Consider the following 72,089-nt stretch of genomic DNA (forward strand, 5'->3'; position numbering starts at 1 on the left):
TCCTTTTAAAGGTGAGCAGAGAGTATGACCCGAGGCCTCTCACTAACCACTTGTCTCCACCCACTCTCCGTCCGGGGCTCAGCAATGCCAGCTGCTGTGACATCTTCCCTATGACCATGGGGCAACATCAGACTTGACAGTGGGGTCCTACAGACCAGAAAATGATAGCGACTTTGCCTCCCTGCATCCCAGACACAGCAGCAAATTATCCAATCAGCCTCCTGCTATGTGAGTGTTCTACTGTTTTTTTCAGTTTAAGTTTAAGTTTTTTTCACTTAAAAATAAAAAACATATTATACTTACCTGCTCAGTGCAGGGGTTTTGCACAGTGCAGCTCAAATCCCTCTCTTCTTGGGTCCCTCGCCGGCTCTTCTGGCCCATCCCTCCTGCCGAGTGCCCCCACAGCAGGCAGCTTGCCCATACACACGATCAGACTTTTTGACAACAATCATGCAATGAAGCGGTGAGGCGCATTTAATATTTAAGATTGTCAGGCAAAGGGTGGCTAATTACCTGCTCTTCCATTTAAAGGGAAATGTGTAGGTGTTAATTGACAGTGGGTTATACCGCTCAGTGATCCCGCAGCTCTCCTCTTTCTCCTGTCATGATCTGGCCACCAATGGGGGCACAGTGAGTGCGCAGTAAGGGCACAATTAGGCTGCAATGGGGGGCACAATGAGGCTGCAATGGGGGCACAATTATGCTGCAATGTGGGGCACGGTGAGGCTGCAATGTGGGGCACGGTGAGGCTGCAATGTGGGGCACGGTGAGGCTGCAATGTGGGGCACGGTGAGGTTGCAATGGTGGGCACGGTGAGGCTGCAATGGTGGGCACGGTGAGGCTGCAATGGTGGGCACGGTGAGGCTGCAATGGTGGGCACAGGTGAGGCTGCAATGATGGGCACAGGTGAGCCTGCATTGATGGGCACAGGTGAGGCTGCAATGATGGGCACAGGTGAGCCTGCATTGATGGGCACAGGTGATGCTGTACTGAGGGGAACTGATAAAGTTGTTAATATTTATTTTTGTAACTTAATTCTGCATAAAACATTTAAGTGTCATTTCAGGAGATAATTTATGAGGGCGTAATTAGCGTCAGAATTAGGGGAGGGGCCTGGTAGGGGTTGGGCGGGAAAATGGTGGCGAGTAACCCTTGAGGCCTGGCTAGTGGCTCAAGACTTGAAATTTTGAGCCCTGTATATACACAAAGCATTGATGTATGTATATACTAAATACACTGCAGATGACTGAATCGCCTGCCTGCTCAAACTAAATGAAATTACACACTCTCTCTCAATGCCAGCAACACACTACACAGGGCCGACGTGCAGGGGCCTTATATAGTTTGGGACGTGGTCTTAACCCCCTGAGCCATAATTGCCCAAAGGCACCCTGCCTTTGGGCAATTATGGCTCGCTTTGCTGACGGTACTGTGATTGGCCAAAACATGCGGGTCATAGTGCATGCTTATCCAATAATCAGACAGCAATACACTGCGATGATGCAGTGCCTTATGGGGCGTTTTTCACCACTCTAATTTGGCGCAAACGCCCAATAATGTTCGCTATTCGGCAAGCATGCAATGTTCGAGTCAAACAATGTTTGACTCAAACATAAAGCTCATCCCTAATCAATACATACAAATAAAAAAACTACTGACACCGTCCACTGCCACATACCCCCTTCCCCAAAAGCACTGTGAAAAAATATTGAAAAAGTGATTTTACCTTTTTTGGGCAACTGGTGGGATGCGGGCGCGGACCGCCACCTCCCTGAAATGAGTTTGCCACCTCCCTGAAACAAGTTTTTGCAGGTAGGGATTTGTTGAAAAGTACCTTATTAATCTGGCATACAGAGAGACAGGTACCTGGTGATTACAGAGTAGGTTACCATAATATCTCTAAATGTTTACGCTTTTCTATCGTTTATCTAAATGCAAATGCTCCCGATAAATCCCGCTCTTCCACTTATCCATCGCTTCCAGAACCCATTTTACACTTTCCTAACCTAACCATTGCGTGTCGCTCTTCTCACCGCTTGACATCATTGTTTCTACTGCTACACAATATACAGCTACCATAGAGTAAGTCACTAGACAAGAGAATCTCGGCTGTTACCATAGAGTTAAAGCCGGTGCAGTGTCATATTCTGCTCCCTATCACAGAATGCAGCCTAAGTCACGTGGCGGCGAACTGCGCATGCGCAATGCGTTCCAACGCCAAATGTGATGCGTTCCAGAGGCTTCACGACACTACCCTTCAGTGAGCCCATCACAATTTGGCGAGGACGAGGACCATACACAGAGCGGGGGGGGGGGGGGGACGGAACGGAACAGAACATGCAGATCTAATGAGAAACATACACAGAGCGGGGGGGGGGGGGGCGGGAGACGGAAGAGAAAGAGACATGCAGATACAGATCTAATGATACATTAGGCTGCATTCTGTGATAGGGAGCAAGCGGTGACACAGCCCCGCCTCCAGCCCCGCCCCCAAAGCAGAGGCTTATTGAGGTCCGTAAAAAACATAGACTCGGGTGGGCGGGCGGAGGCTTTTAAAACATCCCCCATGTATAATAAAATGTTACATTGTTTTGGTGTGCGCAATAAAGACTGTCAAGAAAATGTGTATGTAGGAGGAGAGCTTCTGAATACCAGACCAACAAACACATTTCCATTTTATTCCTCATTTCAATGGGAAAGTTTAAAGTGGAACTTTAGGTTTGATTAACTTTGAAGTGAAACGTTACCCAAAAAGTAAAGTTCCGCTCTTCTGTATTTTTTTAGGCTCCATGTACACGGGCCCATCCTCCCAGCTGCAGGGATCACCCCCCCCCCCCACCGCCATCCGCCAAGCTGTAGGGATCACCCCCCCCCACCACCATCCTCCCAGCTGTAGGGATCACCCCCCCCCCCACCGCCATCCTCCCAGCTGCAGGGATCAACCCCCCCCCCACCGCCATCCTCCCAGCTGTAGGGATCACCCCACCGCCATCCTCCCAGCTGTAGGGATCAACCCCCCCCCACCGCCATCCTTCCAGCTGTAGGGATCACCCCCCCCACCACCATCCTCCCAGCTGTAGGGATCACCCCCCCCCACCGCCATCCTCCCAGCTGTAGGGATAACCCCCCCCCCCACCGCCATCCTTCCAGCTGTACGAATCACCCCCCCCACCGCCATCCTCCCAGCTGTAGGGATCACCCCCCCCCACCGCCATCCTCCCAGCTGTAGGGATCACCCACCCCCCCAGCACCATCCTCCCAGCTGTAGGGATCACCCCCCCCCCCCACCGCCATCCTCCCAGCTGCAGGGATCACCCCCCCCACCACCATCCTCCCAGCTGTAGGGATCACCCCCCCCCCACCACCACCATCCTCCCAGCTGTAGGGATCAGACCTGTAGTAAAAAATTGTCTGACCTGTGAAAAAATCGTACCGCGTCACTTCCGGTGCTCGTATGCCAGGAGCAAAGCTGATTTTCTTTGGTCCGTGAATATCCTAGACTGAGGTAGGTCACTTGTGCCCGTCATACGCAGCCAGTGTGCCCACTATATGCAGCCACTTGTGCCCATCATACGCAGCCATTGTGCCCACTATATGCAGCCACTTGTGCCCGTCATACGCAGCCATTGTGCCCACTATATGCAGCCACTTGTGCCCGTCATACGCAGCCATTGTGCCCACTATATGCAGCCACTTGTGCCCATCATACGCAGCCATTGTGCCCACTATATGCAGCCTCTTGTGCCCGTCATACGCAGCCAGTGTGCCCACTATTTGCAGCCACTTGTGCCCATCATACGCAGCCAGTGTGCCCACTATTTGCAGCCACTTGTGCCCATCATACGCAGCCAGTGTGCCCACTATATGCAGCCACTTGTGCCCATCATACGCAGCCATTGTGCCCACTATATGCAGCCACTTGTGCCCATCATACGCAGCCATTGTGCCCACTATATGCAGCCACTTATGCCCATCATACGCAGCCATTGTGCCCACTATATGCAGCCACTTATGCCCATCATACGCAGCCATTGTGCCCACTTGTGCCCATCATACACAGCCAGTGTGCCCACCATTTGCAGTCACTTGTACCCGTCATACGCGTCACTTCCTTCTTCTTCTGTAGCGGCGGCTGTGGCTCCTGTGTCCGCTCGGCTCCTCAGGCTTCCTCCGTCATGTCTCCTTTTCCGCCAAAGCGTTAGGCATCCAATAGGATCGCCTAAAGCTTTGGCCAATCGGGAGACAGGTTTTACTGGTGTCCCCGTCCTCCAGGGGAGAGAATGGTGTCCCCGTCCTCCGGGGGAGAGAATGGTGTCCTCGTCCTCCGGGGGAGAGAATGGTGTCCTCGTCCTCCGGGGGAGAGAATGGTGTCCCCGTCCTCCGGGGGGGAGAGAATGGTGTCCTCGTCCTCCGGGGGAGAGAATGGTGTCCTCGTCCTCCGGGGGAGAGAATGGTGTCCCCGTCCTCCGGGGGAGAGAATGGTGTCCTCGTCCTCCGGGGGAGAGAATGGTGTCCTCGTCCTCCGGGGTAGAGATTGGTGTCTTCGACCTCCGGGGGAGAGAAGGGTGTCCCCGTCCTCCGGGGGAGAGAAGGGTGTCCCCGTCCTCCAGGGGAGAGAAGGGTGTCCCCGTCCTCCGGGGGAGAGAAGGGTGTCTGTCCCCGTCCTCCGGGGGAGAAGGGTGGCACCCTCTCCTCCTCCAAACACCCAGGGGCCCTCTCCTCCTCCAAACACCCAGGGGCCCTCTCCTTCTCCCACGGACACCCAGGGGCCCTCTCCTCCTCCAAACACCCAGGTGCCGTCTCCTTCTGCCACGTCCACCCAGGGGCCCTCTCCTTCTCCCTAAGCCACCAGTGACCCCAAAGCGGGACACACATGCGCTCTGCGCTCCCGTGACCTGATACCCACCGTCCTGGGATGCCATGATGATGGTGTGCAAGTCTCCAGTGTGAGGGCTATAGGTAAACTCGCACTCAGCTTCTTTGGCCCGATTGGAGGAAAAGCAGCGGAGGCGATCCAGACCCCAGCACTTGACAGAGATCAAAGACCAGTGGTGGCCCCTGCATGGTGGGCCCACAATGCATGGGCACCGCCCTCGTCATCTCTGCCGCCCTCCCAATTCATGTGCCTGGCCCCTTTCAGGATGCCGGACACATGAAATACTATGGCGGGAATAGGCGGGGTGTGTATCTTGAAGCACGTGATAAGAGCCAGAGGCTATTTTCACACTAAAGTTCCTCCTTGCCAATCAGCAGGCAGGTCAGTAAAACCTGTCTCCCGATTGGCCAAAGCTTTAGGCGATCCTATTGGATGCCTAACTCTTTGGCGGAAAAGGAGACATGACGGAGGAAGCCTGAGGAGCCGAGCGGACACAGGAGCCACAGCCGCCGCTACAGAAGAAGAAGGAAGTGCCGCGTATGACGGGTACAAGTGACTGCATATAGTGGGCACAATGGCTGCGTATGACGGGCACAAGTGGCTGCATATGGTGGGCACACTGGCTGCGTATGATGGGCACAAGTGGCTGCATATAGTGGGCACACTGGCTGCGTATGATGGGCACAAGTGGCTGCATATAGTGGGCACAATGGCTGCGTATGATGGGCACAAGTGGCTGCATATGGTGGGCACACTGGCTGCGTATGATGGGCACAAGTGGCTGCATATAGTGGGCACACTGGCTGCGTATTATGGGCACAAGTAGCTTCAAATAGTGGGCACACTGGCTGCGTATGATGGGCACAAGTGGCTGCATATAGTGGATACAATGGCTGCGTATGATGGGCACAAGTGGCTGCATATAGTGGGCACACTGGCTGCGTATGATGGGCATAAGTAGCTGCAAATAGTGGGCACACTGGCTGCGTATGATGGGCACAAGTAGCTGCATATGGTGGGCACACTGGCTGCGTATGATGGGCACAAGTGGCTGCAAATAGTGGGCACACTGGCTGCGTATGATGGGCACAAGTAGCTGCAAATAGTGGGCACACTGGCTGCGTATGATGGGCACAAGTAGCTGCATATGGTGGGCACACTGGCTGCGTATGATGGGCACAAGTGGCTGCAAATAGTGGGCACACTGGCTGCGTATGATGGGCACAAGTAGCTGCAAATAGTGGGCACACTGGCTGCGTATGATGGGCACAAGTAGCTGCATATGGTGGGCACACTGGCTTGCGTATGATGGGCACAAGTGGCTGCATATAGTGGATACAATGGCTGCGTATGATGGGCACAAGTGGTTGCATATGGTGGGCACACTGGCTGCGTATGATGGGCACAAGTGGCTGCAAATAGTGGGCACACTGGCTGCGTATGATGGGCACAAGTGGCTGCATATAGTGGATACCATGGCTGTGTATGATGGGCACAAGTGGCTGCATATGGTGGGCACACTGGCTGCGTATGATGGGCACAAGTGGCTGCAAATAGTGGGCACACTGGCTGCGTATGATGGGCACAAGTGGCTGCATATGGTGGGCACACTGGCTGCGTATGATGGGCACAAGTGGCTGCAAATAGTGGGCACACTGGCTGCGTATGACGGGCACAAGTGACCTACCCCAGTCTAGGATACTCACGGACCAAAGAAAAAGCAGCTGCGCACGCGCCGTGGACCCGCGATCAGCTTTGCTCCTGCCATACGAGCACCGGAAGTGACGCGGTACGATTTTTTCACAGGTCAGAAGATTTTTTACTACAGGTCTGATCCCTACAGCTGGGAGGATGGTGGTGGTGGGGGGGTGATCCCTACAGCTGGGAGGATGGTGGGGGGGGGGTGATGCCTACAGCTGGGAGGATGGTGGTGGGGGGGTGATCCCTACAGCTGGGAGGATGGTGGGGGTGATCCCTACAGCTGGGAGGATGGTGCTGGGGGGTGATCCCTACAGCTGGAAGGATGGTGGTGGTGGGGGGGGGGATAAGTACAGCTGGGAGGATGGTGGTGGGGGGGGTGATCCCTACAGCTGGGAGGATGGCGGTGGGGGGGGGTGATCCCTACAGCTGGGAGGATGGCGGTGGGGGGGGGGTGATTTGTACAGCTGGAAGGATGGCGGTGGGGGGGGGGGGTGATCCCTACAGCTGGGATGGCGGTGGGGGGGGGGGTGATTCGTACAGCTGGAAGGATGGCGGTGGGGGGGGGTGATCCCTACAGCTGGGAGGATGGCGGTGGGGGGGGGGTGATCCCTACAGCTGGGAGGATGGTGGTGGGGGGGTGATCCCTACAGCTGGAAGGATGGCGGTGGGGGGGGGGGTTGATCCCTACAGCTGGGAGGATGGCGGTGGGGGGGGGGGTGATCCCTACAGCTGGGAGGATGGCGGTGGGGGGGGGGTTGATCCCTGCAGCTGGGAGGATGGCGGTGGGGGGGGTGATCCCTACAGCTGGGAGGATGGTGGTGGGGGGGGGTGATCCCTACAGCTTGGAGGATGGCGGTGGGGGGGGGGGGGTGATCCCTGCAGCTGGGAGGATGGGCCTGTGTACATGGAGCCTAAAAAAATACAGAAGAGCGGAACTTTACTTTTTGGGTAACGTTTCACTTCAAAGTTAATCAAACCTAAAGTTCCACTTTAAACTTTCCCATTGAAATGAGGAATAAAATGGAAATGTGTTTGTTGGTCAGGTATTCAGAAGCTCCTCCTACATACACATTTTCTTGACAGTCTTTATTGCGCACACCAAAACAATGTAACATTTTATTATACATGGGGGATGTTTTAAAAGCCTCCGCCCGCCCACCCGAGTCTATGTTTTTTACGGACCTCAATAAGCCTCTGCTTTGGGGGCGGGGCTGGAGGCGGTGCTGTGTCACCGTTTGCTCCCTATCACAGAATGCAGCCTAATGTATCATTAGATCTGTATCTGCATGTCTCTTTCTCCTCCGTCTCACGCCCCCCCGCTCTGTGTATGTTTCTCATTAGATCTGCATGTTCTGTCCCCCCCGCTCTGTGTATGGTCCTCGTCACTTCCGTGACAAATTGTGATGGGCTCAGGCTCACTGAAGGGTAGTGTCGTGAAGCCCCTGGAACGCATCACATTTGGCGTTGGAACGCATTGCGCATGCGCAGTTCGCCGCCACGTGACTTAGGCTGCATTCTGTGATAGGGAGCAAACGGTGACACTACACCGGAAGCCGCTCCTCTTCGTTTCCGTATTTTCTACAAAAGAGAACATGGCGGCCGATGATGTGAAGCAGTTCAAGAGTTTCTGTGAGAGCGACAAACAATGGCGAGCAAGGGAGGAATTTCTACTAAGAAATTTGAGGAATTTCCAGGGTGACAATGAAATAGATAAGCTGCTGGCTCTATCTATGGTCTGGGCTAATCATGTCTTCATGGGTTGCAGGTATATATTACGTATTCTTTGTGTATCTCCCTGGCTGCTGTGCATATGGGTAAAGCTGGTCCTGTACAGTGCAATTCCCTTTAGATCTACCGTTAAAGGTATTTAAGACCCTCTCTGATTTTATAAATGGGAAGATTGTTAAAGCCCAGCTGGGGAAAAAAATTTAAATTGAATATATATTCCTTGCAGTGCTGCATTGTCCCCTCCCCCCTGCATGGGTCAAGTGCGTCTTTGTGTTTAGGGGGACAATGGAACTAGATTTAATTGCCTGATCATCTTCTTCTCCCTAGTGTTAGGCAACATTCACATTGGCAGTTGGGGTCAGTGGAAATTGTTGTGGCTCTGCACAGTTAACAGTTATCTGCGTTGATCACACAAAATCCATCTGACAGCGACCACCACAGGTAATTGCTGACTGTGCAGAGAGACGCAAAGAGCTGCCGCTGCTGGCGACCTGTCATTTTAGTGATCGGGTCTGGTGGCTGCGCTGAGCCATAGAAAACTGCCACTACAATTTTGCCCTTGTCTCAATTGCCGGGGGGGGGGGGGGGTCGGTCAATGAAGCCTAAGAGTGCTTTCTCACACGTTTTTTTTGGCCGCTAGCAGGGCGCTTTTATCTAGGGATGAGCTCCGGCGTGTTCGCACACCCCACGTGCAGAGCCCCCCAGCAAGTCGGTGCTGCGCTAATCACAGGCAGTGAGACATTTCCCGATCTCTGCAGCTGCGCATCGGGACAATGTCTCACGCCTGTGATTAGCGCAGAGCCAACTTCCTGGCGGGCTCTGCGCGTGGAGTGTGTGAACATGCCGGCGCTCATCCCTACTTTTGACCCCCATAAGTGGCCAAAAAAAGGGATGAAAGCTTTGCCGGCGGTTCGGCATCCCTGCCCATTGATTTGGAGCGGTGTTGCAAATAAGCTGCTTGCAGGACTTTTTTTGACACCTTGCCAGCCCAGTGTGAAAGCAATTTGGCTTTCACAATAGGATTGCAGCTGAGGCTTTTCACAGGCGCTATTTTTAGTGCTAAAGCGCCTGAAAAATGCCTCCAGTTTGAAAGGGGGTCTTAGACCGCTCACAGCAGCATTTAGCCCCCCCCCCTTTTCCACCAGAATGTGAGGATACTGAGTGAGTCCACTGCTGGATCAGGTAAGTAAAACGGTTTCTCCTCTCCCCTAGACAAAACAAGCTAAACAGCCTTAGACCCCTTTCACACTGAGGAGTCTTTCAGGCGGTACAGCGCTAAAAATAGCGCTGCTATACCGCCTGAAAAACTCCTTCACTGCCTACAGGTAGTGGTATAGCGCCGCTATTTTTAGCAGCTTTATACCACCACCGCGGCTCCCGCTCCAATGTAAAAAAGGGGCCTTACTGCTAGAGAAAATTTTCAATTCTCTTATCGTCCATGGACGGACACAGCTCCCTAAATCTTGACAAGTGGGTTTTATGTTCCTGTTAATACCAAACATAAAAGTAGCGCTGAAGTGCAACCAATGATGAATACACTGAACTAGATTAGATATATATACATAAGTGAATATATGTGACAAAATAAAAAAAAACAAGTATAATCTCGGTGAAATAAAAAAAGTGATAGTCCAATGGAACAATAAGTGATAAGTGCTCCCTTGATAACTATATGAATATAGTCTATGTAGAGAAGAGGGATACTAGTTCAAAACAATAAGTGATGAGTGCTCTCTTGATTCAATCGTGAAAAAACAAAGAAATAAAAGAAGCCGTCACCAACTGAAGAGAGGCTTACCGGATAGATTGAACCCTGAGGAACATACGTTCGTGAGGGTCAATCGGGCATATGCAAATCTGATAGGACCAATCAAATGCTGCTGATCAGATAAAAAGCTGCAGCAGTGAGGTACCCTACACGTTTCACAGCCTCATGCAGCCTTGATGCACGAGGCTGCGAAACGTGTCTGGTACCCCATTGCTGCTGCTTTTTATCTGATCAGCGCTTATTTCTACATGTAATGCAAGTGTTCCTACCTGTATTAAATACATTCGTAATACAGTATTACGCTATGTGTTTTTCTTCTTTTTTTTCCTCTTCTGGTTACTCTCCTTTTGGCCCTGTTTTTTGACCTCCGTTGAGTCATTACACATACGCATTTACCATCCATTTTGGTCACCACCACCACCTCGAGTCCTTGGAGGTCGTTTTGAGAACTGCAGCATTTGATTGGTCCTCTCAGATTTGCATATGCGTGATTGACCCTCAGGGTTCAATCTATCCGGTAAGCCTCTCTTCAGTTGGTGACGGCTTCTTTTCTTTCTTTGGTTTTTCACGATTGAATCAAGAGAGCACTCATCACTTATTGTTTTGAATCATTATCCCTCTTCTCTACAGAGACTATATTCATATAGTTATCAAGGGAGCACTTATTGTTCCATTGGACTATCACTTTTTTATTTCACCAAGATTATACTTGTATAGATATTTTGTCACATATATTCACGTGTGTGTGTGTGTGTGTGTGTATGTGTATATATTAGGGTTGTACCGATACCAGTATCGGTATCGGGACCGATACCGAGTATTTGCGGGAGTACTCGTACTCCCTCAAATACCCCCGATACTGAAATAGAATACTTGTTTCCCCCCCCCCCCCCCGCCGCCGCCACTGCAAAGCCGCCGCCGCCGTTAATCAGCGTGCGGGGAACATTACAGCTTTCGTTTGAATAGCTGTATCCCCGCCGCGTATAGACACTCCCCCTTGCACGGGATTGGACGGATGATCTGTCCAATCCCACGCAAGGGGGAGTGTCTATACGCGGCGGGGATACAGCTATTCAAACGAAAGCTGTAATGTTCCCCGCACGCTGATTAACGGCGGCACGTGCGGCATCATCAAGGTATGTAGGACATGGCTGCATTATGTGGGGGACATGGCTGGAATATGTGGGGGACATGGCTGGAATATGTGGGGGACATGGCTGGAATATGTAAAAGTGGTATCGGGACATATATATATATATATATATATATATATATATATATATATATATATATATATATATATATATATATATATATATATATATATATATATAATTTCTAATCTAGTTCAGTGTATTCATCATTGGTTGCACTTCAGCGATACTTTTATATATTTTGGTATATTCTTTCTCCATTTGTCTATTGGTTTTGTAGCTGTGCACCAGTAGACAGCTTTGTAGACAGCGCGGAATTGTTTTGCATCGGTTATGTTCCTGTTCACAGGAGAGGACTAGGCAGCTAGGTTAGATAATTAAATACCAGGGGGCGGTCCCTCCATACATAACCCTCTTCCCTGCAGCCTGTTTTTTTCTGCCTAGCAAAAGAGGGCGTATGGCTCCCTTTTGGGCCCAGCGCCCTGAGAAATATTTTCTTTTATTTATTTCATTTTATTGAGAATCTTCTATCAATTGTCGGCTGAGACAGGCTGGATATATAGATCCCTGTAGTCTCCTCAGTCCTGCCAGCGAGCGTGAGCGCACCATTGCTAAGAGGCTGGGTCTACCACAACATACCCCATGACTCCTGGGGTGGCCGGTGAGCTTTTGCTCCAGGGTCCACACGTGACTGGGCTGTGGTGTTGTCTCACTCGCAGTGGACAGGGCCGACAGCTACTCCATTGCAGTTGTATGCCTGTCAGGAATGCGTCAGCAAGTCCTCGCATGGACGGGTAAGTACAGTCCTTTCCGCCTTGGCGGGTCGGTATGGCTGGGCATTCCTGGGGTCCTCCTATCTGCCTGTGGGCTCTTTAACATGTGCGGCCCGTTCAGGTCCACCTGCTAGTTTTTTAGGCGGACCTGAACGGGCGCTCCGTGCTCCTCTATGGAGCCGCGGATGTCAGCGGTGACATGCCCGCTGACATCCGACCAGCTCTGATCCGCCAAAGTGTGACGGAGGAAAAACCTACTTTTCCATCCGTCTGGTGGATCGGATGAACACGGACAGACGGTCCATGTTCATCCGATCCCCCCCCATAGGGGAGAGCGGAGAACAGACAGGGCGGTCCCCGCACAGTGTGCGGGGACCGCCCTGTCATCCGCCGGCTCAGCGGGGATCAACGGAGCGATCCCCGCTGAGCAAGCGGAGGTTCACGGGGCGGATCATTACTGATCCGCCCCATGTGAAAGGGGCCTTTCCCTGCTCTGTCATGTTTCCCTCTATTGCTCTGCTGCCGCTGCCGGGGTGGACCTGTGGGGGGCTCCTTTAACCACCGTGGGAATGTGTGGTGTCTGGGCCTGTGTATTTTTTGTGGGGGGTGTGTTTGACTCAGGCCTCATTAGGCCTTCTCATCCACGTTGCAGCGTTTTGCCGAATTTTTTTTTGTAGTCTGCTGTTATCATTGTGAAATCCCATTGGCGGCCATTTTCTTGTGGTCACGCTATAGCGCAGCTTACTATTGCGGTCGGACATTTTACTGTGGCCATGCCCTGCTTTATCTGAGGCGTCCGGCGGCCATTTTGGAGGTGGTTTTGTCCTCTAGTGCTGGCTTCTACAGTGCGCAGCACAGATCTCCTTTATAATTGTACCTCATAGCTTTTTTCCTCACACACACACGCTGGGTAACCCCCAGTCAGCGCAGCAAAGAGGGTGGGATTTATTCAGGTCTGAATGGGTCCCTGAGAGCTGTCTGGTTATGAAGTCAGTGTCTGGTTCTTTCCCAAACATGCCAGAGGTGGCAAAGCGCCCCCTCCCCCCACCATCCCTGGGGAATGCTCTGGCTCAGACCAGGACCTGGCTGTGGTTCAGGTCCCTGGTTCTGTGTTGTTGAAGTGGACCAGGACCTTCCTTGTGAGGGAGACTCCTCACTTGGGTCAGTACTAGACAGGGCACTTGTCAGTGCGCTTGTTAATGTTGTAAGGATTATGCTGGATAGTGCAGCTGAGGCATCCTCTGAGGGCTCGGTCTTTTTTGGGTCACACAAATCAGACCACTCTGACGGTTTTTCCTTATGTGTCCTTTTTTGACAAGTTCATTGATAAGGAATGGGAAAAGCCACAGAAGTCCTTTGTAGTTCTTCAGCACCTGGCAGTTTGGTACCCCTTTTTAGGAGAGCCTCTTGAAAAGAAATGGGCTTCTACTCAGGTAGTGGACCCCCCAGGTTGCCCGGTTAGTTAAGGTGACCACTCTCCCTATAGAAGGGACCCCTGCCTTCAAGGACCATGCTGAAAGGAGGTCCGAGGCACTGACCCGCTTCATGTTTACCATGCTGGGTCTGTATTGTGACTGTAACCCTGGTGTCTGACACTCACTGAATGGGAAAAGGTTTTGCGCCAGACTGTGGAGGAGCACCGACTCCCTCCTGAAGTTATTAGGCTGGCGGACCAGCTGATCATGGAACTTGTGTATGTCTGTGACGCTACACTGAATGTGGCCCCCTTGATATCCAGAGCTTCTGTTTCGGCGGTGGTTTTGCGCCGCCTGTTTGGCTGAAATGCTGGTCTGCTGACCAAGCATCCACAAAAAGCCCTGCCAGATTTACTCTTCAAGGATGGGAGGCTTTTTGGTGCCTCAATGGATAAAATTATTAAGGATGTCACTGGGGGTGAGTGCACTCTCCTCACTCAGTCCACCAGGGGGAAAGAGCCCCGCCGTTAGCCGGGTCCTTCTTTTGCCGCTCAGAAGCGGTATTTTTCGTCAGTCAGGGCCCGCGGGTACACCCTCCCAAGCCGACAAAGGCTCTGCTGGGGAACAGAAATGTCCCTGGGTGCATAAGCTGAACAAACGGCACCAAAATCCGCCAATGCATGAAGTCTTCCCCCCCCCCCCCCCCGCACGACTCATGGGTGGGGGGACGGCTTTGCAGGTTCACGGCTCAGTGGACCTCCCTGCTCTCCGACCAGTGGGTCTGCGAGGTGATCTCTTCGGGGGACAAGATAGTTTCTTTCTTCTCCACCGAACAGATTCTTTCCCTCAAGTTTTCCTCTCCTTCCAGCTTGTCGGTCTGTCTGGGGCGGTGCAGGACTTGCTAAGTTGCAGGGTAATTTTACCCGTTCCGCAGGACAAGAGGTTTCAGGGTCTTTATTCGAATCTGTTTGTGGTCCCGAAGTAGGACGAGGTCCGTCCAATTTTGGACCTCAAAGCCCTACATGCCTTTGTGAGGAAGTTCCGCATGGCATCCATTCCTTCGATGGTAGCTGTGCTCCATCAGGGGGACTATCTGGCGTCCTTGGACATCAAGGCCGCATACTTGCATGTCCCAATATGCGCAAGTCACCAGAGGTTTCTGCGCTTCGTGATAGGGGAGGACCACTCTGTTTGTGGCCCTTCCTTTTGGTCTAGCGTCAGCACCATGAGTTTTCACCAGGGTGCTTGCACCGATCCTAGCTTTGCTGAGACAGCGAGTCATTGCCCTCGTGGGCTACTTAGACGACCTTCTTCCGAGAGCAGCTTCTGGCTCAGAATTAGGGGAAGTTGTCTATAGCCAGCCAGACCCTCCAAGAATTTGGATGGGTGTTAAACATCAGAAGTTGGTCCTGGTACCGACTCAGTGTTTGGAGTTCCTAGGGTTGATTCTGGACTCCTTGGAAGTGAAGGTCTTTCTTTCCCTGGAGGAGTTGCTGACTCTTCAGTCTGCAGTGACGATGTTGGCATCTCGCTAATGGTCGTTTTTACATGTGTGTCCTGGGCCTGATGGTTGCCTCCTTTTGAGGCGGTACTGTATACCCAGTTCCACACGTGTTTGGCAGAAGGAGATACTGTCCAAGTGGAACATATCTCCTTGGTCTCTGGATCGTCTGAGTCTCTCAATTGGTGGCTGAGCTCCCCCGGCTCTTCGGTCCGGGAAGGCATTTCTCCCCTTGCAGTGGACGGTGATTACGACGGATGCCATCCTCACGGGTTTGGGGGCGTCTCAGGGGTCCAGTCGGCCCATGGTCAATGGACTCTAGATGAATCCCATCTGCCGATCAATGTTCTAGAACTCCGGCTATGCCTCTCCTCCTGGTCGAGGAGGTTGCAAGGTTGCCCGATAGGGATTCAGTTGGACAAGGCCACGAAGGTGACTTATGTCAACCATCAGGGGGCAACACGGAGCTCGGCTGCAGCGTCCGAGGTCGCTCCCATCCTGAGATGTGCGTAAAGAAGCGTGCTGGCTCTGTCGGCCGTCTACATTCCGGGCGTGAAAAACTGGCTGGCAGACTACCTGAGTCGCCAGATGTTGGACCAGGGGGAATGGTCATTGCATCCGGAGGTGTTTCAACTCCCTTGCAGGAGGTGGGGCACACCGGACATGGATCTCCTGGCCTTTTGTCTCAACCGCAAGGTGTCAAGTTCGTGGCCAGGTCAAGAGATCCCTGGGCTGACGCGTCAGACGCATTGGTGGCCTCGTGGGGGCAGTATTGGCTACTTTATGCCCTGCCTCCATTGAAGTTGCTTCCTCGGCTGCTCCACAGAGTGGAGGCCGAGGGGATCCCGATGATTCTAATCGCTCCAGATGGCCCCGATCTCGGGGGCCTGGTGGCAGATGTGCCCTGGTGGCTGCCAATCCGGGAGGACCTTCTGTCTCAAGGTCCCATACTTTAAAGCCAGCGACTGTAAAGCAGGATAACGTCATGGCTATTGAAAGCCAGGTATTAAGGGACCGGGGTCTTTCCGACTCGGTCATCTCAACCTTGCTGAGGGCACGAAAGTCTTCTTCCTGGAAAGATCTACCATTGCACCTGGAAGGCCTACATCTTTGTGCGAAGAGATGGGGTGGCGTCCACGGTCACGGCACATTCGACCAGTGCAATTGGTGCTTCCTGGGTTTTCCGACATCAAGCATCTGTCTCACAGGTGTGCAAGGCAGCGACTGGGTCGTCGGTTCACACTTCTTCCTAATTTTACATGGTTAATGTGAGTGCATCTTCTGATGCTTCCTTCAGACGCAATGTTTTGCAGGCGGCTGTTTTAAGGTTGCACCTCCTCTGTTGAGGAGCTCTGCTTGTTTTGGGGTGAAGTTAAATTGTTTTTACTGATACTGTTCCCACCCCTTCAAGATTTAAGGAGCTTTGTCCGTCCATGGATAAGAGAAAATAGGATTTTTTTTTTTTTTGACTCACTGTAAAATCCCTTTCTTTGTTGTCCATGGACGGACACAGCACCCACCCCTCCTTTTTAGGTTTGTACTGCTTGTTATGAACTGAGGCTGCAGGGAGGATGATTATGTCTGGAGGGGCTGTTCAGCTCTGTTAAAGTAACATGTCTTTAATTATCTAACATGTTTATGCCTAGTCCTCTCCTGTGAACAGGATCATAACCCACTTGTCAAGATTTAAGTAGCTGTGTCCGTCCATGTATGACAGAGAAAAGGATTTTACGGTGAGTACAAAAAATCCTATTTCTCCCTCGGCTTCCATTACGGCACGCTGAGTAGACTGGTCCACCTGACAGGAAACACAATCAAAAACTAGGTTAAAAGGCCCCACCCCTCCCGTGTGCCTCAGTTCTTGATTGTGTTTCCCCTACAGTGAAACGTTTTTATTTTTTCTTGCGACCTAAGGCCTGTGGCTGGTGGGGGCCCCCCCCCGAGCCTAGACCGCAGGTGCTGTGATGCCTTTGGATCCAGTGAGGTTTTATGCCTGCCCGGGGGGTGTCCCCTTCCTTCTGGTCCAGGGGGGCTGAATAAGGATTCGTGTAGAAGACCCCCCCCCCCCCTGGACACCGGAGCCTCCTAGGTTAGCAGGCTTCCCTAGTGCTCAGTGGAGGCCATTTTCCTCTCCCCCTGCCTCCCCCCTACCTTGGAGGCCGGTAGAGGCTCCCCCCTCTGGATCCGCCTGGTGTTCCTTCCGCATGGCGAGGATGGCACCGCTCCGAGTGGCGCCGCGACTAGCTGGGCGCCTTTTGATGACGCGCACGGCGTCGTGACGTCATTCCGTCCTCCGCGCGGCAAGATGGCGGCCTCCACCGGATCCAGACGCCACAGTTGGTGGGGTGGCTCAGAGCACAGACAGCCGGGGAGAGAGAAGGGCCTGGCGTCCTCACAACGATGGAGGAGGATCGCCCGCTTCCGATTTTGGCTGCAGAGGAGACCGCCAGGGGTGAGTCCTCCTTGTCTTTAGAAGGGTTGATGGACCGGCCCCCCCACTCTCCTGGCCCAGGGGGAGACCAGTAGATCTGTTAAGCCCCCTAAGCTAGTTAGGAAGTGTGGCAACTGCAGTGATAAGCTTCCAGCAGAACATAACAAACCTTTCTGCTCTAGATGTATTCTTAAGTTAACTGGCAAAGAAACTTCACAAATTATAAAGGAATTTCTCTCAGTTCAGACAGAAATGCTTTCTACCCTCAAGGATTTCCAATCCTTCTTGAGAAATAGAGATACTGACCCCCCTATGCCTGGTCCCTCATCTCAGGAAGGCTCCTCTTCTTCGAGGCTTGATTCCCACCAGCGAACCAAGAAGACCCTTTCCGAGGGCTCTGAGTTTACCTTTCAGGACGAGGGCCTGGCGGATAGCCAGGTGGAGGAGGAGGATGATGAGGATGCCAGATCGGGAAAATATGTATTTTCCGCCGATGACATCGAGGGTCTTCTGGCGGCTGTTTACGCCTCTGAGCAGATCCAGCAACCAACAGAACAGGTTTCAGCCCAAGATAGGATGTATTTAGGTTTAATTAAACCCCAGTCTAAGACTATTTCAGTCCATCAATCCCTCAAGGATATTATCCTGAAAGAGTGGGCTGAGCCAGAAAAGAGGCTTCCCAAGTTTAAAACCTGGAAACGCCGCTGCCCCTTTAAGGATGATGTGGAGGATAACTTTTTCAAGGTACCTCGTCTTGACGCATCTTTAGCCCAGGTCTCTAGGCAGTCCGACCTCTCCTTTTGAGGATGCGGGGAGTTTGAGGGACGCCATAGATAGGCGTGCGGATAACCTCCCTCCGTAGAGCCTGGGAAGCCAATGCAGCCGCCTTAGGTCCTGCGTTAGCATCAGTAAGCATCGCAAGGAATGCTGCCGCTTGGACTTCTAGGCTGTTGGATCATCTGATCAGTTCCTCCAAGACTAGGGAAGTTCGAGATTCCCTCCAGGTTATTGGCAGTGCAGTGGCCTATTTGGCAGACGTGGCTATCGAAACAGTTCGCGCTACAGCCAAGACCGGAGCACTTGTTAATGCCTCTAGGAGAGCTGTATGGTTAAAAACCTGGAGGGGCGATCTCGCTTCTAGAAAACGATTGTGCGCTATTCCTTTTGAAGGTTCCCTCCTGTTTGGTACCGCGTTAGATCAGGCCCTGTTTAGGTCCTCAGAGAAGGGGAATAAATTTCCCTCTAGACCTAGGTCGAATAGGAGAAGGTTTTTTCGTTCCAACCAGAGAAAGAACCCTCCACCGGAGAAGAAACCGGCTCCCAACAGGCGCTGGGGTTTTGGGAAGGATAAACCAAAAGGGGGGATCCTTTTTTCCAGCCCAAAACCCAGGGGAAAAGATCCCAAGTGACGAGAGGGTAGGGGGCAGGCTCTCCAGGTTCCTTTCTGCCTGGGAGGGCATAACCCAGAGCCCCCATGTCCTCCAGATAATCAGGGAGGGCTACAGGTTAGAATTTCGCCAGTTCCTCCCCCCCCCCCCCCCCCGATCTTTCTCCTTACATACCTACCCAGGCATCCCCTCAGGGCCGCAGGCCTTTCTCAGAACGTTGCGAATCTGGCGCAACAGGGGGTCATAGTCCCGGTCCTGCCAAATCAAGAAGGTCAGGGAGTATACTCCCATATTTTTATAGTTCCCAAACCAGCCGGGAAGTTCAGGTTGATCATCAACCTAAGACCCCTGAATGTCCATCTTCTCTACAAAAAAATTTGTATGGAAAATGTCTACAGTCTCAGGGGACTCTTATTAGAGGGAGTGTTCATGGTGACGATGGACCTAAGGGACGCCTACCTTCACGTCCCAATTTGTCCAGTTCACCAGAGGTTCCTCAGATTCGCCCTCGCCTCCGCCCAGGGAATTCAACACTGGCAGTTCTCGGCCCTCCCCTTCGGACTGGCCTTCAGTCCGAGGGTGTTTACGAAGGTCCTGGCCGAGGTGATGGCTTTTCTGCATTTAAAGGGGATCTCCCTCGTCCCTTATTTAGACGACCTGTTGCTCTTCAACCCGAGTCAGGATCAGCTCCTCGCGGACCTGGCCACTGTCATGACCACTCTCGAATCCCTTGGTTGGATAGCGAACAAAGAAAAGTCCTCCCTTCTTCCAGAGCAAAGGAAGATGTATCTAGGGTTTCTCATAGACTCCCTAGAAAAGAAGCTTGTCTTGCCCAGGGGCTTGTGGCAGCGGTCAGGTCCCTAGTGGGTGCGGTAAATTCCTCTTTCAGGGAGATTATGAGGTTGTTGGGTCGGATGACTTTGTGCATCCCAGCAGTCCCTTGGGCCCAACTTCATTCAAGACCTCTGCAGGTCTTCCTTCTCTCCTCTTGGGATGGAACGGAAGACTCTCTGGATACCCGGGTCATCATCCCAGTTTCGGTAAAGGACACCTTAGAGTGGTGGCTGTGCCCCCAGAACCTTCTAAAAGGTCGCCTGTGGAGTCAGTCCAACCCGATCAAAGTCACCACAGACGCCAGCGCTTGGGGGTAGGGAGCCCATACGGAAGAACTTCGAGCCCAGGGTCCTTGAAATCGCCAGCAAAGGCGGGCTTCTTCCAACTACCGGGAGTTATTGGCGGTTGCGGAGGCTCTGGAAGGGTTCGAGGAGAGAATTCAGGGCCGAGAGGTCCTAGTTCTCTCCGACAATGCGACTACGGTCGCCTTTCTCAACCGGCAAGAGGGCACCAGGTCTCACTCTCTCCTAGCCCTCTCCCTGAGGATCCTGGGTTGGGTAGAACAGAGGGTACCCTCTCTTCTGGCAGTCCATATAAGAGGGACCCTCAATCCGGAGGCCAACTTTCTGAGCCACCAGCCCATCCTTCAGGGGGAATGGGAATTGTGCCCAGAGACCTTCAGCTGGGTCTGCCAGCAGCTTGGGCGTCCAGAAATGGACTTCTTTGCTTGCAAAGGGAACAAGAAGGTGAACAGATTATTTTCCCTCAGCCGAGAGCAGGGTTCACAGGGGGTGGATGCGTTGGCTCAGCCCTGGAGATTCCGGTTGGCCTACGCCTTCCCTCCCTTGAATCTCATTTCAAGGGTCCTGCAAAAGTTGAACACCTCAGATACCAACCTGATTTTGATTGCACCCTGGTGGCCCAAGAGGACCTGGTTTCCCACCCTCAAGCACTGGTCTCTAGCTTCCCCTCCCTCTCCGGGCGTGTCTTCTGCGGCAGGGGCCGGTCTCTCATCCAAATCCAGAGTTCTTCAGCCTGACGGCATGGCTCTTGAGAGGTGGAACCTGCAGCAGAGGGGCTGTTCTGAGAGAGTGATAGACACCCTGTTGGCTAGCCGCAAGAGGGTCACCAGACACATCTACGCGAGAATCTGGGGGGTCTTTTCGCGTTGGTGCTCCGCGAAACAGATCTCCTGCCCCAAAACCTCCACCATCCTGGATTTCCTCCAGGATGGGGTGGACCTAGGCTTAGCCACTAGGACCTTAAGGGTCCAAGTCGCGGCCTTGTCCTACTTTCTGGACAAGAGCCTTTCAGGGGACCCTCTTATCAAGAGGTTTCTAACAGCCAGGGACAGACTTTCCCCTATACAAATGTCCAGAGTTCCCCCCTGGGACCTCTCCCTAGTCTTGGATCAGCTAACTAAGGCACCATTCAAACCTATAGATAGCATTCCAATTAAATTACTTACATTTAAGTTTACTTTTCTGTTGGCTATCACGTCTGCCAAAAGAATTGGAGACATGCATGCATTTTCTATTAAGGAACCCTTTCTTCGAGTATTTGAAGACAGGGTGGTACTGAGTCAGGATCCTGGGTATCTCCCTAAAGTGGCAACTAAGTTCCACAGATCCCAGGAGGTAATCCTCCCTTCATTTTGCGCAAGTCCCAAGAATGAGAAGGAAGCCACTTTTCATTGCTTGGATGTAAGACGCTGCCTTTTGATTTATTTAGAGAGGGTAAGTGAGTTTAGGAATTCCCCTCATCTTTTAGTTAATTTTTCTGGTCAGAAAAAGGGTCAGCAGGCAACGAAAGCTTCAATATCCAGATGGATTAGACAGGCTATTTCTTTATCCTACACTCAAGCGGGTATGTCAGTTCCTATTATCAAGGCCCATTCCACGCGATCACTGGCTGCCTCCTGGGCAGAGAGGGCAGGAGCTTCCATAGAACAGATATGTAGAGCGGCGACCTGGTCAAGCCAGAACACGTTCCTCAGACATTAGAGTCGAACTGCTGTCGCCGCAAGACTTGATGTTTGGTAGGAAGGTCCTACAGACAGTGGTCCCGCCCTAAGGTAGGCCTGAAATTACTTGCTTCTCTCTCAGCGTGCCATCCTGGAAGACGAGGGAGAAATTACCAGTTGCACTTACCGGTAGCTGGATTTCTACGAAGTCTTACAGGACGGCAGGCCTACTTCCCTCCCTTTTTACTGCTATCCGGGTTTATTTTTGATTTGGTCTCCTATGACCGTGTTCTAATATCGGTTACTTATCTACAAACTGAGGCACACGGGAGGGGTGGGGCCTTTTAACCTCGTTTTTGATTGTGTTTCCTGTCAGGTGGACCAGTCTACTCAGCGTGCCGTCCTGTAAGACTTCGTAGAAATCCAGCTGCCGGTAAGTGTAACTGGTAATTTTCTCCAGTCATCTTCCAAGATAGCACACCTGAGATGACGGTTCCCACCTGACAGGAAATGCAATCAAGAGTTCAAAAGGTCCCACCCTTTCCTCTGTCCCTCAGTTATTGATTGTGTTTCCCACAGGATGGCAGCGAAACAGTTTATTTTTAACAAAATAGACTAAGGTCTGGGACAAAGGTCTTCCCTCCTTGGATTTTCTGACCAATGAGCAGTCAGTGGGGGCTGCATAGACAGATTAAAAGCTTTAGCTTTATTCCAAGGGGGGTCTCCCATCTATCTTTTCTCAGGGAGCAAGGTATGCTGGGCTACTAGAAATCTCTCTGAGAATACTGGCGGCATTTGGTCAGGGTGAGGGTGTCCATGTCTCCAGGGACCATCTATCCCACTCTCTCCTCCTACTTCGATAGTGGTGGATGGTGAGGAGGAGTCGCTCTGATGTCTCATCTTGCTGGGAAGGAGTCCCGCTGGCTGCTGGTGTTCCTCAATGGGACTAAGCACAGAGAAACTTCTCTGACCGCAGTGCGGGCTTCGGCGTCCCTGAAGTCCTACTGCGCATGTCCGGAAGCAAAATGAGCGGCACGCCTGGATGATGTCACTTCCGCGTGCCCGGGCTACGCCAAAATGGCGGTCATCGGCATGATGCATGCTTCGGAGCGGTAATGGAGCGGGGTCCACGGTCCTACGTATGTCCCCCCCCCCCCCAGCCAACACTACAGGCGGTGATTCTTTACCTACGGCGGGGCTGCCCAAGAGCAGAATGGAGGACGGATCGATTCCAGCAACGCAAGTCGTCACTGGTGAGTGACTTGGCTGATTGGGGGTAGTGATTCTGGTGTGGCCCTTTGTACACTCTGCCCCAGGGATAGCCCATGGGTAACAGGGTTTTTTTGTTGTCTATTTTCAGAGACCGAATGCCCTGCCCAGGAGACCACCAGTAGGTCTAGGGGCAAGTCATCTAGTAAATCAAAGCGCTGTGGGAACTATGGTGATAACTCCCACAGGACCATACGAAACCCTTCTGTTTTAAATGTATTTACAAATTGGCAGGCAGGGAGGCAGCACAGGCTATGAAAGAGTCCAGAGCTCTACAGACTGAGATGCTCGCTACTCTACAGTCCTTCAAAGCCACAGTGGCAAACAGGGATTTAGCCCCCCTAGCTACAGAAGATTCCCCCTCCTTGGTAGAGACCCAAACTAGTGTTACGGAAGGGTCTCAGGGGCAGTCTTTGACCTACTCAGATGAAGAGTTAGAATCCTTGGGTCAAACGTCTCAGGAAGAAGGGGAGGATTCTGATCAGAGTAGCCTGGGGGATGCTAGACCTGGCGGCCACCTCTTTTCTGCAGAGGATATGGAGGATCTCCTTAAAGCTATTTATACTTCTGAGGACATCCAGCTGCCGTCCACGTAGGTCTTGGTACAAGATAAAATGTACAGGGGACTCGGTAAAGCACAAACCAAGTCCTTTCCTGTTCATCAATCTCTTAAAGATATTATTTTAAGAGACTGGAAGGAACCTGAGTGCAGGGTGTTGAGACTTAAAACCTGGAAGCGTAGGTGCCCCTTCAAAGCCGAGGAAGAAGACCTATTCATCAAAGTTCCGCGTCTGAATGCTTCATTTAGCTCAAGTGCCCAAACACTCGGATCTATCCTTCGAAGATTCCGGCAACATTCAGGATCCAATGGATAAAAAGTCTGAAACTCTGCTGCGCAGGGCATGGGATGCCAATGCAGCTGCTATGGGCCCTGCATTGGCTTCCGCATGTGTTGCTAGAAATGTGGACGCTTGGGTCCGCAGACTAATGGACCACGTAGCACAGGACAGTAAATCCCAAAGAAGCGCTAGACTTCCTGGAAGTGGTGGGGATAGCGGTGACCTATTTAGCAGATGCCGCAGTGGAAACCGTCAGAACTACCGCCAAGTCAGCAGCTCTTAAATTCTGCTAGAAGAGCCCTTTGGGTAAAGACATGGGATGGAGATTTCACATCCAAGTCTTGCCTTTGCGGGATTACCTTTGAGGAATCCCTGCTCTTTGGTTCTGATTTGGAGAAGGTACTGTCTCGTTCCACAGAGAAAGGGAAAAAAGTTCCCTGCTAAGTCCAAAAAAGATAAAGGTAAGATTTTTTTTTCGAGGGGGGGGGGGGGGGGGGGTGGTCCCCCTTCAAAAAAAAAAACGTTTCAAAGGTAAGAAGGAGCCAAAGAAAAAGTGGGGATTCGGTAAAGGCAAGGAAAACGGTGGGATCCTTTTTTCCGGAGCTACTACTTCCAACAAAGAATCCAAATGACACCAGCATAAAAGTTGGCGGAAGGCTCTCGTGGTTCCTCCCTCAGTGGGAAAGTATCACTCTGAGTCCTTGCATTCTAAATTTGATAAAGGAAGGATACATGTTGGAATTGTCTCCCCCTCCACCAAACTTTATCCTGACCCATCTCCCCAAAGACCCATTAAAAGCAGGGGGCCTATTGGAGAGTGTCCGGGAACTAGCGGAACAGCAGGTCATCATTCCTGTTCCAGTAGATCAAATCGGCCAGGGGTTTTATTTCCATATATTTGTGGTACCAAAACTATCTGGAAAATTCTGGCTGACTATAAATCTACGAAAACTAAACCAATTCCTGGTTTACAAAAAGTTCAGGATGGAGAGCATCTACACGGTCAGAAGACGCCTCCAGGAGGCAGTCTTTATGATAACGTTGGACCTAAAGGATGCTTGCCTGCATGTTCACATTTCCCCAAAACATTAGAAGTTCTTGAGGTTTGCAGTGCAGACGAGGCAGGGCGTCCGACACTGGCAGTTCAAGGCTCTCCCCTTCGGCCTAGCGGCCAGTCCAAGAATTTTATCAAAGGTCTAGCCGAGGTGGTGTCATTCCTACACCTCCAGGGGATAGCCTTGATCCCATACTTGGACGACATGCTGATTTTCAGCCCGGCCTTGGAACAGCTCCAGGCAGACAGACAAGGTGCTGCTGTCCACACTAGAATATCTAAGGTGGCTAATCGGCAAAGAGAAATCCTCCCTAGATCCCGCACAATCCAAGGTGTTTCTAGGGTACTGGGTAGACTCAGTGAACCAAAGGATCTTTCTACTACAAGAAAAGATCGCCAAAGTGCAAAGAGCAGTCTCTGCTCTGCTTGGTACCAGAGAGACCTCTCTAAGAACCATGATGAGGGTGATGGAGCTCATGTCATCCTGCATCCCAGCGGTTCACTGGGCCCAATTCCATTCCCGGAGACTCCAGGGATTCCTTCTCTCCTCCTGGGATGGGAGAAGAGAATCCCTGGACATAACAGTGTCCCTTTCAGAAGAGGCAAGGAACTCCCTAGACTGGTGGCTCAATGCAGACATTCTGTCATGTCAGTCCTGGACCCAACAGAATCTATTGATTCTGACTACAGATGCAAGTGCCTGGGGAGCTCATATAGGAGATCTCTTTGCCCAGGGCCCTTGGGACCGGGAGCAGAGCAAAGCCTCCTCCAATTTCAGGGAGCTGTTAGCGGTCAGAAAAGCTCTAAACGTTTTCAAAGACCAGGTCCAAGGAAGAGAAGTACGAATCCTCTCGGACAATGCAGTAGCTGTGTCCTACCTTAATCATCCAGCAGGCTGATGAAACTAAGCCAGGAGATCCTGGGGGACATGGTGAAAAACATTCTCTCATTTTCGGCGGTACATGTAAGAGGGTCCCTCAACATTTAGGCAGCCCATTCATCAGGGAGAATGGGAGTTGAACAACAAGGTTTTCTCTCTGGTAAGCCAACACTTTGGCAGACCAGAAATTGATTTATTTGCCTGCAAGAACAGGATAGTCCTCAAGTACTTCTCTCTCACCAGAGAGCAGGACGCCTACGGGATATATACCCTGAATGAATGACTTGTATAGCGCAACTCATGCGAACTGAATCGCCTCTGGGCGCTTTTTCCAGCCAGTCTGCTTGGCTGGTGCGGTCATTTTACCCCGTAGGATCGTGACACGCTTGGGACACACCGTCATACACACAGATATACATATATATACTGGGCCAATTTGGACAAGATCCAATTTTACCTACCAGCATGTCTTTGGAGTGTGGGAGGAAACCAGAGTACCCGGAGGAAACCCACGCATGCACAGGGAGAACATGCAAACTCCAGGCAGATGGGGTCGTGGTCGGGATATGAACCAGCGACCCTTTTGCTGCTAGGCGAAAGTGCTACTCACTGCACCACTGTGCTGCCCTAGCACAAAAATGGGAGTTCATCCTAGCTTATGCATCCCCTCCTCTGGCACTCATCCCCCGGGTACTACAGAAGCTATCCAGGTCAAAAAAATACCTTATTCTGATCGCACCCTGGTGGCCGAAGCGAGCATGGTTCCCCACATTGAGAAGGTGGTCGATGGCTCCTCCGTTGCATCTCCCGTCCAGACGCGATATCCTCTCCTAGGGACCACTGTTACATCCTGATCCAGGTTTTCTTTCCCTGGCGGCATGATGTTTGAGAGGGAGATCCTCAGGCGTAGGGGATGCTCGGAAAGGGTGATTGACACACTCTTGCAGAGTAGGAAGCCAGTCACAAGAAAAATGTATGCAAAAGTTTGGAAAGTCTTCTCTCGCTGGGCTCAGCCTAGAGAAGGTCCTCTCCAAACAATCTCCATGGTCCTGGATTTCCTCCAAGAGGGAGTAGACCAGGGCTTAGCAGTAAGCACGCTAAGGGTTTAGGTTGCAGCCTTGTCAGTGTTCTTTGACCAGAGGCTGGCCCTGAACCCACTGGTAAAAAGATTTTTGACAGCCAGGGAAAGGGTAACCCCGACAAAGACAATCAGGTTTCCACCTTGGAATTTATCCCTGGTACTAGATGCTCTAACCAAAGAGCCTTTTGAGCCGGTGGCTCAAATTTCTGTTAAGTTCCTTTTCACTTAAGATGACCTTTCTTCTGGCAATCACAACAGCCAGAAGGGTTAGTGATTTACAAGCTCTGACTATAAAAAAATACTTTTTTGTTGCTCCTAGAGGATAGGGTAATCCTCAAACAGGATCCTTTATATTTGCCAAAAGTGACCTCTGAATTTCACAGGAGATCCTCCTTTTGTCAGAACCCTAAAAATTACAAAGAGGCAAGGTTTCATTTATTAGATGTTGGGTGTCTTCTAGCCTATTTAGATAGTGAGAGAATTCAGGAGATCAAATCATTTGTTAATTTATTTCTCCAGACAAAAGACAGGGCTTCAGGCTTCTAAGCCTACGATAGCCAGGTGGATTAAACAGACTATCGCAGTAGCTTATGAACAGTCAGGAAAACCCGTTCCAGCTCATATTAAAACTAGATCTTTGGCGACCTCCTGGGCAGAGAGGGCAGGCGCTTCGATTGATCAAATCTGCAGAGCAGCAACTTGGACGAGCCAAAATACTTTCCACTACAGATTGGAACAGTTGTCCCCTCAAGACTTGGCATTCGGCAAGAAGGTCCTACAGGCAGTCATCCCACCCTAAGGTAGGCCTGAACTTCTTGCTCATCGTCTCAGGTGTGCCGTCCTGGAAGATGACTGGAGAAAAGTACCAGTTACACTTACCGGTAACGGATTTTCTAGGAAATCTTCCAGGACGGCAGGCCTACTTGAATGAATGAAAAACTTATATAGCGCGGCACATGCGAACTGAATCGCCTCTGGGTACTTCCCACCCTTAATTGTTGGTGATGTTTGTGTTCACAGAAGGTACCCTCTGACACCGGTGTGGGTCTATACTTTGTCATAACTGAGGCACAGAGGGAAGGGTGGGACCTTTTAAACTCTGTTGATTGTGTTTCCTGTCAGGTGGGACCCGTCATCTCAGGTGTGCCGTCCTGTTTTTTTTTTTTTTTGTCAGGGCTGCAATTAACGATTATTTTCATAATCTATTCGTTGTCCAATTATTGTTTTGATCGGATATAAAAATGTGCAACAACCCTTAAAGCGGGGGTTCACCCTGTTAAAAAAAAAAAAAAAAAGTTTTTTTTTTATTAGACCATTAAATTCGGCATCGTAGCGCGAGCTACGGTATGCCGGTCTTACATTTTTTATGCCCGTACTCACTGTGCTATCGATGATTGAAGAATCCGGGGAATGGGCGTTCCTATGGTGAGAGAAGGTGATTGACGGCCGGCCCTGGCACGTCACGCTTCTCCGGAAATAGCCGAAATAGGCTTGGCTATTCACGGCGCCTGCACATAGCCTGTGCGCAGGCGTCGTGAATAGCCGAGACCTACTCCGGCTGTCTTCGGGGAGCGTGACGTGCCAGAGCCGGCCGTCAATCATCCTCCCTCTCCATAGGCACGCCCATTCCCCGCGGGAGTCGGATTCTTCAATCATCGATACCACAGTGAGTACGGGGATTAAAAATTTAAGACCGGCATACCGTAGCTCGCGCTACGATGCCGAATTTAATGGTCTAATGATGGAAAGGAGGGTGAACTACCGCTTTAAGCAGTTGCATCTGTGACGGGCCATAAGCATTTATGTCTTTTTACCTTCAACTTTCAATAAAAGCTTTTGAATGTAAAAAAAAAAAAAAAAAAAGTGCAACAACCTCCTTCCAATTCCATCCTGTCGATGTTCCCCCTTCCTCTCTTCCAAAACAAACCATCTACCTTGATAAAACATTTTTTTTATCCCTGTGAACCTTAACAAAGTGATAATTGTGTACTATTTTAACTTGCTTTTAATTTTAAGGGGTATACCTAGGGAGGGTTATATAGCGACCTCTCACCCTTTCCACCCTAGTTTCGTGCTCACCCTTTCTCCCCAAACACTAAAAAAAAAAAACACCCCCTCATGGCATCCCATCCTCCCTATCGACTATGATTCAAATTAGGGGGGTGCACCCTGCTCTCCTCCCTCAAAAAAAAAAAAGTGTATGTGTGTGTATACATTTTCCCATCCCCTCCCTCCCCCTAAAAAAAAAAATGTTGGTGTATAATTTAGTTAATATATAAAATGTTTAAAAAAAAAAAAAAATTATTCTTGACTATCTCTATGGAGTGCTAAATATACATTATCAGCTGTGGGGATACAACTATCTAATGCACTCTGAGAATGACAATTAATTAAAAATTAATTGTATCATTTTTTTATATATATATATATATAATAATTACACACAGTGCCTTGCAAAAGTATTCGGCCCCCTTGAACTTTGCAACCTTTTGCCACATTTCAGGCTTCAAACATAAAGATATAATTTTTTTTTTTTTGAAGAATCAACAATCATGAAGTGAAACAATTTTATTGGATATTTCAAACTTTTTTAACAAATAAAAAACTGAAAAATTGGGCGTGCAAAATTATTCAGCCCCCTTAAGTTAATACTCTGTAGCGCCACCTTTTGCTGCGATTACAGCTGTAAGTCGCTTGGGGTATGTCTCTATCAGTTTTGCACATCGAGAGACTGAAATGTTTGCCCATTCCTCCTTGCAAAACCGCTCAAGCTCAGTGAGGTTGGATGGAGAGCGTTTGAACAGCAGTTTTCAGTTCTTTCCACAGATTCTCGATTTGGATTCAGGTCTGGACTTTGACTTGACCATTCTAACACCTAGATATGTTTATTTGTGAACCATTCCATTGTAGATTTTTCTTTTATGTTTTGGATCATTTTCTTGTTGGAAGACAAATCTCCGTCCCAGTCTCAGGTCTTTTGCAGACTCCATCAGGTTTTCTTCCAGAATGGTCCTGTATTTGGCTCCATCCATCTTCCCATCAATTTTAACCATCTTCCCTGTCCCTGCTGAAGAAAATCAGGCCCAAACCATGATGCTGCCACCACTATGTTTGACAGTGGGGATGGTGTGTTCAGGGTGATGAGCTTTGTTGCTTTTACGCCAAACAAAGTTTTGCATTGTTGCTAAAAAGTTAGATTTTTGGTTTCATCTGACCAGAGCACCTTCTACCACATGTTTGGTGTGTCTCCCAGGTGGCTTGTGGCAAACTTTAAACAACACTTTTTTATGGATATCTTTAAGAAATGGCTTTCTTCTTGCCACTCTTCCATAAAGGCCAGATTTGTGCAGTATACGACTGATTGTTGTCCTATGGACAGAGTCTCCCACCTCAGCTGTAGATCTCTGCAGTTCATCCAGAGTGATCATGGGCCTCTTGGCTGCATCTCTGATCAGTCTTCTCCTTGTATGAGCTGAAAGTTTAGAGGGACGGCCAGGTCTTCGTAGATTTGCAGTGGTCCATTTCAATATTATCGCTTGCACAGTGCTCCTTGGGATGTTTAAAGCTTGAGAAATCTTTTTGTATCCAAATCCGGCTTTAAACTTCTCCAACAGTATCTTGGACCTGCCTGGTGTGTTTTTTGTTCTTCATGATGCTCTCTGTGCTTTAAACGGACCTCTGAAACTATCACCGTGCAGGTGCATTTTATACGGAGACTTGATTACACACAGGTGGATTCTATTTATCATCATTAGTCATTTAGGTCAACATTGGATCATTGAGAGATTCTCACTGAACTTCTGGAGAGAGTTTGCTGCACTGAAAGTAAAGGGGCTGAATAATTTTGCACGCCCAATTTTTCAGTTTTTTTTATTTGTTAAAGTTTGAAATATCCAATAAATTTCGTTCCACTTCATGATTGTGTCCCACTTGTTAAATTACAGTTTTTTTATATCTTTATGTTTGAAGCCTGAAATGTGGCAAAAGGTCGCAAAGTTCAAGGGGGCCGAATACTTTCGCAAGGCACTGTATTTTAGGGATGCACCGATTACTTTTTTTTTACTTTTTTTTTTTTAACACCGATTACCAATACATATCGCGTAGGTAGGGTGGTGTTAAGAAGTTGGGTGAGTGGGGGGGAGTAGAGGAGTAAGTGACGGCAGGGTGGTTGAGGTTGGGGTGAAATGGGGATTGTTGGGTGGGAGAGTTGGGATGGAAAAGGCTGTGATCGCTGGGGGATGAGGATGGGGATGGAAGGGTCATTGGGAGACATGGGGACAAAGATGACAGCTGGTGGTGGAAAAGAGGGGGCAACACAGGGTGACCACAGCACAGAGTGTTAGGAAGGCACAGTACAGGGCGTTGGGTACAGACCAGTCTTATACAATGACACAGTACTGTAAACTATACAGACCAGTCTGTACCCTGGTCTGTATATAATGTGTGGTGTCAGTGTATAAGTCCAGTCTGTACCCTGCTGATACTGTACATACTACATTAACCTGTTTGCAGGACTTGCTCCAGTTGGTCCCCCGCAGTTCTCTGTTCTGCTTCCAGGGACACTTCCACAGCTGCCTCACATAGAAACACATGTACTGATGCTGTCAAGCCCCTTGCCCTTGGCGACCCTCCCACTCTGTCAATGGATTACAGCCAGCTCTCTGTGCAGGAAGGGAGGAGTTATGACTTCACCCACCCTCCTTGTTTACACAGGCAGGAGGGGATCGGACCTGTATAATGAAAGGAGACAGCCGGGAGCAGGAGTGTCAATGTGGCCGGACTGTTCCCACTGTGTTGCTACATGTTTGTTTTGCCCAATCGCCATGCACAGTCAGTGTTGAGCATGATGGGAGCCGGTTCCTCTGCCTGTGTAAGTGGCTGATCCTGATCGTGATGTGTACTGCTCCTAACCCCACTGCTGGAGGGGAGGAGGCGCCCCGACACCAGCTGATGTCGCTTCCGGTATCGGAGCATTTTCGCGAGTGTCCATATGCGCGAAAATGCCTAGTATCGGCACTGATTTCCGTGCATTACCAATATATATATATCTGGATACAATAAGTGTAGTGCTGAAATGATGAATCGTATGTTGCCAAATAATAAAAAAAAAAAAAATTGAAAAAAGTATTAAACAGAAATGAAAAAACTAAGTGTACAATACATCACTAAAAGTTCATAAATGAAGGAACCCGTGAAGAAAAACTGGGTACGATATATTCCTGTGATTCTTCAATTATAATAAGTGAGTGCGATCCAACGGAGGCTTACTGACTAGCCTATGACCGCCCTTTTCAGGGGGGGTCAGAACAGGCTCAGCAGAAATGCAGATGATTCTCAATAGCACATTTTATGCACCTCCCAGAAACAATCATTCACAGTTGCCACTGCAGCAGTTACCAGCTTTTCAAGCATGTCTTGTTTTTCAGTAGACAACTGTTAATCTGCTTCTTCCTGCCCTTCCTCCTCCTCCTCGGGAATGCTGCAGACTGACGCCCCATGGCGGGGATCTGGGGAGAGAGCGATGTACCGGCTACAGGAGGAGGAGGGGGCACCTGAGCCCCACAAAGGTTTCCTGCTGTGTCCCTGATCTGTGCAAGAAGAAACAGCAGAATTTTCAGACCGTGTGTGATGATTTTTTTTTTTTTTTTTTTTTTTTCCATTCAGAAATTACATGCTTTTAACATTCAATTTTAAAATGAAAGTGACATTTTTGAATGTACAAAGAATATTTCTGCATGCTTTTTTTGGTTAAATTATGCTCTTATGGTACAACAAGTGTGTGTGTGTGTGTGTAAAATATATATATTTGTATTTTGACTGAGAGCCAGACATGAAGCTGTGTGGAGGGGGGAGATCCTTGGACAGCTCTTTGGTCTTGGCCATGGTGGAGAGATTGCAATCGGATTGCTTCTGTGGACAGGTGTCTTTTATACAGGTAACACGCTGAGATTAGGAGCACTCCCTCTTAAGAGTGCTCCTAATTTCAGCTTGTTGCCTGTATAGAAGACACCTGTGAGCCAGAAATCTTGCTGATGTGATAGGGAATCAAATACTTATACTGAAATGACAGGTGTTCTTTAAATGTAAGGACTTTTTGATGGTAGTTAGAATTTTTTATATTTGCAAACAAAATGAAGGTTTCCTATTTAGAATAATAAGCTGTCAGGTTGGTAAACCAGCGATATCAGAACTGATTCAATCATACAGTTTGAAGTGTACTTAGAAACAATGGGATAAAGGGAATATTCCTGAACTTTGTTTTTTTTTGGGGGGGGGGGGCAAATGTACAGCCTTATGCTCCATTTCGTACTGAATAAACTAAATTATTAATTTATCTTAAATAGAAAACAATCTTTTAGATATTGGAGGAAAAATAAATAAAAATTGTATTAAAATGAATTTGATACAAATCAAACCCCCCCCCCCCTCCTCTCTTTCTCTCTCTCTTTCTTTCTTTCTTTCTTCTTTCTTTCTCCTTTCTTTCTTTCTCTCTTTCTCTCTTTCTCTTTTCTCTTTTCTCTTTTCTCTTTTCTCTTTTCTCTTTTCTCTTTTTTCTCTTTTCTCTTTTCTCTTTTCTCTTTTCTCTTTTCTCTTTAAATGAAATTTTTATCATTTTGTTCCCACAAATAGAGCTTTCTTTTGGTGGTATTTGATCACCTCTGCGATTTTTGTCAGACGCGAGTGAGGAAGAGCCGATCAACGGCTCTTTCTGTTTACATCGTGATCAGCCGTGGTTGGACACGGCTAATCACGCCGGAGGCTCTTTACCGAGATCGGAGATGCAGGGTGTCAGACTGACACCCCGCATCACCGATCGCTGCGCGCCGGCATGAAATCCTGCAGGACGTCAATGGACGTCCAGTCGGTTTCACAACCACTTCAACCACTTCAATTGACTATGAACAGTGTGCTGAACTGTATTTTCGGATATGTACACAAATAATGCATTCTGTATGCAGAACAACTTATCGGCTGATCAACTAGTTGATTCTGAAAATAGTTGACAACTATTTTCATAATCTATTATAATCGATTATGCCAATATTTAGTTGTTTCAGCCCTAGTTGGGCTTTAGGCTAGGTCCACTCTGTAGCAATTCAATTTTCAATATGGTTAATTAGTGTTCGGACGTGGTTTGCATATTCTATGGGCCAAAATGTTGCTGGAATCACACCCAAGTAGAACGGGAACCTTTTCCAAAATCGCTGTCTTGAGTTGCATTGATGTGAACAGCACCACGGGAAAACAATGGGATTTCCATTGTCGTGCAGTTCTGTACGACTCAAGTCACATCTGAAATCGCGCTAGTGTGAACCAGTCCTCGGTAAAGGAAAATATACAGATTGTCAGGGTTTATGGCCAGTTGTAGTCTCAGTATGCCTTTTTCTGGGGTTGGTGTAGCCTGTTTTGACTAGTAAGTCTACAGCAGCTAATCAGTGAACTACCACGGTGCTGAACTACAAGCCAACAGCCACCAAGGCTGTGAATAAGTGATGCGGCAGAGGAGAACATGTTATGAAAGGTGAAATTTATTCTTTAACCACTTCAGCCCTGGAAGTATTTACCCCCTTAATGACCAGGCCATTTTTTTCTTTTTGCAATACGGCACTGCGTCACTTTAACTGACAATTGCGTAGTCTGAGATGTTGTACCCAAGAAAAATTGGTGTGTGGGTTGGGGGTTTTTTTTTCTTCCACAAATGGCTTTCTTTTGGTGGTATTTGATCACTTCTGCAGTTTTAGACAATTTTGAAGAAAAATATATTTTTTACTTTCTGCTTTAGTACATATCCTAAAAAAAGTAAAAATGTATTTGTCAGTTTAGGCCAATAAGTATATATTGATTTGGTTCGGGCAAAAGTTATAGGGTCTGAAAAATGGGGATAGATTTATGAAGTTTTATTAATCTTTTTACTGGTAATGGCGGCAAACTTTTTTTTTTTTTTTTTTTTTTTTTTTTTTTTCTCTGGACTGGGACATTACGGCAAGACAAATCTGACCCCAAGTGACACTTTTTGGGGACCAGTGACATTATTACAGTGAACAGTGCTAAAAAAAAAAATGCACTGATCAATGTATAAATGACACTGGCAGGGAAGGGGGTAACACTAGATAACAACAAAAACCTGGGGAATGCCCAGGGAAAAACCAAGCCTACTTACCGACCAGCTTGCAGAGAACCAATTAACCTGTCTACAGTATGCGTTAAAAACAGGGGTTCGGTCCGCACGCATTTGCAAGGGGGGTAACACTAGGCAGTGATCAAAGGGTTAACTATTCCCTGGGTGTAGTCTGTGTGGGGGCTGGGTTCACTGGGACAACACAGATCGCTGTTCCTGATCACTAGGAACAGCAGATCCGAATGTTGTCCCCTGTCAGAATGGGAATCAGCCTTGTTAACATAGGCAGATCCCCCTTCTGCCTCTTTGTACCACAGGTGGCGGTGGACTTCGAGTCCGCCGGCCCCGCATGCTACTGCGGCGCACCCACAGTATCTATTGGATGAAACAATGTACAGGTACACCGTTTCACTCAATAGAGCCACCCTGCCACAGTATATGTGCAGTGGACAGTCTTAAAGTGGTTAATAGGTTGGCCATACATTATACAATTTTTCTTAATCAATTTCCTTTTAGATATACCCTCAAATACAGGCACGGGCCTACCTGAAGCTGTAGAGGATGAAGAAAAAGTTTGCTTACTGTAATGATCTGTTCACTCTAAACTATATGTATGCTGGCATACTGATGCATTAAATTGTGACCGTTTACAGATACAGTGATGAACTTTTGGGAAGAGTTTTCGCTATGGCAGATGATATTCGCATCGAAGATGCTCCACATTTCACCACCAGGGATGAAATAATGAAACGGGTATGTTTCTGAATTTTTATGAGTCATGATTTACACTGAAATGTTTAGCGTGGGTGGATATATATATATATATATATATATATATATAATTACACAGTTCCTTTGCGAAAGTATTCGGCCCCCTTGAACTTTGCGACCTTTTGCCACATTTAAGGCTTCAAAAACCATAAAGATATAAAACTAATTTTTTTTGAAGAATCATCAAGTGGGCCACATTAATGAAGTGGAACGAAATGTATTGGATATTTCAAACTTTTTTAACAAATAAAAAACTGAAAAATTGGGCGTGCAAAATTATTCAGCCCCTTTTTATTTTCAGTGCAGCAAACTCTCTCCAGATGTTCAGTGAGGATCTCTGAATGATCCAATGTTGACCTAAATGACTAATGATGATAAATAGAATCCACCTGTGTGTAATCAAGTCTCTGTATAAATGCACCTGCACTGTGATAGTCTCAGAGGTCCGTTTAAAGCGCAGAGAGCATCATGAATTACAAGGAACCCACCAGCCAGGTCCGAGATACTGTTGTGGAGAAGTTTAAAGCCGGATTTGGATACAAAAAGATTTCTCAAGCTTTAAACATCCCAAGGAGCACTGTTCTAGCAAAATATATTGAAATGGAAGGAGTATCGGACCACTGCAAATCTACGAATACCTGGCCGTCCCTCTAAACTTTCAGCTCATACAAGTAGAAGACTGATCAGAGATGCAGCCAAGAGGCCCATGATCACTCTGAATGAACTGCAGAGATCTACAGCTGAGGTGGGAGACTCTGTCCATAGGACAACAATTAGTCGTATACTGCACAAATCTGGCCTTTATGGAAGAGTGGCAAGAAGAAAGCCATTTCTTAAATTTATCCATAAAAAGTGTCGTTTAAAGTTTGCCACAAGCCACCTGGGAGACACACCAAACATGTGGAAGAAGGTGCTCTGGTCAGATGAAACCAAAATCGAACTTTTTGGCAACAATGCAAAACATTATGTTTGGCATAAAAGCAACACAGCTCATCACCCTGAACACACCATCCCCACTGTCAAACATGGTGGTGGCAGCATCATGGTTTGGGCCTGCTTTTCTTCAGCAGGGACAGGGAAGATGGTTAAAATTGATGGAAAGATGGATGGAGCCAAATACAGGACCATTCTGGAAGAAAACCTGATGGGAGTCTGCAAAAGACCTGAGACTAGGACGGAGATTTGTCTTCCAACAAGACAATGATCCAAAACATAAAGGGAAATCTACAATGGAATGGTTCACAAATAAACATATCCAGGTGTTAGAATGGCCAAGTCAAAGTCCAGACCTGAATCCAATCGAGAGTCTGTGGAAAGAACTGAAAACTGCTGTTCACAAACGCTCTCCATCCAACCTCACTGAGCTCCAGCTGTTTTGCAAGGAGGAATAGGCAAAAATGTCAGTCTCTCGATGTGCAAAACTGATGAAGACAAACCCCAAGCGACTTACAGCTGTAATCGCAGCAAAAGGTGGCGCTACAAAGTATTAACTTAAGGGGGCTGAATAATTTTGCACGCCCAATTTTTCAGTTTTTTATTTGTTAAAGTTTGAAATATCCAATAAATTTCGTTCCACTTCAAAAAAAAGTTAGTTTTATATCTTTGTTTGAAGCCTGAAATGTGGCAAAAGGTCGCAAAGTTCAAGGGGACCGAATACTTTCGCGAGGCACTGTATATATACTGTATTTGCTGGCATATAAGACTACCTTTTACACTTAAAAAAAAATGTCCAAAAAGCAGGGGTCGTCTTATACACCGGGTCAGCTGCTCGGATGCCTGCTGGATGTGCGGTAATACTGTATGTAGCTTTGGCTACATACAGTATATACCACTTAGCCAATCCCGGTGAGCGATGTATTCAAATGAATACAGAGCCTGCTTGGATTTGAGTAACAACCTCTGCCAATCCGAGCAGGCTACATACAGTAGCCTACTCGGATTGGCTTTGAGAGTCAGAGAGGCGTGGGCTGATGTTGCAGCCTCTGCCAATCCAAGCAGGCTTTGTATTCATTAATCTAATACATTGCTTGCCGTGATTGGCTCCAGCAAGAAGGGAGACGAATATGGCTCCAGAAGGAAGAAATATGAAGCCTCGGTGAGTACAGGCAAAAAATCTTAAAACAAATGTAAAATTAGGGGGTCGTCTTATACACCCGTGTACACATATTCGCCAGCACACCAAGGATCATTTAAAAAACGTCCAAAACACCCGGTCGCCTTATCCACCGGCAAATACTGTGTGTGTGTGTGTGTGTGTATTTTGTTTTCTTCCTCCCACTGCAAATATCTGCCTCTTTTAGCTAGGCTTTTTCTGTAGACTAGTGCATACTGCTCTTTAGTAGCTGAAACAAAGTTTAAGCCAAGCTAAACTAAAAAAGAAATAAATGCAACAGGCACTTTATTGCAGAAGAGATAGGCTTTGTCCCTTCTGTAATAAAACTGTAATAAAACAAATGTATCTGCCTTACCTACCAGTCATCTTTTAGAAGCTCAGCTCAGTGTACATTCTCTACACACCTCTGTGCCGGAATGAATGAACTCTGCATGTGTGGGCATAATTTCATCTTCTGCCAATCAAGATGGCAAAAGTTTCCAAACCTAGAGGATGGTGAGTTCAATTCTTTAACTGCTTCCTGCCCGGGCCATTGTAAAATGATATTCTATACAATTGTGTTGCTAGCTGTAATTGGTCACAGTGATCACATGGTGAAATTCACTGCTATAAGCAATCGTAGTATATAAAAATCCTGATCAACTCCCCGGGGGTTACTATGGTCACAGTATGAAAGAAATTGATAAAAAAAATAATTATGTTGTCACCAGTCGGTGTTCCTGTCATCAGTTATGTTTACGCTGTACTGCACTGCTGACAGTATGTTTAAAAAAAAAATAAAAATTGCCATGCCTCTTACTAAATACCTCAGACTGTTTACTTTCCAAAAATCATTTTGGAAGCTATTTGTACTGTCCTGGTGTGTTCGGGTCGCAAGAAATTAGTACATCATGATTGAGGCTGGGTTTACGCCGCAGCATGGAGCAGCTCACAGCAGGTGTGCATCCATATTCACCATTTCAGCTAAATAATATATTTATTTCTCTTCCGTTCATAGACGGACACAGCCTTCTTTGACATTAGGGTTCTGCTTCTTCCTACCAGGAGAGTTTAGGCAGAATTTAACAGCACTTAAAGTGTTAAAACCTTTCCTTCGTGCCGCTCCTCCCAGGGGGCGTGGCTCCCTCAGGCATAACCCACACCCTGCTCTAGGAGCCTCAGTCTTTTTCTGACTAACGACAGGAGAGGAGTCGGGCACTTCTGGAGTCCCTGTACTGTGGAGTTTTTTTTTCTTGCGATTTTTCTCGCTTTTATTATTTTGTTCCTGCATTTTTGAATCCTGTGATTCTTCTATCAACAGCCGACTGGGTGACAGGCTGGGTCTTGACTCTTGTAGTCCCCCCATGTTCGGCCATCGAGCGTGTGCCGGCCCTTAGCGCACCATTGCTCAAGGTGCGGCAGGGGGATCTTCGGTTCTAGGGCACACATATGACCGGTCTCTATGGCTTTGTCACAGTGTGTCTGGCCGACAGCCATGCCGTTTACGGACGTTGGTTCTGCCGGTTTTCCCTGGGGAGGTCGACTGAGGGTCCTCCCTGCTTTCCTCTCTCCCCTTCCTCTCCCTCCTTCCCCTGACATGGTAGTGGCTGTGAAGGGGGGCCTCCTTGGTTTTCTTTATTACCACCGGGGCCCGTGTGTTGTTGGGGGACTGTGTTGTTACTCTGGGGGGTGCTGCTGTGTTCTATGAGGTGATTTTTACCTCAGACGGCGGCCATCTTGGAAATCTCTTGGTCTCGTGACATTTTTAGTGCTGTGATCCACAGGGCCGACAGGTCAGGATCCTGTCCGATGACGCCGTGGCGTAGGTTGATCCATCAGGGAGGCACACAGAGTTCTGTTGCAGGGACGGGGGTCGCGCACATCCTTTCGGTGGGCCGAAGGGTCCGTTCCGGCTCTATCAGCCGGGTACATTCCGGGAGTTCGGAATTAGCTGGCCGACCTCCTAAGTCGCACTACACCAAGGGGAGTGGTCTCTCCACCCGCAGGTGTTTCGGGGTCTGTGCCGAAAGTGGGGCACTCCGGACGTGGACCTTCTAGCATCCCGTCTCTATCGGTAGGTGCCACGGTTTGTGGCCAGGTTTAAGGACCCGTGGGCAGACGCGTCAGGCGCGTTGGTGGCTCCTTTGGGGTCACTATCGCCTAATTCACACCTTCCCTCCTCAGAAGCTTCTTCCTCGCCTGCTGCGCAGAGTGGAAGCTGTAGGGATTCTATCAATCCTGATTGCCCCAGATTGGCCGCGTCGCTCCTGGTACGCGGACCTGGTGCGTCTGGTGGCAGACGCCCCCTAGCGTCTTCCCCTGGGAGTTGATCTTCTGTTACAGGGTCCGATCTTCCACCCTGTCTCACAGCCACCGGCTTTAGCGACGTGGCTGTTGAGAGCCAGGGGCTGAAGGACCGAGGCCTATTGGGCTTGGTGGTCTCTACCGTGCTGCGTGCACGGAAGTCTACCTCACATAGGATTTCTCATCATACATGGAAGGCCTACATCTCTGTGTGTGAGGAGATGAAATGGCACCCTCGTACATACGTGGTGTACAGGGTTCTGCTGTCTTTACAGCAGGGAGTGGTTCGGGCTCTCGCCTTAAGTACGGTTAGGAGCCAGATTTCTGCTCTGGCTGTTCTTACTTGCAGCGACCCTTGGCATCGCACTCCTGGGTGCGTACGTTGGGTCAGGGGGTCTGGCAGGTGGCCCCTCCGGTGCGCCCTCCATTACCCCCATGGGACTTGAATTTAGTCCTTTGGGTGCTTCGGGATGCTACCTTTTGAGGACATTCGGAAGGTTTTTTTGTCACAAAAGGTGATTTTATTTCTGGTAGCGATTACCTCGATCAGACGTGTGTCTGTCTGAACTGGCGGCCTTGTCTTGCAAGGCTCCCTACTTGGTCATCCGTGAGGATGAGTTGGTGCTGCGGCCGCAGCCGTTTTTTCTCCCTAAGGTCGTTTCAGCTTTTCACATTGTGGTAGACATTTGTTCTTCCATCCTTATGTCCTCGGCCGAAATGCCAGGAGGAGGCCACTTTGCATCCTCTGGATGTGGTTCGGGCCCTACGGGTGTACTTGTATGTTACGGTTCCGTTCCGGAAGTCGGACTAACTGTTCGTGTCGGTGACTGGCCCTACAAGAGGGCCTGGCGGTCTCGTCGGCCACCGTTCCTAGGTGGTTCCGACAGATTGTGCTTCAGGCCTATGCCCTAAAGGGGCGTGCGCATTCGACCAGGGCGATCGGGGCTTCTTGGGCTTTCCGGCATCATGCCTCTGTGTTGCAGCGGTGTTGGGATGCATCCTGGTCGTCGATCCACGCTTTTTTCAAAGTTTTATGAGGTGGATGTGTGTGCATCCTTTTGATGCCTCCTTCAGCCGCAGGTGTTACGGGCGGCAGTTTGTTTGGAGTTTCTCCGTTGAGCAACTCCGGTTTTTGTTTGGGGTGTAACCTGGTTTGCTGTGTTTTCCCACCCCTCGAATTTTTTTGACCCTGCTTGGGGACGTCCCTAATTTCAAAGAAGGCTGTGTCCGTCTATGAACGGAAGAGAAAATAGGAATTTTGTACTCACCGTAAAATCCATTTCTCTGAATTCATAGACGGACACAGCACCCACCCTTCCTTGGTTTGTACTGCTTGTTACGAACTGAGGCTCCTAGAGCAGGGTGTGGGTTATGCCTGGGGGAGCCACTCCCCCTGGGAGGAGCGGCACGAAGGAAAGGTTTTAACACTTTAAGTGCTGTTAAATTCTGCCTAAACTCTCCTGGTAGGAAGAAGCATAACCCTAATGTCAAAGAAGGCTGTGTTCGTCTATGAACTCAGAGAAATGGATTTTACAGTGAGTACAAAAATCCTATTTTTTTTTTCAAATTTTTGTAAATATTTTATTAGATCTTTTCCTGGGGCAACACTGAAGTAATGACACTTTTGCTAAAATGTAAAGTAGTGAGTGTACAACTTGTATAACGGTGTAAATTTGCTGTCTGTGACGAGATCCTTGCTCGCCCAGGTCCTGCTCTCCCGACACTCCTCTGCTACCAGTGAGTCAGCTTGCAGATTGCAGCGTCTGATGGTCCAGTCATCCAAGGTTCCGGGGTCCAAACTACAGCTATGTGCCATTCAGACCCATTAAGAACGAACACCAGGCAGGCTGTATGTAAGTTCAAGCAGGACTCTTTATTTTCAAATACACAGCACACTTTTATACAGAATTTGGAACATCCCACTCCCAACAACCGCTTTCCTATTGGTCAATTGTAAAGTATCCAGTCTTCACTCAAGTCCTCCTTGACCATGCAAATGAGGACTTGAAATAGTCAACAGGGATTGGTCCAATAGCTTGGATAGAAAGACTTGTGTAGTGAGACAGAAGCCCCAGGGGGTAATCAATGTACACAATAACCCGGTCTACTTAATTACTACCTCTGAGAGGTTACATTGCTTTAGACAATAGAATGCTAATTCAATGCTCCTGACAGGAGGCTTCTGACCTTTAGAACAGTACAAAGGCACTTAGCATAAACACTTACATCTTCAGACGGGCTGTCTCCGACAGAAGACACCCACACCTGATAATCACAAAGGCTTTAAACAGGCTTATCACATAATGGAAATGTCTCAATATAGCTCAGTAACCACTCCATTACTCCAAGGTCCATGACACTGTCCCCTCAAAATAACACCCAGCCATTAATGTCTAAACCGCTGGTAACAAAAATGTCCAAATTGGACCCAAAGTGTCAATATTTTGTGTGGCCACCATTATTTTCCAGCACTACCTTGGGCATGGAGTTCACCAGAGCTTCACAGGTTGCCACTGGAGTCCTCTTCCACTTCTCCATGATGACATCACGGAACTGGTGGATGTTGGAGACCTAGTGCTCCTCAATCTTCTGTTTTGGGTATGCACCACAGATGCTCAATAGGGGTTTAGGTCTGAAGACACTGCCATCACCTTTTTAACCTCAGCTTCTTTAGAAAGGCAGTTGTCATCTTGGAGGTGTGTTTTGCGGTCCTTATTTTGGAATACTGTCCTGCAGCCCAGTCTCCGAAGGGAGGGGGATCATGCTCTGCTTCAGTATGTTGCAGTACATGTTGGCATTCATGGTTCCCTCAATGAACTGTAGCTCCCAGTGCCGGCAGCAGTCACGCAGCCCCAGACCATGACAATCCCACCACCATGCTTGACTGTAGGCAAGTCACACTTGTCTTTGTACTCCTCACCTGGTTGCCGCCACTCACGCTTATCTCCATCTGAACCAAATAAGCTTATCTTGGTCTCATCAGACCACAGGACATGGTTCCAGTAATTCATGTCTTTAGTCTGCTTGTCTTCAGCAAACAGTTTTGCAGGCTTTCTTGTGCATCATCTTTAGAAAAGGCTTCCTTTTGGGACGACAGCAATGCAGACCAATTTGATGCATTATAAGGCGTATTGGTCTGAGCACTGACAGGATGGCAACTCCCCCCCCCCCCCCCCCCCCCCCCCACCCCTTCCACCTCTGCAGCAATGCTGGCAGGACTTGATTGTCAATTTCCCGAATCCAACATCTGGATATGACGCTGAGCATGTACACTCAACTTCTTTGGTCGACCATGGTGAGGCCTGTTCTGAGTGGAACCTGTCCTGTTAAACCGCCGTATGGTCTTGTCCACCATGCTGCAGCTCAGTTTCAGGGTCTTGGAAATCTATAGGATATGACACATCTTTATGTAGAGCAACAATTTTTCTTCTTTTTCTCTTTCATTCATAATCTTGACAAAGTGGGTATTGGCCTTCGTTCAGGAGTGACTAGGCAGAAACTTATAGAAAGTGTTAAACACAACACGCACCATACAGTATCGGTCCCTCTGGGTATAACCCCTCTTTCTGCATCTCGCAGATCAGTTCGTCAAAAAGCAGTTCAAACACAAAAAAGGAGGGGTGGGTGCTGTGTAGGTCCATGAACTCGGAGAAAAGGATTTTACAGTGAGTACAAAAATCCTATTTTCCCACCTCCACCTTCCAGGACAGCTACTTGAGGGATGATTGGCTCCACCCTCTACAGGAAACACAAATCAGATACAATTTAAAAGGCCTCCCTTTCCTCTGACCCTCAGTTGTTTTGTGTTTCCAGACCCTCCAGGAGCACCGACACATTTTTTGTTATTCTTGGGTCTGGTAACTGGTTGGTGGACCCCCCTCCTTTTGGCGTCATCCAGGACTAGTTGTGACCAAGTCCTGGTTGCTTTTTTTTTTTAGTCATACTCCCAAAGGAGTTCTGTCCAAAAGGGTTCCGTTTGGAGTTTCTTGCCTACCTGGTTGTAGAATGGTGGCAACTTCCTTCACTTTTTTTTTTCCCCCCCAGCCGTGCTGTGTGGAACCTGTCCTTCCTCGTGCATTACGGAGGTGTACCAAGATGGAGTCTGAAGACTTCCGGTGACGTGGAAAGATTGTGCGGGAAGTCGTGTGACGCGCTTCCGGGCGCCGTTTTTTTTTATTAGAAGCGCGGCGTGATACACTAAGGACATGCTGCCTAGGGGACAGTCTGCTGAACGCCAGACAGGGGCATTTTTAGCAGGTCAATTGCAGCCTATTTCTTTGGCCGATGTCCGCTCGCCCGATGGAGCTTAAGGGCAGGTTTGAGGATGAAGCATCCGCTCGGATTGAGCCAGCTGCAGCCTCCGGGTCCCATAATGCCCCCCAAGGTAAGCCCTTGTCTGTGGTTCTACAGCAAGGGACCTTTTTTATGTATGGATCTTTTTTCTTATGGTTCTAGTTTCTGCTTTGTTCTATCTAGACCAAACCGGTAAAGAAGTGTGGGAACTGTAGGGCCAGGCTCTCATAGTTATAAGAAACTATTTTGTGAGGATCATATGCCATCTAGAGCTGGTTCAGAGACTGCCTCTTTAAAGGAGTTTGTCTTCTATGGAGGAGGTTGTGGCCTCCTTCCGGTATTTCAATGACAGGTTAGCAGGTCTGGGGCCTTCCTTATCTAGTTCCATAGCTCAAGACCCTTCAGCCTCGGCTAGACCCCTTCCTCTATTCGTATCCAAGACCATTAGTTCACGCAATGCCTCTGATCTGGAAGAAGGTGAGAACCCAAGCTCTTCATCTGATGGGAATTCCACATCAGAGGAAGAGACGGGTAGCTCTAAGTATCTTTTTCCAGTGGAAGATATTGACGAACTGTTAAAGTCAATATATACTTCAGAACAGATTTAGACACCTCAGCTGGTCCAATCTGTACAAGATAAGATGTATAGGGGTCTACAGGGGCGGAAAGCGAGAGCTTTTCCGGTGCACCAGTCGCTTAAGGATATGATTCTTGTAGAGTGGAAGGAACCTAAGAGAAGGTTATTCCAGTCTAGAGGACACAAAGGGAGATTTCCTTTTCATTCTGAATTCGAGGAGGCTTTCTTTAAATGTCCTAGACTAGATACCCCCATGTTGCAGGTGTCAAAAAGGTCAGACCTGTCCTTTTAAAGACTCCGGGGTCCTTAAGTATCAAATGGACAGGATGCCTCAGCTTTCTCCTTGGGTCCAGCTGTAGCATCCACCTGCGTGGCTAGGAATTTGAACGTATGGGTTCAGCGTCTGGACGATCTTCTTTCATCAAACGCCCCCAAAGAGGAGATCAGGGAGTCTATCCCACTCATTGCCAAGTCAGTTGCCTTCTTGGCTGATGCTGCTGCAGATTCCGTAAAAGCAGCAGCCAGATCTTCTGCTCTCATTAATTCAGCCAGACAGGCTATCTGGCTTAAATCTTGGGAGGGTGATCTTATCTCCAAAAACAAACTCTACGGTATCCCCTTTGAAGCCAAGCTCTTATTCGGTTCCTCCTTGGTGGAGGTCCGAGCTCGCTCCTCTGAGAAGAGTAAACAGTTCCCTTTTCAAAGTAATAAGCCACAGAATAAGAAGCCCTTTCGCGGTTTCCAGGGCAAGGTTAATTTTAAAACCAACAGGCGGAGAAAAAGTGGTCTTTTAACAAAGATAAGCAAAAAGGGGGGGACTATCTTTGCTCCTTCAGCCCCTTCCAAGAATCCCCAGTGACGTCAGGATAGGGGTATGAGGAAGGTTGTCCCATTTCGTCAAGGAATATGGCAGAGATTTCCGACAATTCCTTTATTCTTCAAACTTTAGAAAAGGGTTACAGGTTGGAATTCAAGAGTCTTGCCCCAACTACCCCCAACCCCCATCTGTATTCTCTACAGATGTTTCCGGACAGGAAAATATTTATTCTGTAAGAAATCTGTTGTGGCTGGAGGTCTTCATGGTAACCCTGGATCTTCAGGACGCTTATCTTCATGTACCTATCTGCCAGAGCCACCGAAGGTTCCTCAGATTTGCGATTCCCATGGACAACGGGCCAAGTCATTGGAAATTCAATGCCCTTCCTTTCGGTCTCTCGGCAGCACCCAGAATTTTTACAAAATCGAGGAAGAGGTCATGGCCTTTTTTCGGATACAAGGTGTATCGGTCGTCCCATATCTGAACAATTTTCTGATCTTTGCACGAGACAGGGTCCCTTATCTGGGATCTGCAGTTGGTCTTGCGGATCTTTCAGAAACTAGGGTGGAAAGTCAACCAACAGAAGTCTTGTCTGGTGCCCTCCCAGAGGATACTTTTTCTGGGTTATCTAATAGACACTGTTGCTCAAAAGATATTTCTTCCCGAGGAGAACATTTTGAAACTTCTTCTCTCCGTGCAGGCCTTTAAGTTACTCCCACAGACCTCTTCGGCGTATCATGCAGTTGTTAGGTTTAATGACTGCGGCCATCCCAGGGGACCCTGGGCCCAATTACACTCCAGACCCCTTCAGGCGTTTCTCTTACGCCATTGGGATCGCAGGAAGAATTCTTTAGATCAGCTGGTACAGCTGCCAAGGAGAGATTTTTCTCAATCTCTCCTGGTGGGAGCAGCGTGAACACCTGCAGGGAGGGAAGAACTGGGCGCAACATGCTCCAGTAAAAATTACTACAGACGCCAGTCTGTGGGGCTGGGGTGCGCACTCTCAGGGCTGGCAGGCCCAGGGAGCTTGGTTGCCAGAGGAGGCAAGGCCACTCCTCAAACTTCAGGGAACTGCTAGCTGTGGGGAAAAGCTCTCTTGGCCCTGCAAGAGAGGGTCTGTTCAAGAGACCTATTGGTTTTCTCAGACAATGCCACTACAGTGGCGTACCTGAACAAGCAAGGGGGCACTCGCTCAGAATCACTTCTGATGCTGACACAGCAGATTCTGTCCTGGGCAGAAATCAATGTCGCCTCAATCAGAGCAGTACACATCAGGGGTTCAGAGAATGCACTGGCGGAATATCTGAGCAGAGTGAGCGTCAGTCCCAACAGGAGCTACATCAAGGCACGTTCCAGGAGATTGTGCTAAGATGGGGTCTTCCTGCAGTGGATCTTTTTGCCTCCAGTCTCAACAGAAAACTGCCGATCTTCTCGCTGGAGGGAGAGACGGTCCTTGGACGGATGCTCTCTCCTTTCCGTAGAATTTCACACTGGCCTATGCCTCACCCCTTTTCCCCCCTCTTACCTCTGGTAGTTAGAACCACTTCTGCCCGTTCCTGAATAATTTTTCTGATTCCCCTCTGGTGGCCCAGGAGAAGTTGGTTTTCCTCTCTGAAGACGCTCTCTGTGGATCTTCCCTGGCCCCTACCAGATCGGAAGGATCTACTCCACCCGGGATCAGTGTTGCACCCAAGCCCTCAGTTAAAAGGGTGTTCAGAGAAAGTTATTCAAACTATCCTGGACAGCTGCAAGTTGGTCACAAGAAGAATCTATGGGAAAGTTTGGAAAACTTTTATTTCCTGGCAAAGGAAATCCGGTTTAGATTCTTTCTCCACTCCCTGTATATTGGATTTTTTACACAGAGGAGCGAAGAAGTGACTGTCAGCACCCTTAGGGTTCAGGCCGCGGCCCTGTCTGTGTTTTCAGACAAGAGACTAGCGGAAGATCCTTTATTCAGGAGGTTCCTTTCAGCCAGATCTAGGCATACTCCCAGGATCGTCAAACACGTGCATCCTTGGGATTTGTCATTAGTGTTAAATGCTTTAACAAGGGCTCCTTTTTGAGCCTTTGCATGAAGTTTCCCTGAAATTGATTTCCTTGAAGATTTCCTTCATTTTAGCCATTATGTCAGGGAGAAGGACTTCTGACCTACAGTCCCTTTCCCTGTAAAGACCCCCTTCCTGAGGATTTTAGAGGACAGGGTAGTGATTAGGCCTGATCCTTTCTATTTGCCCAAAGTTTCTTCTAACTTTTATAGGTCCTTCCTAGTTTCTGTTCCTCTCCCGAGAATGCGGAGGAGGAAAGATTTAGTTTCTCTTATCGTCCATGGATGGACACAGCTCCTTAAGTCTTGACAAGTGGGTTATGTTCCCTGTTTACAGGAGAGGACTAGGCAGAAACATGTTAAATGGTTAAATACATGTTAAATTAACAGTTGAACAGCCCCGCCCAGGGGGCGGTCCCTCCAGACATAACCCTCCTCGCTGCAGCATGCAGCCTCAGTTTCGTTCTGCCTAGCAAAGGAGAAGGACGTATGGCTCCCTTTGGGCCCAGCGCCCTGAGGAGTAATTATATTTTATTTTATTTTCACTTTTTCTTGAAGAATCTTCTTTCAACTGTCGGCTGAGTGACAGGCTGGATATTATAGATCCTTGTAGTCTACTCAGTCCGACCAGCAAGCGTGGACACACCTTTGCAAAGAGGCTTGGTCTGCCACGCTATACCTCATGACTCCTGAGGTGGCCGTGAGCTTTGCTCCGAGGTCCACATATGACTGGGCTGTGGTGTTGCCTCACTCACAGTGGACCGGGCCGACAGCTACCTCCATTGCGGTTGTAGATCTGTCAGGAATGCGTCAGCGAGTCCTCGCTCCGACGGGTAAGTACAGTGCCTCCTACTTCGGTGAGTTGGTACGGCTGGGCATTCCTGGGGTTCGGAGGTGCCCTGACAGTGGAGGAGCACTCCTCCCTTCCCTGCTCCTTTCCCTTGCTGCATTGCTAAGGCACGCTGTCCGGGGGGGGCTTTCCTGAGAGGGCTGTGTTATCTGGCACCTTTTACTGTCTGATACAGGGTTTTTCCTGTGGGGGTTTTCACTGTAAAGGCTCTAGGAGGCTTTCCCTGTTTAAAAGGTGGCGTTTGGCTGACGCTGGCGCCATTTTTTGGGAGGTTTTCAATTACATTGAAAACTCCCATTGGCGGCCATTTTGTCGTAGCCGCGCCATGTGCAGCGGGCGGCCATCTTTGCGCAGTTCCGTCCCCTAGTGCTGTATCTACGGCGCACACAGGTCCCTGCAGACGCCGCAGGGACCGTATTATTGCATTTGTGACCATATGTGTTTTTTTATCTTTTTGTCTATGGTTTATATGACTTTTTTTGTATGTCACCTTTTAAAGTCCCACCCTCAGGGGGGTACTTTTGTTTTTTCTGCTATGGAGCCATGGACCAGGTACCTGGGTAGTAAAAAAAAAAAGCAGGATAAGGCATTTATGGGTGCGCTTCTCACTGCTGTAAGGGACTCTCTTAAGCTGTTTAGTGCAGCTGTGTTTCCGCCGAGGGCTCGGTCTTTTTTTTTGGATCACAAATCAGACCGCTCTGTGTAGGTTCTCTCCTTCTTGCCCTTCTTTGATAATTTCTAAGATGCGGAATGAAAAAAGCCGCTGAGGTAGTCCCTCACCGTCTGGCGGTTCAGTGCCCTTTTGAGGAGAGCCCTTTCAGGGGATCCTCCGGGTGTCATGTATAGCTGACCACTCTCCCTATTACGGGAGTCCCCGCTTGTATGGATCTGGCTGTTAGAAGATCCAAGGTACTGGCCCTTGTCATGTTTACCATGCTGGGGTCCGTCTTGCGGCCTATTGTGGCTACTACTCTGGAGTCTCAGTCAATTTCTGAGTGAGCCTTTTGCACCAGACAGTGGAGGAGCACCGTCTCTGTACCAAGGATATTAGGCTAGCGGACCCGTTGGTCCAGGGCCTCATATAGGTCTGTGATGCTTCTTTGAATGCTGTGCCCCTGTTATCCAGGGCTTCTGTTTCAGAGATGGTACGCGGTGGTGTAGTGGTTAATTCCATTACTTGTGAGCAAGAGTCATTGGTCCAAATTCCGGACACTGACACCAATCTAGCTGGAGCTTACTTTGTCACTCTCTGTGTCAGCGTGGGTTTCCTCTGGGTACTCCGGTTTCCTCCCACCCTCCAAAGACATGTGTGCATACACTGCCATAATATACATGCAAACTTTGTGTATGTATTAGTACGGGGGCCGACAAGGGCTCAGCGGGAGGACTAAATTGTCCCTGGGTGCGTAAACGCCATATGCAGTCGTCTTCCCTCCCTGCTCTAGGTGTGGGGGGGGCGGCTTACAGGTTCACAATTCAGTGAATCTCCCTGCTCTCTGACTGATGGGGGGCAGTCCTGCATGGTGCAGTGGTAAGCCACCTGCACTTCGGTGCACAAGGTCATAGGATCGAATCCATTAGACCCACCATGGGGCTGCTACCTGTATCTGCGAGGTGGTCTCTTCAGAGTCCTAGATAGGGTTTACGCCTATCCATAGAACAGAGTTCTTTTCTCGTTTATTCCTCGCCCGGCTTGTCGGTCTGTCTGAGAACAGTGTGGGACTTGTAAGTCCCACAGGGACGCATACATGCATGTCCCGTTTTGCATATGTCACAGAATTTTCTGTGCTCCATGATGGGGGAGGGCTTCTGTCAGTCTGTGGCCCTCCCTCTTAATCTGGCGTTGGCACTGAGGGTTTTCGCCTAGGAGCTCGCAATTATCCTAACTTTGTTGGGACAGTGAGGTTTTGCCTCGTGGGCTTCTTGAACGACCTTCTTCTGAGGGCAGCTTCTGCCTCAGACCTAATGGAGCTGTTTATAGCCATTCAGACCCCCCGAAGTCTCGGGTGGGTGCTAAACATTTGGAGCCGGTCCTGAGTCCGACTCAAAGGGAGCGAAGGTCCTTCTTCCCCTGGAGAAATTGCAGACTCTTCAGTCTGCAGTGAGGGTATTGGCATCACGCTATCGGTCTTCTCTCCGGGTGCATGCTGGTCCGGACCTGTGGGTAGCCTTCTTCGAGGCGGTACTGTATGCCCAGTTCCACACTTGGGCTTTCCAGGAAATACTGTCCAGGTGGTAAGAAATTTCTTGTCTCTGTAATCGCCAGATTCAGGTGCGCCACCAAGTCGGAGTCTTCTGAGTTGGGACGGAGATCCCCGGATCTTCGGCCCAGGAAGTTGTTCCTTCCTTCCAGTGGTCATTGTCTACGACGGACGCAGGCCTCACGGATTGTGGGGACCCCTGGGGGGGGTCCAGTCGGCCCAGAGTCGCTGGATTTGCATAGACCTATGGCCACAACTTCCTGAATGTGCCTGCTCTTCTGATCTTGGTGGCTACCCAGGGTCGGGGCAGGCGAGATTATGGCTCAGCGGTAGACTGCCTGCCCTGCAGGCAGTTGCCTCTGGGTTCAAGTCCAGGAAGATCTGTGTCATTGCGTGGCCCGGGCTCGCCTTGGTTTTTTTTTTTTTTCCCACTCGTGGATCTCCTGGCCGCTCGTCTCCACCGCAAGGGTGTCGAAGTAGTGACCAGGTCTAGTGCTCTGGTACTGACGCGTAAGTTGCGCTGGTGACCCTGTGGGGGTCTGTATCAGCGGCCATATACCGTTCCTCCATTTGGTTGCTTCCTCAGGTGCTCCATAGAGTGGAGGCTGAGGGGATCCCGATGTTCCTAATCACTCCAGATTGACATTGGCGTCCTTGGTACGCCGTTTTTGGGCGCTTCATAACGGAGGTACCCTGGCCGTCACCAGGGCGAGAGGTCCTTCTGTCTCGAGGTTCCATACTTCCTTCTGTTGTACAGTCACTAACTTACTCAATATGGCTATTGGTAGCCAGACTTTAAGAGATCGGAGTCTGTCTGACTCGGTCATTTCAACCATGTTCAGGGCATGGTAGTTTTCTTCCAGGAGAATCTACAGTCACACCTGGCAGACCTACATCTCTTGGTGCGAAGAGATGAAGTGACGTCCACGGACGGATTCGATGGCCAGGGTCCTGCTGTTTTTTACAGCTTGGTGTGGATCTCAAATTACTTTTAAGCACCGTTTGGGGGCAGAGTTCAACCTTGGCTGTGTTCTTTCAGTGGCCCTTTGGGGCCCGTTCCCTGGTGGGTACCTCTTTGTGCAGGGGGTTTGTCATATTCTTTCCCCTCTTGGCCCATCTCTTCCCCAATGAGTTTTGACTCTGGTGCTCTTGGTTCCTCAGGAGCTTTCCCTTTGGAAACTTCAGAGAGATTTTCTCTTAACACTATCTCGGAAGGTGGCCCTTTTCTTCCGTTAGAGGGGTCTCTGAGCTGGCGGGCTTGTCTTGCAAGCCGCCATGCTTGATCCTCCATAAGGATTAGGTGGTGGTGCGCCCGCGACCTTCCCTTCTTCCGAAGGTGGTCTCGGACTTTCGCCTGAATAGGGGCATTGTTCCATCCTTTTTGCCCTCGGCCGGCGCATCCTACGGAGGTTGTTTTTTCATACTTCTGGCATGGTACGCGCTTTGCGGGTGTATCTACCTGCTACGGCTCCGTTTTGGAGATCTGGCCCTCTTTTGTGTCAGTGTCTGGTCCACAAAGGGCCTGGCGGTCTCGTCGACCACCCTGTCTCGGTGGATTTGACAGACCGTCATACAGGCCCCCCTTTTTCCGGTCGCGGCACTTTTGACCAGGGCACCTGGTGCTTCCTGGGTTTTTTCCGACTTCATACGTTGGTGTCACAGGTGTACAGGGCGGCTACTTGGTCGTCCGTTCACGTTTTTTGTTTTTCAAAATTTCCTGGTTGCTGTGAGTGCATCATATGATGCTTTTGCCCGCTAGCGTTTGCAGGCGGCTGTTTGAGGTTGCATCTCCTCCGTTTGAGGAGCTCTGCTTGTTTTGGGGTGAAGTTAAAATTGGTTTTACTGATATATTTCCCACCCCTCGTTTTGACACTGCTTGGGGACGTCCCACTTGTCAAGACTTAAGGAGCTGTGTCCGTCCATGGACGATAAGAGAAAATAGGATTTTTTTTGTACTCACCGTAAAATCCTTTTCTCTGACGTCCATGGACGGACACAGCTCCCACCCCTCCTTTTTAGGTTTGTACTGCTTGTTACGAACTGAGGCTGCATGCTGCAGTGAGGAGGGTTATGTCTGGAGGGACCGCCCCCTGGGCGGGGCTGTTCAACTCTGTTAATTTAACATGTATTTAACCATTTAACATGTTTCTGCCTAGTCCTCTCCTGTAAACAGGGAACATAACCCACTTGTCAAGACTTAAGGAGCTGTGTCCGTCCATGGACGTCAGAGAAAAGGATTTTACGGTAAGTACAAAAAATCCTATTTTTTTTTACGTAAAGAGATGTCTGCTACTTTACCTAGAAATCCAGTGGTTTTAGGAGTTCCTGCCAACAGTATTCAGTGGCCCCAAAAGGGGATCCAAAGCGTCTAAAATCTCTATCGCTAGATGGATTAGGGAAGCTATTTGTGAAGCTTACAAAGCGGCAGGTTGTAGTCCTCCTTCTAGAATTAGGGCTCATTCAACAAGATCCATGGCTATGTCATGGGCAGAAAGAGCAGGGGCATCATGGGAACAAATTTCTAAAGCTGCCGTCTGCTCCTCTCATGTATTTTTCGAACATTATAGAGTTCAGATGCTTTCCAGCCAGGACCTCTCCTTTTGGTAGGAATGTGCTTCAGGCTGTTGTGCCTCCCTAAGGAAGGTATAGTATCTTGCTTGTCCTCTCAAGTAGCTGTCCAGGAACCTTCCAGGACAGCGTCTATATTCCCACCCTTTTTTTTCTTTCACTTGGGGGTGGTGTTTTGTTGTTTTTTTTTTTTTTTTTTTTTGTATTTTCCTCTGCCGAGTGCACTTTGGTGGAGGTTTGCTTGATCTTCTAAACAACTGCGGGTCAGAGGAAAGGGAGGGGCCTTTTAAATTGTATCTGATTTGTGTTTCCTGTAGAGGGAGGAGCCAATCATCTTAAGTAGCTGTCCTGGAAGCTTCCTGGAAATACCTGTACCGGTAAGACCAACGGGGGTCTTCGCTTTCGGCTGGGAAGCCGAGATCATGTTTTGATTTTTGATTTCAGGCTTTCCAGCCTGGAGGTGAGATGTTAGATCTTATGGACCCCATATCTCACTGTAAAGAGAACCTGTCATGCTTATTCCTATTACAAGGGATGTTTGCGTTCCTTTTGCAATAGAAATAAAAGTGATCAAACGCAAGTCGCGCCCACATATGTAAACAGTGTTAACACCACACATGTGAGCTAGAGCAATAATTCTAGCCCTAGACCGCCTCTGCAACTCAAAACATGTAACCAGTAAAAAGAAATGGGGATTTTTATGTACCGAAGTTTGATGCCATTCCATGAGCGTGTGAAATTTTGAAGCATGACATGTTGGCTAAATACTCAGCGTAATATCTTTCACATTATGTAAAAAAAAAACATGTTTGAAAAGTTGCAACGACTGCCATGTTGTTCTCTAGGGTCTGTGCTAAAAAAAAACATTAAGTGCCACCAAAAGAGAGCTCTCTTTGTGTGGGGGGAAGATAAGTTTTATTTGGGTACAGTGTTGCATGACCAAGCAATTTTTATGTGACAGTGCTGAAAATTGGCTTGGCAGAAAGGGTAAAAGTGCTTGGTATTGAAGTAGTTAAATACATTTTTACTCAAACATTTCATATTCCTAGTGTGCCTGTTGTACCATGCATTGCTTCTTTTTGTGAAATACGTGGTGTTCCTGACAGTACCCCTGTATATTTCATACTGACCTTGCTAGGCATGGAAGCACATCCACCCCTGTAAAGTTTTCTTGCTGTGCTGGAATACCAGCCTGCCTGTCCTCCAGTGGTCAGACTTGGGCTGGCAAGCATACACTCACACAGCCATTTACTGGGAAGATCGTGGACTGCTGTCCACTCCAGTTTTCTAAGCAGGTGAGAACAGAGATTATGTGATCACTTTAAAAAAAAAAAAAAAAAGTCTAGAAACAACATTTCTCTTATTGTCCATGGACGGACACCGCTCCTTAAATCTTGACAAGTGGGTTATGTTCCCTGTTTACAGGAGAGGACTAGGCAGTAACATGTTAGATAATTAAATACATGTTACATTAACTGAGTTGAAAAAAGAGGAAAGGTCTGGTGTCCCCAGTAACACACTGCCATCCCTATTACATATAGCCAAAACAAAAGTATTCACCTTGGGACTTTAAATGAAGTGGGTAACGTTTCCGCCAGTAAAGATAACAGTAATTAATAGTATATAATTTATTCAAGTAAAATTGTTTACAGGCGTAAAGTAAAATTGTTACATAGATAACACCAACAATTGCCAATTGAAAAGATACATGAACAATAAATATTAATACACAAGTATAATATTGGACAGTGTACATGGGCATCGTACTACCCGACTAGACTAGTTTTGCAAGATCCAGCTCGCTTTTCAGGGGTGTGTAACACTGTACCTAGGATGAAAAAGTATGTTTGGCAATATGACACAGTATTTGTTGTAGAGGCACAGGGTAGGAGGGGTTGTAGGTCCCCATACTCGCCACTGAGCTTGACCATGGCTGCAGGTGTGCGGCCCCAAGACGGCAGCAGCAGGTGCCTTACCATGCATGCATATTCTTGGCCCTTAAGTGCAAAACTTTACATTTATCAACATTAAACCTCATTTGCCACTTAGTTGCCCGATTAGTGCATTGAGGTTGACTTATAAGTTTGGATACATCCTGTAAGGACGTTATTCCCCTGCATAGCTTGGTGTCATCGGTAGAGATAACAACATTTTTACTTTTAATCCCAGACCCTATATCATGTTTTAAAGATATTAAAAAGTTGGGGGTCCCAGCACTAAACCTTGAGGTACACCACTGATGACCTGCTCCATTTAAAGTCCCAAACCCCACCCCCCTCTTTTTAACACTGATAACCTTAGACCATTCAGAGTAAACATTTATTAACCACTACTCTTATAGCCAATTTTCTATCCATTTAGAAATCTATCTTTCCAAGATTGTAGACTTTATCTTACACATGAGCCTCGTGTGGGGAACTTGTCAAACGCTTTTGCAAAGTCCAGGTATACCACGTCCGCAGTCACCCCTCTGTCCAAGGTTTTATGGGTGAGAACACCCATGCGATCTGATTCTAGTCTGTGGGGGGGGGAGAGAGACAAGTACCTGCAATTTTTCTGTGCGACTCTAATGCAAGTTCAGCCATACAACCTGTATAGCTGAACTCTCATCTCACACACAATGCATGTGATTGGCACCGCAAGTGCGGGTGCGAATGGCATTCGATGTCTGTGATCGCACTAGTGTGAACCTGGACTGAGTTGGAATATAGATCACCCCCCTCCTATAGGCCCGTACACACGATCGGATATTCTGACAATTGTCAGACGGACATGTTTTGTCGGATAATCCCACCGTCTGTATGCTCCATCGGACAATTGTCGGCATTTACGCCAACAAATGTTGGCTGTGCATGATCTCATATTGTCCGACAACAGATGTGTTGCGTCTAATCATCCGATCGTGTATACACAAATCCGTCGGACTAAAATCCAAAGTACAAACACGCATGCTAAACAGACAACAATAGCAAAAGTTGCCCAAAGGGTGGCAGTAAAGAGCTGAAAAACCATGTGGCTTGGTGTATGTTGTTCTGCATACACATGGCAAAACATTTTCAGCCAAGTTCACGAACAATGCCCTTTGGACAAAAATCCACGGATTTGTCCGATGGAAGTCCGATCGTGTGTACGAGCTTTAAAAATTACTTTTAAACTTGCTCAGGTGTAGCTGATCACCTTCTCCATGGCACACAAACAACAAGTCGGTCCAACTTTGAAAACACTCCCTGAACTACTGGTCCGATTTTGATCCTACTTCAGCCCATTGAATATAACTGAAGTCGGATTGCGGTCTTAACTGAACGGACTTTGGTATTCGGGTATTCGACTTGTCCCCTGATGATCTTGAAGGGGGAACTCCACCCCAAATGTAAAAATAAAAACTGCATGGGTTCCCCCTCCAAGACCATACCAGGCCCTTGGGTCTGGCATGAATTTTAGGGGAATCCCTCAAAAGCCATACCAGAACCTTATCTAAGCATGCAGGTCAGGAAAGGGGGTGGGGGATGAGAGAGTGCCCCCCTCCTAAACCGTACCAAGCAACATGCCCCTGACATGGAGGGGTGGGCCTTGCGCCCCCCCCCAAGCACCTTGTCCCCATGTTGATGAGGCTTCTTCCCGACAACTCTGGTCATTGGTAGTTGGGGGTCTGTGGGTGGGGGGCTTTTAACAAGGGGGGGGCAGATTCTGGCCCCCCACCCTTTGTGAATGAGTATGGGGGTAAATTGTACCCCTAACCCATTCACCAAAAAAAAAAAAAAAAAAAGTTTGTAATGTCAGTAGTTCCTGATGAACCCAGTTGTATCCCCTGAAAGACCAAGGGCTCGGATTGCCGAGCCCTTGGTCTTTCAGGGGATACAACACTAGGGATATGACGCAGCGGCTCAGATTGCTGAGCCGCTGCGCCTATGTGGTATTGTGCCCACAGTCAATGTTGCTGATTTACCCTTTATCACTAAGGATGAACTGTCCTCGGCCCTAGCTGGTTTAGAGCACAGGATTGTTGGAATGATTACCTCCATCCCGCACGGTGGCAAGAAGCGCGACAGTACCCCCTCTTTGGAGCCGAAATGGGTTGAGAATGGGGGAGAGCTAAAATGCCCAGGATTCAGTGGAGTGCCCAGCAGATGAGTGTGCTTCTGAGCAATCTGGACAAAGGGAGATCAGGTGAATGTCTGTCTTTCATCTTGAATCTGACCGAAATGGTTCATTCTGCGTTTAAGTTGCCTCTTAGGATCCCTGAGGCCTTTTTAGGCCACACACCCCCCCCCCCCCCCTGCTGGAACAGGCGGTGTATGCTGATTGGCAATATCCTGACAGGATTTTGTTCCCCTTAAGAGGTTTTCCCTTTTATATCCCATGGATCAAAGGTTCGTTAAGAAATGGAGCATGCCAGCTGTAGATGCAGCAGTCTCTTCCTTAAATAAGAACTTAACTTATCCGATGGATAAGTCACCAGCCAGCCTCCATCTAAAATAGGTGTGGCAATAAAGAGCACTGGAAAAAATGCATGAGGGTAAATGTATAAGCATCAAAATCGCATCTCCATTCCTATTGGTAAACATGGAACTGGGTTTGGGACTTTGAATGAGGCATGTGGACAACACATGCCTCCATCCCTGAAAATTGAAAGAGAGAAAGGGATGGGACTTTAAATGAGATGCGTGTTGATGCAAACAGTATGTATAAGTAAATAAATAAAGTTGTATAGCGTAATAACCAGGCTCAAACTTGCTAACCAAATTGCAAGCCGAATTCAACTGTCTAACTTGGTATGTAGTTGAGGCTGTTTGGTAATGTATAAAGAAGCAGCAACTGTGTCAGTCAAGTACTCAGAATGGGATGTTACAGTGGGTAATGAAAAATCCAGTTTTTGCTGGGTACAATATGTTTGTAAATTGAATAATAATTTTTTTTTTTTTTTTTTTTACTAGAATCAAAGTAACTGATATGGATTTGGATTCAGAGCCAGTGCAATCGTGTACGTTGGATAAGATTGTGTATAGTGGCATGATCTGGATCATTGCCTTCAAAAATTTTGAAATGTGAATAATGCCAGAAGACATGTTTTTAACCTTTTATTTAAAATATTTCAAATTTTAATACATTTTTTACATTGCATAAATGAACCTTTTTTTTTTTTTTTTTAATATGATGTATTGTGTGATTTGAGATTTTTAGCATTGTACTAATGGAGCCAATTTACTTGGAATGTGTGTGCGCAAGTCCTGGTTTTCTCCACTTTCTGAGATGACCCCTTGATATTGTAAAGTCTGCACAGCTTTCTGGAGAAAATTACAAGAAGCACCACCCAGCAGATCCAAGCCTGCCTTGAAAGTGATTAGTTTATGCAAAACGAAGAGTGGAATTCTGCATTGTGTTTAACCTATCAGCAATGATTGGGGGAAAATGGAGATTGATGTTCATCTACACCATCACAGAATGTCTTGCATATATTGAAAATAATGGAAGATGTTTTTAGAATGTATGATCTGCTTGGCGAACAAACCACTGTGCTATGGCAATTCAAGCCATAACTGTAAGTTTAAGCACTGGCTGTACTGTGAAATGAAAATAAGAGTATTGCATAAAGCAACAGCCTCTGATACTGTGCACTTTTTTCGTTTGGGTTTCTTTTATTTTTTTTAGAGTGCAAATGGTCAAATATTTTGCGGTTCAGCTTCTATGATGTCACTAAAATACTAAGTGGGTGATCTATAGTATCAGAAAGATACTATAGTATATCTTTCTGATACTAAGTTATCTGTTGGGTCTCTGACGTGATCCATAAAAAAAAAAAGGAATTTTTTTTTTTTTTTTTTTTTTTAATACAGCTTACCTGTAAAAAATCCTTTTCTTGGGAAGACATCACAGGACATAGAGCCTTAATTACTTAAAGGGTCACTAAAGGAAAAAAAATTTTTTTTTTTGCCTAAAATTAATGTCTGCAAGGTAGACAGACAGAATTGTGTAATGATTCTGTTAAAAAACGAGTAAATACTTATTAAATTCTTTCATCTATATCACCTGCGGCATTCTAGTTTCTGTTCTCGCATTCACTTCCTGGTTTGCATCGTTTGTTCATGTAAGAACTACATTTCCCAGTATGAATTGCGGCACGCCCAGTAATTCACACCTCCTTGAAGTCTCTAACACGTAGAGAGCGTCCTGCCTCACAGATGTAGTTCCCAGGAGGCACGTTACTCACCACCGCAGTAAAGCCTCCCATCACGGTGGTGAGTAACAATCAGACAAGCAGGAAGTGAACAGAACAGAGAAGAAATAGAGCGACTTCTGAGCAAAAACTAACAATGAGGAAGTGAAAAGAGGAATGTCTGCAGGTAAAGGATACTTATTATGAAAAAAAAATAAAAATTCCTTTACAACCCCTTTAATGTGTTATGTAGTTGCCACAGGTCATTGGACACTGGCAACCCCAATTAGAATTGAGTTCCTTCCTATGTAACCCCTCCCAAATGCAGAGTACCTTGGTTTTGTAGCAAAGCAGTAAGTGTCCCACTCCTAAGAGGGGCGAGAGCTCTGTGTCCCGTGATATATTCCCAAGAAAAGGATTTTTACAGGTAAGCTGTATTAAAAAAAAAATCCTATTTTTTTTCTTGCCTGTACATCACGGCATACAAAGCCTTAATTATTTAATGGAATGTCCCATAGCAATGCTTAAATCGAGGGGAGGGAGACACAGATCAGAAATAAGACCACCATTGGGCCAGAGGATCTACACTACTGCCTGCAGTACATTACACCCAAAGGTGGGATCCTCGTACCGTCTCACAGCTACCTGGTAGGACTTGGTCTTCGTTCCATACATTTACCAAGTAGCAGCCTTACAGATCTGAGCCATGGAGGCCTGATGATGCACTGCCCATGAAGCACCAACTGCTCTAATTGAGTGCGCTATCACCTGAAAAGGAGGAATCTTTTCTAAACCATAGGCCTGAATAATGACTTGCCGAATCCAACATGCAATAGTAGATTTTGACGCTGCCTGGCCCTGTGGCAGAATAATCAATCGGTCTTCTGTATCTGAGCCGTAGCTTGCAGATAAACTTTTACCGCTCTTGCAACATCTAGAGAGTGCAGACCTGGAAAAAGACGGTAGGACTACATCTTGATTCAGATGAAATCCTGAAACGACCTTGGGTAAAAAAAGTTGAGGATGCAGCACAACCCTGTCATGAATAATCATACAAGACTCTACACGAAAGAGCCGCCAATTCAGATACCCTCCTTGCTGAGGATATGGCTATGAGAAAAAAGTTTCTTTGTCAAAAGACTTAGGCCCCGTACACACGACCGGGTTTCTCGGCAGAATTCAGCAAGAAACTCAATGCGAGACGTATTCTGCCGAGAAAACCGGTCGTGTGTAAACTTTTTGCCGAGAAACCCGCCGGAGGAACTTGTCGAGCCAAATGAACATGTTCTCTATTTCCTCATTGGTCAATGGGAAAATTTGGCTCGCCGAGATCCTCGGCGGCTTCACAAGGAACTCGACGAGCAAAACGATGTGTTTTGCCCGTCGAGTTTCTCGGATGTGTGTACGGGGCCTCAAAGAAGCATGGTGCAATGTTCAAAAGGTAGTTTCTGTAAAACGGACAATACCAAATTCAAATCCCATGGGCACACGTGAGACTTAACCAGTGGATTCAAGCGCAGTGCTCACTGAACAAAAGCCCGCACTAGGGAATGAGAGGCAAGCGGTCTTTGAAAGAATACCGGCAAGGCTGAGATTTGGCCCTTGATAGTGCCCAAGAAAGGCAAGAATCCTATTAATGACATACTTCCTAGGATGCCATCTTCTGTGTTCACACCAGGAAACATATGCCTTCCAGATTCTGTAGTAGATGAGCCTGGAGGCCGGCTTCCTAGCATTAACCAGAGTGGATAGGACTGGGCCTGAGAACCCACATTTTCTCAGAATGTGGGTCTCAACAGCCAAACCGTCAAATTTAGACTTTGTAAGGCAGGATGAAATATTGGACCCTGCGATAGTAGGTCCGAGCGTAGTGGGAGTACCCAAGGTCTTCCTTTTGCCATCTTTGCGATTTTACGCGTACCAGGGTCTCCTGGGCCAAGCCGGGGTGACCAAAATCAACGGCTTTCCTTTCCCTCTTGACTCTGAAGGAATCGTGGGAGAAGCGGAACTGGAGGGAATGTATAAATCGGAGCATATCAATCCCACGAAATTGTCAGGGCATCCGACCCTTGAGCAAAAGGATCTCTTGTCCTTGACACAAAGTTGTCCAGTTTTGTGCTGAACCTGGAAGACAACAGGTCCACATCTGGGGGTACATTTCTGACATGATTTGAAATATGTCGGGGTGTAGAGACCATTCTCCTGCCAATTTTCTACCCCTGGAATGAAGACCGCAGACAGGCCTTTCCGCCCAGGACAAGATGTGATTCACCTCTCTTTTAGCATTAAGACTTCTGGTGCCCCCTTGGTGATTGATATAGGCTACAGCTGTAGCATTGTCGGACTGTATCCGAACAGGACAACCATGCAGAGTCTGTAAGACCAGACTCTGAGTGCCAGATGAATTGCCTGAATGTCCAGAATGTTGATGGGTAGGAGCATTTCGGCTCTGGACCACTTCCCCTGGGCAGATGCCTCTTCCAGAACTGCCCCCCAGCCTAGAAGGCTGGCGTCTGTGGTTACCATTTTCCAGGTAACCGGAGTAAAGTATCTTCCTTTTGATAGATTTTGGGGGAGCAACCACCAATTGAGGCTCTGGCGAACCCTTGGAGATGAGATAATTGGAAGGTCCAGGGCCTGAACATCTTTGTTCCAAGTGGACAGAATTTTGCCCTGCAATGGCCTTGAGTGAAACTGGGTGTAAGGGACAGCCTCGAAATGGGGCTACCATCTTTTCCAATAATTTCATGCATAGAGGGATGGAAGGCCTTCTTTTTGCCTTTATCACTCGGACCAAGTCTCCTATGGCTTTTGTCTTTGGCTTGGGAAGTAACACCCTGCTTTGGGACGTGTCTACAATCATGCCCAGATATTCTAGCCTTTTCTGAGGCTGTAAGGAGGACTTTTCCTTATTGATGACCCAGCCTAGGTACTCTAAATACTCCACTGTGCTGTGCACATTGTGGTCAATTCGTGCAGTGGACTGATCTATGAACAAAAGATCGTCCAGATAGGCTGTTATTGCTATGCCCCCTGCCCTCAGCCTTGCCAGGGGTGGGGCAAGTATTTTCGTGAACACTCGAGATGCCGTAGCCAGACCGAAAGGAAGGGCCACAAACAAAGTGGAGCTGATCCACTGCAAACCTTAGAAATCTTTGGTAAGTGGGGATTATTGGCACATGTAGATATGCATCTCTGATGTCTATTGATGCCAGGAATTGTCCTCCCTGGAGGGTGGAGACAACTGAATGGACAGACTCCATGTGAAAGGAGCGGATGTTCAGAAACTGTTTCAGGCTTTTCAGATCTAGAATAGGTCTGAAGTCCCCGTTTGGTTTTGGAACCGTGAAAAGGTAGAACCCTGATCCTCTAGGGCTAACTCTATGATTACCCCTTGGGACAACAGGCGTTCCAAGGCCAAAAACAAAGGCTTTATTTTTTCCGGATCTTTGTCAATTCTTGATCTCAGAAAACGGGGTGGAGGAAGTTCTCTGAATTGCAGCTTGTAGCCAGAGGACACCGTGGAGATGACCCACTTTTCCTAAACTTCTTTCTGCCAGGCGTTTGCAGCAGCAAGCATTCCCCCCCCCCCCCCCCACTCGGCCGAGTGGGGGACCTATAGTATATTCATAGGGAAGTTTTGGGGTTCTGCTTGAAAGATTTAGAACCCCAAGTCCTTTTCTGCCCTTGGCTCTGGGCCTTTTCCCTAGTATTAGACTGGGGAGGCCATCACCACTGCCTGGAGAATAAGGTTCCAGGGGCTGGGGAAAGAGAACGCTTAAACCAAGGATGTTTACTCTTCTTTTTAACCGGAAACAGAGTAGACTTGCCTCCGGTAATCTTTTGGATGTATTTATCCAAATCATCCCCAAACGGGCATCCTACACCAAAGGGGAATGCCGCCAAGTATCTTTTTTTGCAGGAAACCTTGGCTTCCCAATGTTTCAACCAAAGGGACCTGCGCATGTGAACCAGCAGGAGATTCAAGCTGGATTCTTGCTAAACAGAGTCCATAATCGCATCAATTGTAAAACATAGTGCCTTAAGAAGGTCATCATAAACCTCAATCTCCTCTGTAGGGAGGAGGTTAATCATCTGCTTCATTTGTTCCTTGAGGAACTGACATATACCAATTAGTAACAACCAATAAAAATAAATTGTAATTATACAAATGTGAATGTAAACTCAAACCATATATATAAATTGGTTTGGGACGGCGTACAGTGACGTCACCGCGCTCAATGTGAAGGAGGAAGGGCTCCTATAGTGCCGGCCGGCATTGGTTTTTACACGCTTTTATGAATCTATGTTTGTAAGTACAATCTTCTACTTTTTTAATAAATTTGCCCAAACGTTATTACGCCATGGTCCGCTCTTTTTCATTTATGACCCACGGACCGCATATACGACAAGGGTGCATAATTACACTGTTGAGGCTCCTGTTAACCCAGCGTCTAACTTGTGGACGGATACTGTATATATTACTGCTGGTTTTACCTGTCAATGTGGTAAGCAGCTCTCCAGTGCACTGTGGTGTTGTCTGTTTTGATTACGGATACCAAGGAGATATATTCAGCACGTTCTTGGGACATTACTTATTTAATTCAATTAACTCAAACCAATTTATGTATATGGTTTGAGTTTACATTCACATTTGTATATTTACAATTAATTTTTATTTTAGTCTTGGTTGTTACTAATTTTTGTTGGTGCAGTTATTTTTCTTTTCTATATTGCTTGTGTTTATACCACCTAATTGCAGCCTTCTAGTTCATCATTTCCTAATTTATTTGTTGGGTTAGCGCAGTTTTTCTTGTACTATGACATATACCAATGGCTGTAACTGCAGGTTGTACTACAGCCCTAGCCATGGCAGAGGAGGCTTTTAATAGGGACTCCAGCTTTTTATCAGTTGGATCCTTAAAACCCTGCGCGTTGTCTAAAGGACAGGTCAGGTTTTAGTTTTCCTAACGTAATATGCGCAGTAAAAAATAAAGGGCTAGATTCACAGAACAATTACGCTGGCGTATCTACAGATACGCAGCGTAAGTGAACAAATGCGCCGTCGTATCTATGCGCCCTATTCTCTTAACTAGATACGCCTGAATTTGAGGGGGCGTGACCGGATGCAGGTGTGCGGAGTGTGGAGTGAAGCAGGCATGTGAGATGGGGCGGTGAGGTGTGAGCTGCTTCCCCCATGTCCTTACTACCCTCAGTGTGCAACTAGAATTTCTTCGCTGACCCCCTGCAACCCCCGGGATGAACGGTATATGCTCTGTGAAACTATTGAATCCCTGCTGAACCCGGGAGTCCCCGGAGCTGCGAGTTGGCTGCCTGGGGGGGGGTCCCCCACGAGATCCGTCCTTCCATCGGAGGTCTGGCGGCGGACCCGTCTGGAGCCCGAGCTCTGAGCACCGCACGTGATTGGACGGCGGTGGTCAGCTGACCGGACCAGTCCCGGCGTTTCCCCGTCAGAGGTTGGAGGAGAAGGCTGCGGGGCATCCCAGAGGGTCTCCTCTTGTTCCCCCATGGTAACCAGTATAATACTCGCTACAGGGTAGCATAGTACAAAGTAAAGTTCACAGCATACGGCACCTCTCTGAGGGCCCAGGAATCTGCTACATTGAGAGTATTGGCAGCGGAGGAGTCCAGACTTAAAGAGAGAAGGAAAGATCCTATGAGCACTCTGCAGCTTGACCGGTGCTATGGGGGAGAATCCGTAGAAAACAGCCTGGAAAGGACGGAGTGAGTAACCCAAAATAACATTGACGCTCTATGCTTGGAACTGTGTAATATTTTATAATTGACTGCACTAACTGAGTAAAATTTAAAAAAAAAACTGGCACCAAGCATTTTATGGTGGCTATTACTCCTCTATACAAGGAGGTGCGAGGGAAGGAGCTGCTTTTTTTTTTTTTTCTCTTCCCCTTGTTCTCCTCAGACCGTCTAGCAACAAAGAGCCGGCTGGTCAGAGCCAGAGGGTTCTCCTCTTGTTACCTCAGGGATACCAGTTGCCGTTTGTTTATACCCCCCATTTTTTTTTTGTACTGACCTCCTTGGGACAATTGAATATAATGCTAATAGACGGTTAATACACAGCCATTACATACCTGCAAGTCCCCACTAAGGATTCTAAGAGGTAAAAGTAAAGGTTCACTACCCAAGTACTAGGGGCCAGATTCACGTAGCCCGGGCGCAGCGTAACGTAACCGATTTAGGTTACACCACCGCAAATTTTCTGGCTAAGTGCCTGATCCACAAAGCACTTACCTGGAAATTTGCGGCGGTGTATCCTAAATCCGTCCGGCGCAAGGCGGGCCAATTCAAATGGGGCGGGTACCATTTAAATTAGGCGTGCTCCCGCGCCGGACGTACTGCGCATGCTCCCGACGCAAATTTCCCGACGTGCTTTGTGCGAAATTACGACGCGCCGACGTTTTGTGAATCGCGACGTGAAAAAAAAGATTTGCGCCGGAAAAAAAATTAATTAAAAAGCGACGCGGGAAAGACGGGTATACTTTTACATGGTGTAGTAATTTTACACTTTGTAAAAGGTGCCCTATCTTTGCGACGGCAAACTAACACTTGCAGCGACGTAAAGACGACGGGAAAAAGTTTTGTGGATCGCCGTAACTGCTAATTTGCATACCCGACGCTGGTTTACGACGCAAACTCCCCCCAGCGGCGGCCGCGGTACTGCATCCTAAGATCCGACAGTGTAAAACTATTACACCTGTCGGATTTTAGGGATATCTATGCGTAACTGATTCTATGAATGAGTCGCATAGATAGAAACAGGGATACGACGGCGTATCAGCAGATGCGCCGTCGTATCCCTTTTGTGAATCTGGCCCTAAGTACCTCTTTGAGCGGAGGGACATCTTGGACATCTTGGAACCACCTATGAACAGTGTGTAACTTTTACTGCCTTTTTAAAGGAATTTCTTATAAAGTTTGTCGGGCTCACCATAAAGGTATCCCATTTGCCTACCTATTGGACTGTTTATTTCCCTATGTCCCCCCTTGGCAGCCTTCAAAGGGGAAGGAATAGGAGGAATAGTTCAACATCTAAAGACTCTGCCTTACAAATATTTAGCGCTTAGCGCTCTGAACAGGGATCCCTGCTCCTGCCCCCACTATCCTTATATTACGGACTATTGCTGGCCTATATCATCGCCCTTGCTCCACCCATCCTGTATAATTGGCTTTCTCTACCCACTGTGCTTAGCATTCATAGAGATGGCAACAAGACTGTAAGCACCTTGTACTCTATACCTCTGACAGGGTCCTTTGCCCCCTTCTTAACTATCATACCCTTTGTCCTGGTGTTGCTGCCTATTAGGGTCCCCCCTCCTTTTTTTTTCTTTTTTGTTGTTTCTCTCTCTTGCCCACACTGCCCTACCTTGAGCTGACGGATATTAATAGAGGGCAAGAAAGACAGCCACAGAATGGCTGCAGTAGCAGGAAAGAGGGGCAGCATAACACTGAGAGTGGGGGGTCTCAAGCAACAAGGGCAAAGGAGAAGGCCTCACAGACAGCGGCAGCAGCTAAAATGGAGCAGCACCCGCAGGCTCCCCTGGAAAAGGGGTTCAGAGCCAACAAACGCAGGCCAAAACTCACGGGGCCACAACAACTGACAGGAAGAGCCAGGGCCATGGGGTGCCGGCCCTAAAGACAACAACTTAAAAAGGTACCATCGGGGAACCCTTAGGGGGTCACAAGTAATGGCAGCTACTACAGTAACCAACACAGCAGCTCAAATATCAGACGGGTTGGTATGTGAGGGGGAGCCATCTTTGAAAGAAATACTTTCGGCCGTAAACGTTTGTAAGGGGTCTTTGGGCAACCTATCGGCCCAGATGAAAGAAATAAAGGATGAGATAAGGACAATAGGGCAAGAACTGCAGAGAACAGTGCAAAGAGTAACGGTGGTAGAGAAGAGAGTGAGCCAGGTGGAAGATGAAGTGTTCCCCTTAAAACAACAGATGCAAGCAATGAGGGAGCAAATTGACCAGCAGGCGTCGAAACTTGACGACATTGAGAACAGATTGCGTAGGAATAATATATGGGTGGTGGGCCTCCCGGAGCAGAGTGAGGGTACCCACCCAACACGTTTCCTTGAGGACTGGTTCAGAGAGGTTTTTGGGGAAAGTGCTTTTTCACCCCTCTTTGGGATAGAGAGGGCTCATAGAGTTCCGTTCAGAGCCTTAAAGGATGGTCATCCCTGACCTTTACTCCTGAAAATGCTTAACTACAATGACAAGGTGACAGTGTTACAGAAGGCAAGAGAGAAAGGCGAAATTTACTACAGAGGGTCTCGTATCTCCCTGTACCCAGACTTTTCACCTGAACTAAGCAAAAGAAGAGTGGAGTTTACACCAGTGAAACGCAACCTTCTAAAAAGCAACATTACATACACTCTATTATACCCAGCGCGCTTGCGGATAATGACATCAACGGGACCCCAGTTATTTGACTGACCAAAAAAAAGCAGCACAATGGCTTGAAGAAAATAAATCACACATAGAACACAAGGACTGATAAAATTGTATAATCGTAGAGACGGTTAAAGAAAAGAGGGGAGATAGAGTAGAGTGGGGGGGGAGGGGGGAAAGAACAAATATTTCAAAAAGAGAAAATGCACGGAGTGATGAAAAGTGTAAATTATTTGTGATTTGTATTTTGGAATTGCTTAAAAACAGGGCACTATATTTTTCTGATAATTTGCACAGTAGGGAGGGATGGGGATGTGGGGGGGGAGCTCACACGGGAGTATAAATGGGAAGAGATGTGGAAGGGGGTGTGAGAGAGGGAGGGCAGATAGGGGTCACAAGTAAAGCTCCAGGGGTAGGCCTAGAAAGGCAAGGGAATAGGGTGGGTGGGAGAGTTGGGGAGGGAGGGGGATGCGGTCAAGGGGGGGAGGCAGGGAAGGACACAATTATATAAAAAATTTTGATTCACTCACTTAATAATGTATCAAATAATGCACTTAAGGAACAAGGAAGAGGGAAGGGGAAATTTAAGAAGATTGAGAGATGCACGCACTAGGAAAAAAGTACACTTAAACTAGGTAAATTTTTGGATGTGTCTTTTTTCTTTTTAACAAGGGCAGGGAGGGTAGTGGCCAGCCAGAAGGGAGGGCCAGGGAGGTAAAAGTGCCTTCCTGGTCCCCCTTCCCTGGCCTCCCCCCTCCCCAGGTATTGTGGAAAAGCTATTGGCTTGCTCAGCAGGAATCAGCCCTGCGGGGTCTCTCTGTTACCACAATTGGAGGGGGCTCCCTCCCCTCCAACTTTATCAAGGGGTGCTTGTCTGGTTATACATGTTCCTCTATAGAGGATGTGAGGATACACTGTGACTGTGCCTATAAGTTTATGCTGGAGTTATGAGGCCAAAAACACTTAAAATTGGTTCCTGGAATGTCAGGGGGATGGGTGACCCTGTTAAAAAAGCTGCAATTTACTCTATGCTCGAAGGGCATGGAGTGGAGCTAATTTGCCTGCAAGAGACACATCTAATAAGTGAAACAAAACTAAAATTAACAAATAGAAAATATCAATATCAGTATCATTCAGTCCACTCCTCGTATTCAAGGGGGGTGAGTATAATGGTCAAGAAGGGGGTGTCTTTTGCATGCAAGGAGCTCAAGATAGATGAAGTGGGCCGTTATATATTTTTGCATTGTCTAATAGAGAACGCTCCATATGTATTGGCGAATATTTACATCCCCCCACTATTCAAAATGGAGGTCTTGTACAAACTAATGGAATTTGTAATAAATAAGGACAATACCCCCGTAATAGTAGTAGGGGACTTTAATGTCACACTGAATAGGACAAAAGATAGGTTTCCACCAGGTGGGCAGGGAGACAGCAAGGGGGAGAGACTCTTTAACCAATTCCTGGAGGAAGTCGGGGTGGTGCGATATGTGGAGAACAAAATATCCAGAGGTACGACAATATTCCTGTTTCTCGAGCACATACTCTACCCTGTCCAGGATAGATATGGCCCTAGGTAATGGGGCAAGTGTACAGCTGGTGGATGAAATAGCATACTACCCAAGAGGGGTGTCGGACCACTCCCCATTGGTGTTGTTTTTGATTATAGGGAGGATGCGTCCCGTCAGTAACTGGTAAATAAGCCCGTTTTGGCTGGAACTTATGGGGAACCCAGAGGAAGTAGTTATAACGTTGAGAGAATTTATAGATTTTTAACTCTGGGACAGCACCGGAGGAGGTAGTCTGGGATGCTATGAAGGCCTTCTTCAGAGGGTTACTGATCCAACAGGTAGCCAAGATAAAGAAAAACTCCAGGGACTGGGAAGTAAAAATAAGGAAAGAAGTCCTGGAAGCAGAAAAACAGTTTGTAGAGGACCCCTCTCTGCCTAAACAAAAAAACTGGCTTGAGAAACAGCAGGAGTATAAGATGGCAATAAACAGGAGGGTGGAGAACAAACGCTTATTTCAGAACCAGAGTTCATTTGCGGAAGGGGAAAGTGTAGGTCATACACTGGCACTCTTAGCTAGAACTAACTCGGCACCCTCCAATGTACCTGCAATCAGGACAGTTGGGGGTGAGATATCCTCGCAGACGTCCGTGATACTAGATACATTTGAGGTATTCTATCAGGAATTATATAAAACAAAAAGAAGGGACGAGACAACACGCATTAATGAGTTCCTAAGGGAAATGGAAACACCAGTGCTACAAGAGGAAGATAGAAACAATATAGAATCCCCCATAACCCTCGAGGAGATACAACAGGCCCTGGGAGGAATGACAAACCAGAAGTCCCCTGGACCGGATGGTCTACCGGCAGAAATTTACAAACATTATAGTAAGGTATTGCTCCCAGAACTTCCTAAGGTGTTAAATGGGGCCCTAGAAAGGGGTAGACTGCCTGCGTCAATGTCAGAAGCTATTATAGTGTTGCAGAAGGAAGGGAAAGACTTATTGGACACAGCCTCTTATAGACCAATATCCTTATTGTGTTCTGATGTTAAGTTACTGACTAGGGTACTTGCAGCCAGGATAAATAAATACATACAGCAACTCATCCACCCAGACCAATCTGGTTTTATACCGAACAGATCAACCAGTGTCAATATTAGAAGACTATTCCTGAACCTACAAACGCCAACTGTGAATGCGGGAGATGAAGCCATCCTAACCTTGGACGCCACCAAGGCGTTTGATAGCCTTGAGTGGGACTACCTTTGGTATGTCCTGGAAAAATTTGGATTTGGTCCCACCTTCACTGGCTGGATAAAAATGTTATACAATGCCCCAAGTGCAAAAATCAAAATCAACAATGAATATTCGAGATTGTTTAAGCTAGAAAGGGGGACGAGACAGGGGTGCCCCCTGTCTCCTCTCCTCTTCGCTTTGGCAATTGAGTCACTGGCTATTGCGATCAGAAGAAATCAGGATATACAGGGCTTCCAAAGAAACGCAGGGGAGGAAAAAACTGCACTATATGCTGACGACATCCTCCTCTTCCTGGGGGACTGTACTAAGTCCCTAAACTCGGCATTAGAAATAGTGGAGGCATTTGGGTTAATTTCGGGGCTAGTGATCAATTGGGAAAGGTCTGCACTTTTGCCAATAAACCCAACAGGAAACAGGACAGGTAGAGTAATACCTCAATTGAAAATAGTCGATAAAATGGAATATCTAGGTGTAGTTGTAGCGAGGGACCCAGAACAGTATATTGCTAACAATTTAGAACCTCTCTTGAAAAAATTCATACGGAAAGCGGAGATTTGGGGAGGACTCCCCCTATCGATAGCCGGAAGAAGCAATCTTATAAAAATGATTTGGATGCCACAACTGCTGTACGTACTCCATAATTCACCTGTGTGGATAGGAAAGGCCTGGTTCAAAAAAATTGAGACCCTTTTCAGGGAACTGATCTGGAAGAGGGGGGTAGCTCGGATCAGTCTCCAGACGCTACAGGCCCCAACAAAAAAGGGTGGACTGGCGGTCCACCACCCCCACAGCTACTTCTTAGCGGCTCAATTACAGCATTTGGGGGGGGTGGTATTGAAGGAGGAGATAGCGCTAGCGGGAAGATGATGCTAATGGGGTCCCCTCACAAGTCCGTGATAGAAACATTAGAGGCGGACTCTTTCCCAGTCATGGATCCTACATTGAGACTGATCAAAAAAAACTGGCAGGCAAGTAAGATGGTATTGGGGTACAAGGGGTTAACAGAGTACTCCCCACTCTGGGACAATAAAAACTTGCAGGAGATTGTAAAGATGGGAAAATTAAAAGAGTGGGAAAGGTTGGGTATAACCAGAGTGGATCAACTTTATTCAGATGAGACGCTGAAATCGTTCGCTGCACTAAAAGAAGAATACGGCATACCAAGCTCCCTATTCTATACATACTTGCAGGTTAGGCATGCCCTCCAGGCGCAATTTAAGTTGGGCCGGGTAAGGGGGCAAAAAATCCTCCAGCTCCAACGCCTAATTAATAGGGCCCCAAGGGAACTATTTCAGACCTCTACGCAAAGATCAGAGAGGGGTTCCTCGAGGGAGAAAGATTGTAAAAAAACAAACAGAGGTGGGAGGAGGATGTAGGCCAAATTACAACAGCACAATGGGAACAGATCCTTGCGGCAGGGAATTTGGTGTCGCTTGCAC

At 48.0% G+C, this 72,089-nt stretch overlaps 1 protein-coding gene across 1 annotated transcript; it reads left to right on the plus strand.

The window, feature by feature from the left end:
• The first annotated feature begins 8,129 nt into the window (after positions 1-8,129).
• Positions 8,130-58,906, plus strand: CDKN2AIPNL (CDKN2A interacting protein N-terminal like). The gene is made up of 3 exons (XM_040344777.1): positions 8,130-8,342; positions 35,428-35,527; positions 58,226-58,906. Exons 1-3 carry the CDS (start codon positions 8,170-8,172, stop codon positions 58,238-58,240), a joined length of 288 nt encoding a protein of 95 aa, XP_040200711.1. The 5' UTR covers positions 8,130-8,169; the 3' UTR covers positions 58,241-58,906.
• Positions 58,907-72,089: the final 13,183 nt, after the last annotated feature.

This window comes from Rana temporaria, chromosome 3 (assembly GCF_905171775.1).
Source record: "Rana temporaria chromosome 3, aRanTem1.1, whole genome shotgun sequence".
In the NCBI taxonomy this organism is placed as follows: Eukaryota; Metazoa; Chordata; class Amphibia; order Anura; family Ranidae; genus Rana; species Rana temporaria.

What these genes read in the sequence shown, in the direction of transcription:
- CDKN2AIPNL (XM_040344777.1), top strand. Translation starts at nt 8,170, where the DNA reads ATGGCGGCCGATGATGTGAAGCAGTTCAAGAGTTTCTGTGAGAGCGAC. An exon ending in CATGTCTTCATGGGTTGCAG is followed by an intron (nt 8,343 to 35,427) that starts GTATATATTACG and finishes GACCGTTTACAG; the next exon opens with ATACAGTGATGAACTTTTGG.